At 32.0% G+C, this 72,089-nt stretch overlaps 2 protein-coding genes across 3 annotated transcripts; one reads left to right on the forward strand and one right to left on the reverse strand.

The window, feature by feature from the left end:
* Window positions 1–6,022: 6,022 nt before the first annotated feature.
* Window positions 6,023–10,697, reverse strand: LOC127718055 (ankyrin repeat and SOCS box protein 8-like). Of its 2 annotated transcripts, none has more exons than XM_052223960.1 (3): window positions 10,603–10,697; window positions 9,568–9,806; window positions 6,023–7,217 (listed from the first exon to the last, which is right to left on the reverse strand). In XM_052223960.1, exons 2-3 carry the CDS (start codon window positions 9,793–9,795, stop codon window positions 6,582–6,584), a joined length of 864 nt encoding a protein of 287 aa, XP_052079920.1. In that variant the 5' UTR covers window positions 9,796–9,806; window positions 10,603–10,697; the 3' UTR covers window positions 6,023–6,581. The 2 variants fall into 2 exon arrangements, with proteins under 2 accessions (XP_052079920.1, XP_052079919.1); XM_052223959.1 differs by having other exon boundaries at window positions 10,596–10,697.
* A 442-nt stretch (window positions 10,698–11,139) lies between these two features.
* Window positions 11,140–44,369, forward strand: LOC127718051 (presequence protease, mitochondrial-like). Its single transcript, XM_052223949.1, has 27 exons — window positions 11,140–11,226; window positions 13,614–13,710; window positions 14,087–14,193; window positions 15,236–15,387; window positions 15,920–16,034; window positions 16,412–16,508; window positions 17,240–17,400; window positions 18,335–18,461; window positions 19,552–19,640; window positions 20,258–20,386; window positions 21,098–21,211; window positions 21,723–21,819; window positions 22,639–22,773; window positions 23,581–23,719; window positions 24,579–24,695; window positions 25,174–25,303; window positions 26,428–26,548; window positions 27,084–27,160; window positions 30,859–31,024; window positions 31,659–31,765; window positions 32,827–32,935; window positions 33,903–34,015; window positions 35,086–35,139; window positions 39,004–39,072; window positions 39,297–39,411; window positions 42,342–42,475; window positions 44,179–44,369. The coding sequence occupies exons 1-27, from the start codon at window positions 11,177–11,179 to the stop codon at window positions 44,273–44,275; spliced, it is 3,018 nt and encodes a 1,005-aa protein (XP_052079909.1). The 5' UTR covers window positions 11,140–11,176; the 3' UTR covers window positions 44,276–44,369.
* Window positions 44,370–72,089: the final 27,720 nt, after the last annotated feature.

The raw sequence follows: 72,089 nt of genomic DNA on the forward strand, positions 1-72,089 counted from the left end.
AAATCATGCTAAGTTTTATTAGAATTGGTCAAGTTTTAGACCCCTAATAGGCCCAAGACCACAATTAATTGTCCACGAATATAGTTCCTTTTAATTAGAGTGTAGTTTTTCTTAATTTTTTTTCTTTCCCTTCCTCACTCATTTCTTAGTTTTTTTTGGGTGGAAATAAAAGAAGAGAGGTGAAATAAACTTTTGGATGTTGTATTTTAACTGATTTTGATATGGAAAGAGTGATTAGGCCAGGTGCAAAAAGGTGATATTTACAGTTTTCGGAACATCTCTTGACTTGTCCATAGGGGTATGGAGGTGTATTGGCTAAATTTGTAAGAGTCATTGGTTCAATCTTTGTGAATTTTGGATATATTTTTGGACTAGTACTATACATTACACACACAAAAGATTTGACAAAAATGCAAGGTGCAATTTTTTTAATGAAACAAAACGTTATAAAGAACTAATAGGGGAATTTAATTGTGGTCTGTGGCCTAAGAGGTGAATTCAGGAAATATTGAATTTGTACTTTGACAACTTCCCTGAATGATCTATTGGTATTAATTTGTCAAACTACATGAGAATAAATGATTTCCACTTTTATTTGATAGAAATTTTGTAAAAAAGTGACATTTCAGCCTACATGCCAAAAATTGAACTTTTTCAGTTGTTTCAATATATTTACAAAAGTAGCATGCTTACTTTCTCTCTGGCAGATTTTTCTGGTTTTTTATTTGTGTTTGTGGTATCTAATGTAGATGTTTAACTCATTTTTGAACACTGAACACAAAAAAAGTAGATAAAATCAGAATAAGAGTGCAAAATGTGCTGATTTAATGGTCTTAGTCTAACGGTCAGTATGAAGCATGTGAAAAATGAGGTTCTATGCACATACAAGTTGAATTCCTTTTAGCAGATTTCACTGAATCTGTATCAAAAGCACTTATTACTGGTTATTTGACCTTGTCTGTTTCACAGACTACCTTTATTTTCTTTTGTTTGATAGCTAGTGGTTAAAATATTGGCCTTTTGAGGCTGAAATTTCATGCCGGTTTTAAAAAGTAAAGTAAATAACTTTGCATCAAATCATACTGTCTACATATATAGTTGAAAGTGACAGTCATGTTACATCCAGGCTCCATGTTTTATCATATCTAAACAAAGATTTGAGCAAAAAGAAGCATATCTCTATCTACCATATCATTTATATGCTTTTTAATATGCAAATGTGGGGAACGACCTAAATTGACAACCTGTTTTTTTAAGCTTGACATTGCTGAAGACCATTTTATTCACATGTGTTATGCTATTTGAAACTTATATTTCCATTAAAAGTACATTTATAACATGTTAAAGGTTTTTTTATAACTTAACAACTTCAGAAAATTGTGGTAAGTGAAAAATATTACATTTCATATAAGGCCTGACTTCATTTGAAAACCTCTATTTTTTGGCACAGGCTCATATAAAATTTACTTCTGGCCATTTTTTATAAGTCTGAAACATGAAGTATGCTATCTGTTGCTTTTAATAGGTGATAACTTATACATAGAAACATTAAAAAATGTAAGTTTTGGTATATTTTGGTTTTTAGAAGCCCAAATTTGATAGTTGAAATTGTTCTAATTCAACGCCACAATTCAGCACCCAAAGTTCAGATATAAAAAATGCCACATTTTTAATAACTGGTATCATATGGCTTTGAAACTTTGTAAACGGTTTTATAATACACTAAGCTTAAATCATGCTAAGTTTTATTAGAATTGGTCAAGTTTTAGACCCCTAATAGGCCCAAGACCACAATTAATTGTCCACGAATATAGTTCCTTTTAATTAGAGTGTAGTTTTTCTTAATTTTTTTTCTTTCCCTTCCTCACTCATTTCTTAGTTTTTTTTGGGTGGAAATAAAAGAAGAGAGGTGAAATAAACTTTTGGATGTTGTATTTTAACTGATTTTGATATGGAAAGAGTGATTAGGCCAGGTGCAAAAAGGTGATATTTACAGTTTTCGGAACATCTCTTGACTTGTCCATAGGGGTATGGAGGTGTATTGGCTAAATTTGTAAGAGTCATTGGTTCAATCTTTGTGAATTTTGGATATATTTTTGGACTAGTACTATACATTACACACACAAAAGATTTGACAAAAATGCAAGGTGCAATTTTTTTAATGAAACAAAACGTTATAAAGAACTAATAGGGGAATTTAATTGTGGTCTGTGGCCTAAGAGGTGAATTCAGGAAATATTGAATTTGTACTTTGACAACTTCCCTGAATGATCTATTGGTATTAATTTGTCAAACTACATGAGAATAAATGATTTCCACTTTTATTTGATAGAAATTTTGTAAAAAAGTGACATTTCAGCCTACATGCCAAAAATTGAACTTTTTCAGTTGTTTCAATATATTTACAAAAGTAGCATGCTTACTTTCTCTCTGGCAGATTTTTCTGGTTTTTTATTTGTGTTTGTGGTATCTAATGTAGATGTTTAACTCATTTTTGAACACTGAACACAAAAAAAGTAGATAAAATCAGAATAAGAGTGCAAAATGTGCTGATTTAATGGTCTTAGTCTAACGGTCAGTATGAAGCATGTGAAAAATGAGGTTCTATGCACATACAAGTTGAATTCCTTTTAGCAGATTTCACTGAATCTGTATCAAAAGCACTTATTACTGGTTATTTGACCTTGTCTGTTTCACAGACTACCTTTATTTTCTTTTGTTTGATAGCTAGTGGTTAAAATATTGGCCTTTTGAGGCTGAAATTTCATGCCGGTTTTAAAAAGTAAAGTAAATAACTTTGCATCAAATCATACTGTCTACATATATAGTTGAAAGTGACAGTCATGTTACATCCAGGCTCCATGTTTTATCATATCTAAACAAAGATTTGAGCAAAAAGAAGCATATCTCTATCTACCATATCATTTATATGCTTTTTAATATGCAAATGTGGGGAACGACCTAAATTGACAACCTGTTTTTTTAAGCTTGACATTGCTGAAGACCATTTTATTCACATGTGTTATGCTATTTGAAACTTATATTTCCATTAAAAGTACATTTATAACATGTTAAAGGTTTTTTTATAACTTAACAACTTCAGAAAATTGTGGTAAGTGAAAAATATTACATTTCATATAAGGCCTGACTTCATTTGAAAACCTCTATTTTTTGGCACAGGCTCATATAAAATTTACTTCTGGCCATTTTTTATAAGTCTGAAACATGAAGTATGCTATCTGTTGCTTTTAATAGGTGATAACTTATACATAGAAACATTAAAAAATGTAAGTTTTGGTATATTTTGGTTTTTAGAAGCCCAAATTTGATAGTTGAAATTGTTCTAATTCAACGCCACAATTCAGCACCCAAAGTTCAGATATAAAAAATGCCACATTTTTAATAACTGGTATCATATGGCTTTGAAACTTTGTAAACGGTTTTATAATACACTAAGCTTAAATCATGCTAAGTTTTATTAGAATTGGTCAAGTTTTAGACCCCTAATAGGCCCAAGACCACAATTAATTGTCCACGAATATAGTTCCTTTTAATTAGAGTGTAGTTTTTCTTAATTTTTTTTCTTTCCCTTCCTCACTCATTTCTTAGTTTTTTTTGGGTGGAAATAAAAGAAGAGAGGTGAAATAAACTTTTGGATGTTGTATTTTAACTGATTTTGATATGGAAAGAGTGATTAGGCCAGGTGCAAAAAGGTGATATTTACAGTTTTCGGAACATCTCTTGACTTGTCCATAGGGGTATGGAGGTGTATTGGCTAAATTTGTAAGAGTCATTGGTTCAATCTTTGTGAATTTTGGATATATTTTTGGACTAGTACTATACATTACACACACAAAAGATTTGACAAAAATGCAAGGTGCAATTTTTTTAATGAAACAAAACGTTATAAAGAACTAATAGGGGAATTTAATTGTGGTCTGTGGCCTAAGAGGTGAATTCAGGAAATATTGAATTTGTACTTTGACAACTTCCCTGAATGATCTATTGGTATTAATTTGTCAAACTACATGAGAATAAATGATTTCCACTTTTATTTGATAGAAATTTTGTAAAAAAGTGACATTTCAGCCTACATGCCAAAAATTGAACTTTTTCAGTTGTTTCAATATATTTACAAAAGTAGCATGCTTACTTTCTCTCTGGCAGATTTTTCTGGTTTTTTATTTGTGTTTGTGGTATCTAATGTAGATGTTTAACTCATTTTTGAACACTGAACACAAAAAAAGTAGATAAAATCAGAATAAGAGTGCAAAATGTGCTGATTTAATGGTCTTAGTCTAACGGTCAGTATGAAGCATGTGAAAAATGAGGTTCTATGCACATACAAGTTGAATTCCTTTTAGCAGATTTCACTGAATCTGTATCAAAAGCACTTATTACTGGTTATTTGACCTTGTCTGTTTCACAGACTACCTTTATTTTCTTTTGTTTGATAGCTAGTGGTTAAAATATTGGCCTTTTGAGGCTGAAATTTCATGCCGGTTTTAAAAAGTAAAGTAAATAACTTTGCATCAAATCATACTGTCTACATATATAGTTGAAAGTGACAGTCATGTTACATCCAGGCTCCATGTTTTATCATATCTAAACAAAGATTTGAGCAAAAAGAAGCATATCTCTATCTACCATATCATTTATATGCTTTTTAATATGCAAATGTGGGGAACGACCTAAATTGACAACCTGTTTTTTTAAGCTTGACATTGCTGAAGACCATTTTATTCACATGTGTTATGCTATTTGAAACTTATATTTCCATTAAAAGTACATTTATAACATGTTAAAGGTTTTTTTATAACTTAACAACTTCAGAAAATTGTGGTAAGTGAAAAATATTACATTTCATATAAGGCCTGACTTCATTTGAAAACCTCTATTTTTTGGCACAGGCTCATATAAAATTTACTTCTGGCCATTTTTTATAAGTCTGAAACATGAAGTATGCTATCTGTTGCTTTTAATAGGTGATAACTTATACATAGAAACATTAAAAAATGTAAGTTTTGGTATATTTTGGTTTTTAGAAGCCCAAATTTGATAGTTGAAATTGTTCTAATTCAACGCCACAATTCAGCACCCAAAGTTCAGATATAAAAAATGCCACATTTTTAATAACTGGTATCATATGGCTTTGAAACTTTGTAAACGGTTTTATAATACACTAAGCTTAAATCATGCTAAGTTTTATTAGAATTGGTCAAGTTTTAGACCCCTAATAGGCCCAAGACCACAATTAATTGTCCACGAATATAGTTCCTTTTAATTAGAGTGTAGTTTTTCTTAATTTTTTTTCTTTCCCTTCCTCACTCATTTCTTAGTTTTTTTTGGGTGGAAATAAAAGAAGAGAGGTGAAATAAACTTTTGGATGTTGTATTTTAACTGATTTTGATATGGAAAGAGTGATTAGGCCAGGTGCAAAAAGGTGATATTTACAGTTTTCGGAACATCTCTTGACTTGTCCATAGGGGTATGGAGGTGTATTGGCTAAATTTGTAAGAGTCATTGGTTCAATCTTTGTGAATTTTGGATATATTTTTGGACTAGTACTATACATTACACACACAAAAGATTTGACAAAAATGCAAGGTGCAATTTTTTTAATGAAACAAAACGTTATAAAGAACTAATAGGGGAATTTAATTGTGGTCTGTGGCCAATACCAGTTAAATAAACTGACCTAATCACAAACTTTAACATGTAAACTGTGCAAAAGTTCTAAAGTAAATGAACAACAAGTGAGAGTCAGGACATATAATCTCTATATAAATGAGATGTACTGTTGCTAATACCATGCAAGTATTAATACAAATGCATACCAAATATCAATGACTTTCAATAAGTATAGTTTACCAGGAATCACATGCCTAAGTCTTGTCTCCACTAATTTGTAGAGGTGAGACAAAAATCATTCTTGCTGGGGTTCAGTGAATGTCTGTCATAACAGGGTGCACATGGTTATAGGTGATTTATGATCCTGTGAGGGTGGGAATAAGATAACAAATATGACAATTTATGGTACTTTTTAGTAAAAAAAAAAAACAAACATTAATAACAATTAATATTTAACCCATTTTGACCCCAACAACGGGCAGTAGGTTACAAGTCATGATGTGAAAAATAACAATAAAATTTGTAGGCTCATTTGACCCTAATGTATGATAAAGGGCATATGTTTTAGGCCATTCTCACTCTGAAATATTGCCTATTGAATTACACAGAGGGATATTTAAGAGTGAATCAGCCAAATTCAGCAGTATCCATCATAAAAAAAAAATCCCCATTAAGAGGAATTTTACCTGACTACTGTGGATTCATTTTTTTTTTGGGTACCATTTTTTGTGGATTTCTTTGGTATAGGTGAGTCACAAATTTCAATGTTGACTGAGTACAATTTCCTATAGACTTGTACATGTATGCAGACTTTGGTAAAACCATGAAATCAGATATCCAGATATAAATACAATTATTCCTTAATTCACGAAAATTGGTACTCATGAAAATAAATGAACCCACAATACCTGGTGTGTACTGTTCCACAATATGATTAAAATATTTAAAATTCATTTTTTTAATAAGACTAACTCTTGAATAGATCTTGGAAGAGGTAACTTTGGTACAACATTTGGCAAGTATCTTTGGCCTAACAATTTCCTAATCGTGAAACGACATAGATTTTGCAATGGTCGAACATTTTGTGAGAGTGGTAACAGTGTTTCGCATAACTTATTGTCCCTAGCTAAATCTGCTGGAAGTTCCGAGTTCTCATTTCGAAAGTCAAACTGACCCACAGCTCTAAGCAGTAACTCCATGCAGTCACTGTCTGCATCTGTATTGAGGCCACTGGCTAATACCGATGCTATTCTGTGTAATGCTGTAAGTCCACGGAGATTTTTACAGTTCACACAAGCATTGTAATCTAATAGCAGTTTTATTATAGATACGCTGCCTTTTCTAGCTGCCCAACTTAGAGGTGTGTCATCATTGAAATCATGGGCATCAACATTAGCCCCATTCTTTAATAGCAATATAACACAAGGTTCGTTGCTCTTGAATGCTGCCCAATGTAGAGCAGTATTTGAATTAGCATCTCCAGCATTTACATTGGCCCCATGTTCTAACAACATTTCTGTACAAACTGAATCACGCTCAGCTGCATAATGTAATGCAGTTCTCCCGTAACCATCTGCATCATTTACCTGTAAAAAAGAATGTCCATTAGTCTTATGTGGCATACCAAATTATACAAAAATAAGATGTGGTATGATTTCCAATGAGGCAACTTTCCACCAGAGACCAAAAGACGTACAAGTTAGGGAACGACCATTTAACTTCAAAGGGAGGTTATGGTTTTTTCCTAAAAAAATAGTCTGATCCCCAATTTGATGAAAAAAAATATTGTTGTCAAGAAGATGACAAAAAAAAAAATTTCTGAATCCAGATTTTTCCCATACCTTATAGAAGTTATAGTGTTAAATTTTGAAAAAAATAATTTGATTGATAGCGTTTAAAAACTAAAAAAAAATGTTCGCATTTTGTGTGAAAAAATTTTTCTGACTCAGACAAAAAATCATAACCCCCCTGAAGTTAAATGGTTGCTCCCTTATAAGCCTGGTATCTTTGATGAGTTTTCAGGTTAAATTGATTTTTTATACATGTACATGTATGTTGGATTTTCCCTCAATTAGTGCAGTCTTAAGCTTTTGATAAAAAATTTCAACATTCTAGTCGTAACAAGTCAGTCAGGGGTAATACATGTACAATAATTTTATTTACTTTGGAGAAGATAAAGGGGAGATTATTCAAATCTTAATATGAAATTGAAAATCATACAAATTTACTTCTACAAGTAAATTTTACTTACATCTTCAAATAATTTAATTTTGGATGTAACGCGTCTTCTGATTGGCTGATGGTGTTTTGTTTATCAGCTCATAGACATAATTTAGTCATAATTATATAATGACCGTGAAGTCGTCAACTTTTTTTCATAATTTACTCCAGTTTAAAATGGAATTTAAAATTAAATTATAAGGAATGACTGTAATGTTTTTTTCTGTCTATTCGAAATAACATAGAAAATGTGGTGCACACTTTAAATAACCCGCTACGCGGGTTATTCAGTGTGCACCACATTTTTTATGTTATTTCTTCATAGACAGAAAAAATATTACAGTCATTCCTTAAGTAAATAAACATGACTTGTATAAGATTTACCCCTGACTGCAAGTCATTAACCTTCAATCATATTTTGTACATGTATATATATGTAGTTGTATTTTTGTGATCTGTAACAATAACTATTACCAATATTACTGAATAAATATATGAAGGTGTATCATATGAATTAACAGCTACCAGTATTAAATCTTTTTTCTTTTATTGAGATGACAAATAGATGTGCTACCAGTATTGAAACATTTTTCTTGTATTGAGATGACAAGTAGCTGTGGTACCAGTATTACATTTTTTTCTTTTATTGAGATGACAAGTAGCTGTGCTACCAGTATTGAATCTTTTTTCTTTTATTGAGATGACAAGTAGCTGTGCTACCAGTATTGATTTTTTTTTCTTTTATTGAGATGACAAGTAGATGTGCTACCAGTATTGAAACATTTTTCTTTTATTGAGATGACAAGTAGATGTGCTACAAGTAATGAAACATTTTTCTTTTATTGAGATGACAAGTAGCTGTGGTACCAGTATTGAATCTTTTTTCTTTTATTGAGATGACAAGTACAAAAAAAATGTAGCTGTGCTACCAGTATTGAATCTTTTTTTCTTTTATTGAGATGACAAGTAGCTGTGCTACCAGTATTGAATCGTTTTTCTTTTATTGAGATGACAAGTAGCTGTGCTACCAGTATTGAATCTTTTTTCTTTTATAGAGATGACAAGTAGATGTGCTACAAGTATTGAAACATTTTTTCTTTTATTGAGATCACAAGTAGCTGTGCTACCAGTATTGAATCATTTTTCTTTTATTGAGATGACAAGTAGCTGTGCTACCAGTATTGAATCGTTTTTCTTTTATTGAGATGACAAGTAGCTGTGCTACCAGTATTGAATCTTTTTTATTTTATTGAGATTGCAAGTAGCTGTCTCATTGACATGATTGACATACACTCATTATCATCCTTTGAAGTAAGTATATTGTCTATATAGCTTTTCAAACTTAATTACTATAAATAGCATCAGAAATCTTATTTTTACATTTATGGTGGTCACATTCTTTTTTTTCTACCAGGGACTGGATTCAGGGGTCTTCATTTCTGCATTCTGTAATTTTTTAGGCAATGTATATTGTATTTGCCATATCTTTACCATCATTCTGTAAACCCCATCCAGATCCTCACTTATACGATTGTCTCTTGATTCATAAACTTTTGTACATTTGGGGATTGCCACATATAGTGGATGCTTGGCAACAATGAAGGCCATATAAAGTTACCTGTAGACATCTATTTTTAATAAATTTGTCAGTTGGGTTGCTGTACTTTGATGATAATCCTTCATCTCCTTTATCTACCTAAAACTGAATTTACTAACCCTAGCACCTTTATCCAACAATAACTTGAGAGTTTCATTGTCGCTCACCATACAGGCACAATGTAGGGGTAACAAAGTACCATGCAGTCTGTTAACATCAGCCCCTGCATCAATCAGATCTTCTATGTCGTCTACAGAGGGCACACATAAATGCCAATTACTGATAGCTCGAATCAGACGCTCTGATAATGCATACATATTTTGTTCATTCTCCATAGCATACCACATTGGTAAAGCAACTGAAAAATAAGGGGAATACCAATGTTATTTCTTAAATATAAACTGCTGACACCAACCAAAAAAAATCAAATGGTTTTCAAGTTGTAGAAGAATAAAATCTAGATGTGTTGATGGCACTATCAATATATCTGTCCAGCAACAATGATGCAACCATGAAAATATAAAACACATCATACATGTACACGTACATGTAGATACCAGAATTAAAATTTTGAAAGCCAGACAAGGTCAATAGTTCAAGTGTTGCAAAATCACAGGTCAAGGTTTGCAGTTTGAAAACTGGATTGATTGATTGGTGTTTAACACCACTTTCAGCACTATTGTGCTAATTGGCAGCCGGTTTTATTTGGTGGAGGAAGCTGGAGTACCCAGAGAGAACCACCGACCTTTGGTCGGAAAACTGACAATCCCAGTCAAATGAAGATTGGAGTTGAGCACTTCTGCCACGCGGGGGATACAAACTCACAGCCTCAGTGTTGACAGGCTAGTGATACATAACCACTCGGCCACTGAGACTCCTTCAAGAATAGAGATAATGTCTATAGAAAATTTTTGTAAATTTTTATTTTAAATTTTTGACGGCTTTTAATATTTTTCATAACTGGTATTTCTTGCAGTAAAATAGCCTAATTGTATTCATTTAAAATCTTGATATATTTGAATATAGGGAAAAATAAAACTACATGTCAGCAATTTTTGTTTGATTCAAGATTGCATTCCAAATGTTAAATTTGCAAGGTTCTTGTATTGCCATTTTTCTATAAGTTTACGATTTATTTAAAAGTTACCATATACATTTACTACTATAACGTGTTGTCACTGAACAGAAAGCTGCTTTTCTTCAAATTAACAGCTGTCAACTATCTGTCAAAGTTTGTTGACATTTTTTTTATCAACGTAAAGTTACTATTTACAGATAATAAAGACAACCTATTGTTATGGCTATCCAATTTATACCTGCAAAATATAACAACGTAAATTATAAATTAGTGTTAACTTGACTAATGTCTCTACTCTTATATTAATGTTTATAAGATCTTATAATATCAGATGAAATATAGGAATTTTCAAGATACTACATTGGAATCTGGAATATACACTTTACTGTAAAAAAAATATGCAGAAAATATTTTAATTGAAGATTAAATTATCTTTAAGGAAATAGTTTAAATGAGTACTTGTATTTTTATTTGTAAACAAAATATGAACATCAAAGGACAGTCAACAATTTTTAAAATAGATTCAATTTTTATATAATAACGTATTCTCTTCTGAATGACAACATGGATGCGCCCATTGAAACAAAGTCGACCTGACTTGTAATTTTTTTTATTCACTCGAGCGTAACAGTTGGCTATTTTAATACAAAATGCATAGGATAATCAAACCCGGAAAATTTGCCAGGATATTTGCGAAAAGGTATGGGACTCTTTGTTGTGAGGTTTACTTCTGTTGCAATATTTAAAACAAATCTTTAATAACATGATCTTGCATCAGAAAATTAAAAAATAACAATATCCTCTCATAACCTTAAAATTATAACTTAAATCGATCAGCAAGTTTGATTGCACTTGTCATTTGAAAATAAAATCGCTCCGATTTACTACATAGAGTTCAAATGACAGTAATGTAGGTGTGGACTAAACAACTGAAATAGGGGGGGGGGGGGGACAACTATTCACCAGAGACCAAATAACATAGATGAAATGAGCCATAGGTCAATATACGACCCTCAACAATGCGCAAAATCCATACTGAATAGTAAGCTATAAAAGGTCCTGACACATAACATTTCACTTATAGGCTATGTTCATGATCGACTTTGTCTAAACAGTGGTTCAGTGCCAAGGGCCAGTGTAATTTTTCTACATATTTTCAACTTTTGAAAATTCTATATAATGCATATCTTAGCATAATTTGTGTCCAAAATTTTCAAATTTCTGTTATAAAAAAAAAGTATTTAATAACATTTCAAATTAATTAAAAAACAACCCTCATTATTTAAAAATAAACAGTACATCCGTGGTATTGTCAAGGATTTGTTTTGGAGGACGTCGAACTAATAATTAAGTAAAATCCTTGTTATTGTGAAAATTATTTATTAACTTATTTTTATTAATGAATGAATTTACAACAAGATATCATTAAAAGTAATTGGATATCCTGTATTTATTAGCTTTACCATAAAATAAGATCAAATTGCTGATTGACCCCTCCTAAATTATTAAACTCTATCCAGTTGCATTAACCATAATATCTCGGTCTGCCAGAATATCAAACATGTCAAATGGTCGTCCCATTTTCAGCAACTGTATGTAGAAAAGGGTATGTTTTTATTGATTGTCACCTAGTGAGATAGTACAAGGTAAAGCTAGGATTCCACATGGTTAAGGTGTTAATTGACTTCTTAATTTATGACCTAATATAGGGATATTAAGACAAGTGACCCCACTTATTTATCTAATTTATTATTCCCGCTAAGTGAACGACCTCAGCGTGTATCCTATCAATTCTTAGAGAAAATTAAAGGTACATCATGAGGCGGCATATCAGATCGTCTATTACTGCAACCAACAACACAACAGTGGTCCTTGTTAAAATCTTTTAATGTGTCATTGTTAATAAAGTTGTCAATAAATATTTTGATTCAAATGATTCTTGTGTTGCATGAACATGTAAACACAAACACTTGATCAGGTGATTGTTTTTCCAGGTCTGCATGGTCACTGCTTATCAACCGTAAGCCCTCAGTCGATGAGTTCTCTGAAAATATCGCATGATTTCACAGTTTGGCTAATTCGGTTAGACATGTGCAGTTAAATGTGCATCTGGTGTATTAGTTTTGTTTCTGGATTATAAAAAAATCAACAATAAGATAAAAGTCTAATGAGGTTGTTCATTCAAATGAAAATCACACATTTGATTGCATTTGTGAATAAAATTTTCCAACTCTGTATGGTACAAACCCTATTGAAATATGATTTGATATCATTGCTATTACTTTTCAATGTATTAAAAAGAATTTAAATGACAAGAACGCATATGCAGAAATGTCTCCTCTGCTTTTTGGATTATGATTCAAGGTCCAGATACAGGATTTTGAAAAGGGGTGCCCCTAGTTAAGTAGTTAGCCAACGTTTGGACTGATACTTGTAAAAAGTCTATGCATTTATCATATATGTAGCACCATAAATGAGGTCAAGATCAGATGAACACTACCAGACATAAATGTACACCTTATAATCTTTCCATTGACCAAATAATTTTAACCTTTAATAAATATATTATCTTGTAGTTTTTGAGAAACAGATCTAACATGTCTTACCACAAAAATTTAAAGAATGACCAATGAACCATGAAAACATGGTTGAGGTCAGATAAACTCTGCCTTACAGACATGTGCACCTTGTAATCATTCCATACATCAAATATTGTTGACCTACTGTAAAGTATCTCAGAAACAGACCTAATCACATAATTTTAACCAAGATCACAATGGATCACTTATCCATGAAATGAGCTCTATATGACGGAAATATAGACCTTTCACTGATCAGCCATTTTCTCAGAAATCTTGCACTTTGAAAATAGAAATTTATAAAAAATTGTAATGTAAGCTATCTCCCACCTACCTTTCTTTAAGGATATTTATGAAAAGAAAAAAATTATAAAAGAATGTATAAAAAAAATATTTTGGAGTTATTGCCCTTGCACAGATGAAATATGTGGATTGGGACACATATATACATGTATATTGATAATTAAAATTAAGGAAGTACAAAGATACAAATAAACTTTTATTTTAGCCAAAGAATTCATCACTGCCGTCTGTGTTCCTCAGTACAAAATGCTGTGAAGAAGTACAAAGATGGAGATAAAATCCATGGTTATACAGTCAAAAAGGTGAGGTGATACAATAAATTGCATGGATGATGGTTAAAAAGTTGGGATGATAAAATGTATGTAGGTACATGGTAAAAAAGGTGACCATGATACATAGTATAAAAAAAATTTCGAGAAAGATTATGTGATAGAAAATATATTGTTAAAAGATGAAATGATAAGAAATATATGGTTAAAAGATGAAATGAGTAAAGGTAAAAAAAATTGAGTTGGTGAAAACATATTTACACAGTTGGGTTAAAAACAATTGAGGTGATAAAAACACAATTACACAGTTATAAAAGTGAATCCCTCTCTACCCTCCCACATCTATTGTAATGGTATAGCCCTCATTGTAATAATACTACATTTTCACAACATTTTACATGTTTTGTAGGTTGTTGAGGTTCCCGAGTTAATGCTAACCAGTGTTGTACTTCACCATGATAAAACAGGAGCAGAACATTTACATGTGGCCAGGGATGATAGCAATAACGCTTTTAGGTATGTTTAAAGGAAATGATGTGGATTTATTTCTTTTCACAGGAATTAATTTTTGTGGATTGAGGAAAAATTGCGTTTTAGTGGATTATTGATTTAGTGGTTTTACCAAAGTCTGAAAAATTTGTACGTTGTTGAACATTTAAATTCATGGTTCACCTTTACTCTGGATATCCACGAAAATTGGTATCCAACATATAAAAATGAATCCACAATAGGTGATAACTAGATAGAAAAGGCAGAAAATGTATATCACACTTTGGCAGAAATTGAGGGAAAAATACTTTACTCATTTGAATATTCAGTATGTAAGGGGTTTCTAGGTCTTTGTTCTGTATCCTTTTGTTGTGTATTCACTGTTTATATATATTGACTTTCTAAGCTGGATTGACGTTGTAGATATACAATATTAATGTTTGTATGATTATTGTCCCCCATGTAAAGCATTGCGGTGGACATAGAAATACAGGGCGTCTGTCTGTACGTCTGTCTGTCCTTCGTCAACATGTCGGACCATAACTCAAAAACGCTTTTACCCATTTGCATGAAACTTTGGTGAATTGTTTATATCTATTGACTTAAGCTCCCTTTCGATTTTTATAAATTTTAGATTTTACGTTTCCGAGTTAAGGGATTTTATTCCAAAAAAAGGGGGATTTTCAAGTTTTTGGACAATAACTCAAAAGTGCTTTGAGCAGTTTTCATGGAACTTTTAGTTACTAGTTTATATGAAATTATATCTATTAAAAAAACCTCCCTTTAGTTTTTTTTATAAATTTCTGATATGACATTGAGAAGTTATGGAACTTTATCTGTTGAAAAAGCAACGGGCACCCGGCATATCATGTGCTCAAAGCGCAGCTCTTTATTTAGTGGAGGATTGTAATTTTGATCCCTTGGCATTTTTTTACTTACTTTACAAATGTCTTTGTAATTGTTCTTCATATCAGATTGAAAATTTGGGTGGATCAAGAATGTTTCCTAGCAGATATTCATTCTTTTAAACACTGAACACAATTGGAAATCTTTAATTTTATAATTTCAGTGTTATGTTCAGAACAACACCTATGGATAGTACAGGTGTGCCACATATACTGGAACACACCACACTGTGTGGATCAAGGAGGTTTCCTGTCCGAGATCCTTTCTTTAAAATGCTTAACAGATCCTTATCTACATTTATGAATGCTATGACAGGTACTGTATATCTGGTTATTTTGGAGTCCAGTTTTTGTGCCTTTTCAACCTAACATTCAACCACTCATAGGATTAAAAAAGAATAAAAGTGTTTTCATATTGTGAAAACTGTTCTGAACCCCATCACCCACATAAATGTATTATTATTTAGAAAAAAAATCTTGTATTCATGCTCTATGCTCATTTTACCTTTTATATAAAAATAAGGAGATGAGGTATGATATATAGCCTATAATATTTGTCTTTATCTTTACCCATATATTGAGCTTTATTAGAAATTCAGAACTTTGTTTGTTTGAAAGGCTGTGATTTTGATTTGATGAAGCAAACATTTTGCAATAAAAAGTGTTTCCCAATTTAAAATGTACAAAAAAATATATTTACTTTTTTTAAAGATATAGTTAAAATTCATAGCAAGCAGCTACCACAGAAATGTTTGTTAAGATGTCCAGTGTCGTCCCATAAATCTTTTTTTTGGAATAAATCTCATTCTTATCTTCTGTCATTGTCTGTTCATACTTTATTTTTATAGCTAGCGATTGGACAATGTATCCATACTCCTCACAGAACCAAAAAGATTTTGAGAATCTGCTGTCAGTTTATTTGGATGCAGTGTTCTTTCCACAACTTAGAGAACTTGATTTCAGGTTTGTAAATCTTATTTTTCTTTTAAATGGTTTGGTGGCAGGGAAGTTTTTTTCCCTTTTCTCAACCCTTCAGTCTTAATTCTGGCTGTATTTTTAAACCTGACATAATGCATTAAGATCAACTTTGTAGAAGTTAGCATTATTCTTTAACTTCGTGTCATCACAATGAATAATTAAAAGTATTGGTACTATGTTGGTTGCACCTACTAATGTATCTCATAGAACTTGAAATAAAGGATACCATGCAAATATTTTATTCAAGGGGGTGAATTGGGATGGTGGGTGGGAAACTAAGACTGCCACTGGAAAAAGGGTATATTGACTAGCGACAGAAAAAATTAATTATGGTTTTAATACTGTTTTTACCATGTTTACAGTCAAGAAGGTTGGAGATTAGAAAATGAGAACCCTGAAGACAAGTCTTCACCACTGATGTTTAAAGGAGTTGTTTATAATGAAATGAAAGGGGTATTTGTAAGTATACTGTTATAGTTATATGAGTGGGAAAAAGCAAAGGAATTTTTCTATCCTATAAATGTGATATTTTTAACAGTCTTTCACTAGCAAGCAAGTATGCTCAACAAGAAGTTTGGATGTTAACAAATAAAAAAAATTATGCTGGCTGGGGTTAAATAAAAAGTACCTTCCAACTGTCCAACATTCAATACAGGAATGCTGCCTTAAATTTCTTACTCAATGAATTTTTTTGGTGAATTTATTGCTTATTGATAGTGATAGAAAAAAAAAGTGAATATCTGTATGCACCAGTTTATAATTTTTTTGGGGGGAAAATCATTGGCTGAACAATTGGCAAATGGCTATTATAGTGTAATCTTGGCTCAGGTACTTATACCAGTGTACAACCCCCTCCCCCCTCACACACATGTATGATAGTCTTTCAGGTGGTTCATACAGTCCAAAACATCAATACAATAGAGTATACACACAAATACAGAAACACAAATTAGTGTCAAAAGAATAAAATTTGCCATCATGAGTTTTTCTGTAATTTCAAATAGCCAAAAAAAAAAAAATTGGTGTCAGAGAAAAACATTCTTGAAAATATATCATTTGATTTTTCATAATCATTTATTGAGCACAATAAAGATGAAAATAGATATCAAAAAGCATACTTTTGCTAGGTGAGCAAATCAAACAACTAAGAGCCTTTAGTTGTTATCTATAATTCTTTGCTTTTGTTACAGTCAAATAAAGATAACATCTATTGCCAAGCAGTACAAAATGAGCTATTACCAAATCATACCTATGGAGTCATATCTGGTGGTGAACCTTCTAAAATAACAGATCTTACATGGGAACATTTAAAGAACTTTCATGCATCACATTATCACCCTTCAAATTCAAGGTATGTCTATCCAAGCCTTGTGGTCACACTAATTTTGAGTCAGCAATCATCCAATCATAATACTGGATTTTGAATTAGAAGGCAAATTTTGTACTCTGAGTACTGAGTAAAGTTTTAAGACAGAAAGGCTAGAATTGTCGATTTCAGATGAAATTGGTTTATAAATTTCATTGTGTTTCTTTAACATTTCAAAGATTTCATGGAAGACCAACCCAACTAGAGATCTAACATTGGAATAACTCAAACTATTCCATGCATTTATTATCACATGTGTTATTGTAAGAAAATCCAAATATAGCATGTATAGATCCATTCATTCAAATTATTAGATTTTGCATGGCAGCCATGAAAGAATTTTTATTAGGTTCACACTTAATCCATCAAATTCTTGCTATGTCCAAACAAAATTAATGATATAACAATTAAAAGATAAGATTTCTAAATATCACTTAAAAGACACTATATATTTCCATCTTAAATTTATAGAGATCATAGATTAAAGGATAAATAGGAAGCTAAGAAAATTATTTTTTTCACATTATTACATGTCAAATACTTGGTAACTATTAAAGAATTTCTAAATGTCACATAATGATCCTTGAGATCCTAGGTTATTCCATTAGAAATTACAAATTTTGCATGTCAGCTGTTTAAGAAGTCTCCATAAAAAATAAGGAGATGTGGTGTGTTTGCCATTGAGACATGTTTCCACCAGCATTCATATGACAAAGATGTATGCATTCTATGCATTTCGCAAGTTCTAGGAATGTCCATACAAAATTACAGATCAATAACTGCTCATGATTTCCATGTTTGACAATATCCTTAGGTACATTTGTGTCAAAAGAGGTATTATCATCCTGGATCCTTGTCTTTGCTGTTCACAGAGCTCTAATAGTTTGATTAGTAATTCACAAATGTTTTGTTTTTGTAGGTTTTATACATATGGAAATTTTCCATTAGAAAAACATCTAGAGTACATCAATAATAACTATCTACAGAAATTTAATAAGATTGATATTGATACTAAAGTGCCTAACGAACCAAGATGGACAGAAATGGTAATTTGAATTATTGTTCAAGTTGTTGGGTTGCTTTCTAACTGATGTAGGTCAAAAATCTCCTTTCATTCATACATATGTTTTTTTGTTTGTCTAAGGCCACACCGTATTCAGATTTATATCTTTTAAACTTAGGGAGGTATACATATGAATGTGGATGTCTGAAGTTCTTATTCCGGCAGTAACAAAATGGACTTTTTTTTATGCAGTTAACATTAAGATATGTTGTTCAGACATATGTTTTAGACATCAATTACATTGTCATACTTTTATAGAATTATACTAAACTTGGATATATATATATATAACGTCTGAATCAAAAATTTAAGAATATATTATTTTTTTTTCATTTTTCTATATTTTACTGATAGATGGACTTAGTTTTTGGCAGTTAACATTTACACACAGTGTTGAATAATTTTTTTTATACCAATAACTTTGTCAAACCTTTATAGAATGTTACAAAATTTTGACATACTTCTTCATCATCAAGAAATAACATCTAAAGACAAAGTTTTAATTTATATTTATTTTATTTAACTAATAAAAACTTTAAATAGTATTTGGCAGTCATCGTAACACTTTTACACTGACAGCAGCAATCACAGACAAGACACAATGTTCTACTGGACCCTTAAAGGATTATTTTTCTGAGCAACTTTAAAAAATAATCATAATGATCATTTAAGTTAATCTAAAGAATAAAAGTGATGAGGGATTAATGTAAGTAACCCAACAATATTCAGTTAAACATCCTAGATACTACATGCCTCTGATAAACAAGTGACAAGTTAAAAATTACCCAAATGATACAAGTATTATATATTTCTAATAAAATGTTAAATGATAATATCTTAATATAATGCATTTTAAGTGATAATTCGATACACATCTGCAATGAAGTTCATGCTATTTCAAATGATTAAAAGTAATTTTTGCCATTAATGCCATCATTTGACTTGGTTGAATCAGATTGATTAATTTATTGGTTAATTGATTGAATGATGTTTTGAGAAGGATTGCTAAAAAGCCAGGATGTGTAATTTGAAGGACTTATATTCTTATAAATCATTTTATATATTTTCAACAGAGAAGAAAACACATAACCTGTCAGCCTGACCCAATGGCACCTGATCCAGAAAAACAGACAACAGTGTCAGTCAGTTACTTATTAACAGAGTGAGTAACTCCATACATACAGACTATTTAGTGCAGAGAGTATAACAAATCAAGCTGCTGCAAAATATCTTTTGACTCCATGGTCTAGTAGTTCAGCTTACATTTACTTCAATAAATCATTGCAGTCTGTACACTTCAATGCATGTCATGTATGTGTACAAAGAGAACCTGTACATATTTGTTTTCCTTAATGGCCTTATGAACAGGTCTCTTTTAGCTTGAACTATTTAAGTCACCTAAACAGAAAACAAAGCATGTTGATATTTTCAAAAGTTACCCAAAACCCCAATGAATAAAAATGTCTAAAACAAATTGATATTAAAACTTATGTGTAATTACATGTCTCGTATTGACTTGTGTTTCTTTCAATGCTCAACAAGGTGTTAAAAAACTAATGGTTAAACTGTCAAACGCAATTAACCAGTAATTTTAGGTTCTGTAATTTGTTGCTAATTCATTACATCAGTTATGTTATGTGAAGCTTCATAAGGGAAAAGCGCTATTGTAGTCCTATTTGATCAGGCAGACGGCAGAAATACAAAAACAAGGTTATCACAAGAAAAAATGTGATAATTCTGGTTAAAACCTATTTTAATTGGATTTGAATTTCATTTCAGTATCTCTGAAACATTTGAATCCTTTACATTGAGTATTATTGGAGCTTTACTGATGGATGGAGAAACTTCACCATTTTATCAGTCATTACTGGTACCTAAAATTGGTTCTGATTATGCACCCATGACAGGGTAAGTAACTGTATACCTGTATGGTCTTACTGGTACTTTACACTTCACATCCACTTAAAGACGTACTCCGGGTTGATAAGTTCAGGGAAAAATAAGAAAACAAAAGAGTTTGTTGTTGAAATGAGATTGTCTTTGATATCTTATATACTGTAAATTCAAAAATTATTGCGTGCTTTTATTATTGCGATTTTTGAATAATGGACTAAAATGCGAGATTAAACATTGTAATTTCAGGAGAAGCCTCATAAAGATATATGTGTAATATATCAGAATGCAAGTTCTTATTATTGCGATACCTATCCAGTCGCATAATTCGCATAAATAAAAACCTCACAATAATTTCTGGGTTGACAGTAATCATTTTGCTTTGAGTAAAAATGAAAACTGCACATAGATAATTGCAAGAATTAAGAAATAAAAGATTGTAAACAAATGAGAGATTCCTAAATTTAAGATAGAAGGGTCAGAAACCTTTTAAAAAGATATTCAAAACATTATAAACCTTTGATTTTCATAAATTTTCTTTTAATGAAAATAAGTTTTACAAGTTATATTAGCATATTATCTCATATTTAGATTGAATTATTTCTAGATGTCAAACTTTCTTATAAAAGGTATGAAAATTATACAGAAATATTCCAAAAAATCCAACAAACAATAGTATTTTGATTATTTTTTTATCATGAAATTTATCTTCTTTTATGTTTTCAGTTACCATGGGGATACCAAAGATTCAGCATTCTCAGTTGGTCTTCAAGGAATCAGTTCTAATGATGTGGAAAAAGTCACCCAGATTATTTCTGATACGTTTGATAAAGTTGTAAGGTACTCTATACTTCAACTATGAATATCTTAGATGTGGATATTTAAACTTTTCTGATTTTCTGTTAAAATGGACATGTAACCATTTAACTAGAACCAATCTGATAATTAACATTTAGCCACTAGATTCCACTAATAAAAACATCTTTAGTCCAAAGCAGGAGATGTAGTATGCTTTTTAAGTCTGTGTTAAAAAGATGCTTAAATTACACAGTGCTTTTAAAACATTATGCTGACTCCCTTTAGTTTTCTGTACCCTTTTACTATACATTCATTGTGAAAATGAAACAATTTAATAATGGAGTAAAATTATGTGATGCTATATCTTTCTGGTCGTCAATGGTGCTATTTAACGACTGTACAAATTTTTTTTTCTACCCAATTAATTTTTGGAATTTATCATAACAAAACATGGTCCTTGCCATACCAATATACAAATGGGGAAGAGTGGTATGATTTTGTTTACTCTGCTCTCAGTTTCTAGTTTTATCATAGATGTATTCTTTATTTTCAGTGAAGGATTTGAACAGAAAAGAATCGATGCCTTGTTGCATCAGATAGAACTTGGATTGAAACATCAGAGCAGTAATTTTGGTGTGAAATTAACTTTAGTAAGTATACAGTACACACAAGGTGTTTCAGTTGAAAATCACTCATACTATTGTTGAGTGATTCACTATGACTCAGGATGATTGTTGGTGATTTAAGGTGACAACACTCTGATGAACAACCTTGTCATATACATGTACTGTAATGTGGATTATTTTACGTGGAGTTAAATTTTATTCCAAAACATATAAGCACTTAAATGCATAACTGATATACATTTAATAAAACATGACATATATAGCGTAGCACATGTGGAGCAGGATCTGCTTTCCCTTTTGGAGCACCTGCGATAACCCCCTGTTATTGGTGATATAGGGTTGCTGAGTCTTTAGTATTCTATGTTGTGTTTTGTAGTCTGTTGTTTGTCTTTGGTTGTTTTTTGCCATGGTGTTGTCAGTTTATCTTTGACTTATGAGGTTGAATATCCCTTTGGTAATTCTGCCCTGCTTTTAGCAAACATGAGACATTGTCCTGTTATATATATGGCAGTATGAAAATAATGTTTAATTGTTGGTGAATAACATGTACAATGTAGATCTTTTTGTAGCATATCTATAAATATAGGGAGATGTGGTATGATTGCCAATGAAACAACAAATCATTAAAGACCAAAGGACAAGCATGTGAACAAGTACAGGTCACATTGCAGCCTTCAACGATGAGGAAAACCCACACAGTAAAGTAAACCATAAATAGACCGGGGTGACAAAATATGAAAAAAATCTAAAGGGGAAAACCAACAGACTGATTTTGCTTTAAAGAAAAAAATAAACAAAGAACAATTATGGCAGACAACAGCCAAATATTGATTTGTATTTTAGGCAATAAGTCATAATTGGAACCATGACACAGATCCAGTAGAAAGTTTACAAATAAATAAATATGTAGAACAGTTCAGACAGAAATTACAAGATGATCCACAGTTTCTACAGAATAAAGTTAAACAGTATTTCAAGGTAAGAATTTTTTAGAAATTCATCATTTATTGGTATGATACTGAAGCTAGAATGTAAAATTTTGTTATGCCCAACCTACAACAGTAGTTATGGGAGGGATTATATATTAATCATGTATTCGTCTGTCTGTCAGTCTTGAAACAGGTTAAAGGTTTTTGGTTAAAGGTAGTTTACAATAAAGTTGTCACATAAATTTGAAATTGAATACACATGTTCATTATGAAAATATGCCAAAATAGGGTTTTCATTATTTTATATAGATGTGCATTTGAGGATGTTTTAAAAATCAGGAACTTGTGATAGGCTCAGGGTTTATGCTACTGGGCAACTGGGGCAAAGAAGTAGCTTTCTTGTACTTCACTTCCCTTTTCCCGACCTTCTAAAGTGACATCTAGTTGCTAGGGTGTCCACATCAATCGCTTTCATCATCAGCAATTTTCCATGTTGATGAAACAGCAATTTTGCATTTATCAGTCAAGAAATTCATAGACATAAACAATTTATTTCTTTAGTAACGTGATGAAACCATTGACTTTACAGATTAGTCGTATGTTACTTCAAAGAAACAACTTTTTTTAAAGAAGTGTTTTCCTTCAAATCTGGTACCTGTTACTCAAGAGTGCACATCAAAACATTCTGATTTTCTGCAAAATAGATGAAAATTGTCTTATTTTAATGTCTCATCCATTGTATTAAAAATGTTATATTCCTTTCCAAATCGCTTGTCAAACATTGTTTATTTATGTAGAGACTGAAATTTGTGTTGGACATCTCTCATCAAATATAACGTGTCATTTATATTGACAGAATAATAAGCATTGCTTGTTGTCAACAATGAGTCCTGACGAAAAATTTGAAGAGAAAAGGAAAGAGGAAGAATCAACAAGATTACAAAAAATGGTGGAGAAATTAACAGATGAAGATAAGGAACAAATTTACAAAAAAGGTTGGTCAAGATTACTACTGTTTACAACTAGAAGTGACTTAAAATATATTGCCACTGTTTTTGGACTACACAAAATCTCTTTACAATATAAAAAGTGGAATTAACTGAATTATATAGGTTTTTTCACTGCATCAATACAAAACATTTTTCCAATCTAAAAAAGTAAAATTTTAAAAATGTGGAAAGTTATGAATTTTATCTCAGATAAGCTGCAGTGATAGAATTGGTTTCTCTTATTTCTTTAAGACTATGCTGGGACATCCTGTCACTGTGAAATGCAACAATCAATCATTGTCAAGTTGTCAGTAATGGTGAACTATATTTTCTAAGAGCTATACCAAGAACGAGTATGGGAGCGCTGGACACCCCATACTATTATTTATATCCTCGCCCACCAATGATAGTGAAGTGGCATTATGTTTTGCAGGCTGTTTGTCAGTCCATTAGTCCATCCGTCCATTAGTCCATAGGTCTGTCCATTATTTTGTTCAAGTTTTGGCTCAAGTTAGGATAAGGTTTTCATTTGAATTAAGGTACTTTGTGGTAACATCAACTGAAAACTTAGTATACAAGTGCATTATGAAATGAAACATTGATAAATATTCCCAGCTAGGGTTTTGACCCAAAGTTTGGTTCACTGAACATTGAAAAGTAAAAGTGCATATCAGGTTAAACTTTGGATTTAGGAAGCTTGTGGTAACATCAACACAAAACTCATTATGGAGTGAACTGTTTAATATATATACCAAATTATGTCTCTGATAGAGATTTTGCCTTTCATAGAAACAATTAAATGTGACAGTGTGAGCAGGGCATGATATCCTATGGTTTTATATTCTTGTTTTTATCTAAACTTTAGGTCAAACACTCCTACAACAACAGATGGATAAAGAAGATTTGAGTTGTCTTCCAACACTTCACATAAATGAAATTGACAGAAAAATTATAGAGGAAAAAGCAGCTACAGTCACATCAGGTAAGGAAAAGATGACAAATTGGCAATCCACAATTTGAGAATCTGAAGAGTAAATATGAAAATACTTCTCAAACATGAATATGCTTTTAAAAGAGAAGCGAAGATACCAAAGGAGCATTCAAACTCATAAGAATATGATTTTAAAGGATTGTTCTAGTAGAAAACTTAAAGAAAGGCTCAGAATAAAAGGGCATATAAAAATCTCAATTATTAGAGTCCTTATTTTTTTTTTACTGTCAGTGATCACAACATGAGAATGAGAGGACATAACGCTTTTATCAAGTTGATATAGAAATAGACCGTTGGAACAGTCTTCACAAACCTTTTATATATTAAAAGATTAAGAGTTTACCATATGATGTTTGATCTTTTCCATAGATGTCTATATTTGCCAAAGTTGTGTTTTTGAATTACTGCCTTCTTATGGTTTTGCCGAAATATCCTTATTTCATAATATGTATTCATATATTTTTTGTAGGGAAAGTACCAGTACAGCTATGTGTCCAACCTACCAATGGTATTACTTATTTACATATGATGTCAAACATGAGTGATGTACCATCAGATCTTAAGCCATATGTACCCTTGTTCTGTGATGTCATAACAAAGTGAGTACCTATGTTGCATTTGCTCAGAAATTTTCTTGCAAGTGCTATTTAAACAACAGTTTTTAAGCAAATTTTTTCAATATTGTCAGTTGAAACTGCATAATAAAGATTTTCTAAAGTTGCAATTGATCAATTTTGTTTAAAACATGCGAAAGATTTATAAAAAAAATTTTATTGATCAGGAGATATGTATTATGCTTTTAAAGTGCTTCACAAGGAATTAAAAAAACATGGATGTGTTTACACCACATAATTACTCTCATTACAAACAAACCTGTACAACTGGAAAAGTTTTAAGGCATGTCAGGAACTAAGCAAACACCTATTAAATGAATTTTATATTTTAGAAAATGAAAATTTTACCTTGATTTGTAGATACCTTTTTATTTTGTCACACAAAAGGTTGTCCACTTAATCACACAGTTTAAATCACCTATTGTGGTGAATGTATCTATTGTCGTTCTATTGTCCATGTCAATCAAAACAGCTCACTTATAAAATTACTTAGAGGAACATCTCAAACATTTTCCTAACTTAGTTTATTTTGGCACCTCGTGTTGGAACAAAAAAAAAATCACAAAATTTTTCTGTACTCAGTAAATTGTGTGGTATTAACACAGCAATTCCTCGTAAGGAATCTTAAGCATATAAGAAATCACAAGTGAAATCATTGCATTTGCATTTATTCATTCAAAATATTTTTAAAAATGTATTAAGGTGGTACATAACACTACAGGGAGATAACTCTGTTAAAATCAGCTGAACCTATTAATCACGTTCTATTGTTATGGAAATATTAAGCTTCTCAATGATCAAAATTAGTGTTTGTCAAACTGCTATATATCCAATGAAATTTTTCCGATAAAGTGTGTGGTTCAAGTTTTTTGAAATTTTTATATTTTTGTCAAAGGGTCAAAGTAAATATTTTGTCAAAATTTTATGAAAATTAAACGAGCCAAATTAATTTTAGTCAAGGTGTTTGGTACCACCTTAATTCTCTGCATATTTGTTTAAATTGAAGAATTATTGGTAAAATCATAGCATAAGTATTTATTTCATAGTTGATATTTTGGCATTTGTAATTATCTTTGGATTAATTTGACTGAAAGACATTTTATTTACAGAATGGGAGCTGGTTCAATGGATTACAAAGAATTATCTCAGCAGATAGAGCTAACCACAAGTGGTCTGGAAGCTGGTACCCATGTCAATCAACATCACAGTGATAATTACAGTTATGAACAGGTAATAAGCATGTTCCTTTAAATGAGGAGATAACTCTTGAAATGGAGGGCATAAAAGAAGGGTAGCTTTTTAAAAGGGAGACAACTGTTTTAAAGTGAGGTTATTCAGACTACTGTTATTGAACTATACAGGGGAGATAACTGCTTTTAAATATGGTATTGGCTAGGGTTTGATTTGGAAAGCAATGGTCTAGAACCCCAAAATTAAAAAAATTAAAAAAAATCCCAAAAACTTTTCACCTGGACATGTTAATTTTCAGTGCCTTTCAGCCTCCACATACATTTTTATCTTGGAATAGCCTTTACCTTTATAATTGTTCCCTTATTTTTTATCACCCAGGGTGTGTAGATGGAAAGCTACTAAAAATTTATTACTGTAAATTTAATGTTATAATATATTTATGCTTATCTTGAACAGCTGAAATAATGCACTATGAGTATATGATATTTTTGTTCATGTTTGATATGAATACTGAACACAAGTTGTACCACTGTGGAGATGATTAATAATAATATTTTGTGTATTTCTTTCTCAGGGTGTAGAATTTTCATCTTACTGTTTGGACAGGAACGTTGATAAAATGTTAGATCTCTGGACCAATATATTTTGCAGGTAATAATTATAGATGTGTTTAAACTTTATATATATTTACCTGTAGTAACGAACTTCAGTGTATATTTTATAAGAATTAAGAAATCTATGAATTTATTATTGCTAATTGGATATCAATTTTAGTCAGTTAGAGTTAACAACAAATTTAAATGTTCAACGTAGTACAAATTTTGTATATGCTAATATGCAGACTATGGCATATTCACAAAATGAAATATTCACGAATTTTTTTTTTCCTCAATCCATGACAATTTGTACTAACAAAAGTAAATGAATACACAGTATTCTTGCATTTAGGATTAGTTGTTAAAGACCGCACAAAATTTTTTGGGATCGTATCATGGTATGATGTCGGGGTTTTTGGGCAAACAGTTTAGGAATTAAGGGCCTAAAAAGGGCCAAAAACAACAATTTTTGTAGTTTCTGGACAATAACTTGTGTGTAAGTGTATGGATCTCTCTGATATTGTACCATAAGGTTCCATATCTCAAAGAGAAGGCTGGGATTGAGTTTGGGGGTAATTGCCTCAAACATGTAGGAATTAGGAGCCAAAAAAGGGCCAAAAACATGCATTATTCTAGCTTCCAAATAATAACTTGTGTTAGATGTGTATGGATCTCTCTGAAATTGTACTACAAGGTTCCATACTACAAAGGAAAGAATTGGATCTAGTCTTGGGGTAATTGCTCCAAGGGGGGATTCCAAAAGTCGCGGGGGGGGGTTTCCAATTTTTTTAAGGAATTTCAAATTTTGTAAAAGTTTCAAGAAGTAATCTTCAATTGCACAGTATTGCGCAATAGATTTGTTAGATCTTTTACCACATTTATTTTGTGTCAGAAACCTATATTATGTCAAAAATTTGAGCACAATCAAAATTCAGACAGTATCAAGCTTGAATATTATATCCAAATTTGCCCCAACTGTTCAGGGTTCGACCAGGCTGTGCTCAGCGAATCATTTTATTGAAAATGAAATGAATTAAACATGATTATTACATTGGTTGCAATGAATTACATAGATTTTCCAGTGAAATAAAAACCAATAATTTCACATGTGAAATAAAGGTGGTTATTTCACTCCTCTGACGTCATACAACAATAGGCGTTGCCAAGATGTTGTCGATGACGTCGGATCAAAACAAATTGTGAATGCGTAGAAAAAGATATAGTTCCTTACATTTTTATACGACTGTAAAAAAATTTTTGTGGTCGTATATTGGTATGACGTTGGCTTCGTCGTCGTCCGAAGACACATTAGTTTTCGCACTCTAACTTTAGTTTAAGTGAATGGATCTCAATGAAATTTTACCATAAGGTTCAATACCACAAAAGGAAGGTGGTCATTAATTTTGGGTTATGGTACCAACAGTTAAGGAATTAGGGGCCAAAAAGGGGCCAAAAATAAACATTTTGTAACTTCCAGACATAACTTGTGTGTAAGTGTATGGATCTCTCTGACATTGTACCACAAGGTTCCATATCACAAAGGGAATACTGGGATTGATTTTGGGGGTAATTGCCTCAAAATTTTAGGAATTAGGGGCCAAAAAGGGACAAAAAACAAGCATTTTTCTAGTTTCATGACAATAACTTGTGTGTAAGTCTATGGATCTTTCTGACATTGTATCACAAGGTTCCATATCACAAAGGGAATGCTGGGATTGATTTTGGTGGTAATTGCCTGCAAATTTTAGGAATTAGGGGCCAAAAAGGGGCAAAAAACAAGCATTTTTCTAGTTTCATGACAAAAACTTGTGTGTAAGTGTATGGATCTTTATGAAATTGTACTACAAGGTTCCATATCACAAAGGGAAAGCTGGAATTGAGGTTGGGGGTAATTGCCCAAAAAGTTAAGGAATAAGGGGCCAAAAAGGGGCAAAAAATAAGCATTTTTCTAGTTTCCAGACAATAACTTGTGTTCAAGTGTATGGATCTCTCTGAAATTGTACTGCAAGGTACCATACCACAAAGGGAAGGCTATGATTGATTTTGGGGGTAATTCCCTCAAAATTTTAGTAATTAGGGGCCATAAAAGGGCAAAAAAACAAGCATTTTTCTAGTTTCAGGACAATAACTTGTGTGTAAGTGTATGGATCTTTATGAAATTGTACTGCAAGGTTCCATATCACAAAGGGAAAGCTGGGTTTGAGTTTGGGGGTAATTGCCCTAAACGTTTAGGAATTTAGGGCCAAAAAGGGGCCAAAAAACAAGCATTTTTCTAGTTTCCAGACAATAACTTGTGTTCATGTGTATGGATCTCTCTGAAATTGTACTGCAAGGTACCATACCACAAAGGGAAGGCTGGGATTGAGTTTGGGGGTGATGAATCATAAGGGGGTTCAAAAAATTTGGGGGGGGGGATTTTTTTTTCCTTTTTTTCTTTAAAATTTTCCATTTTAAATTGGTTATTTCTGATTTATATATAAAAGCAAATAATAATGATATGGTTTGAATAGGTAAATTAAAAATTTTTAAGTTCTTAGACCACTTTCATTCTGTGTCAGAAACCTACGCTGTGTCAAATATTTAATTACAATCCAAATTCATTGCTGTATCAAGCTTGAATGTTGTGTCCATACTTGCCCCAACTGTTCAGGGTTCGACCTCTGCGGTCGTATCAAGCTGCGCCCCAGCGGAGCATTTTATTTACTTTAATTTCATAAAAAAAGGCATTTGCCAATGTAATAAAAAAAATAACTAATCAAAGAATTCAAATATCGAAAAATATTCAACTCGTGACCGAACAACACTGATAATTAACTCGTGAGCTACGAGCATTTGTGAATTAATGTGTTGCTCGGTCACTTGTTGAAAATTTTTTTATATTTAAATTCTTCGATTAGTTATTCTATAAATATCAATGTTGTCTTTGTATGACTGTCGCACAAAAGTCTTTTTTTTTAAATTGATGTATTCTCATTATGGTAGTATTTTTTTTATCAAACATATTTTAAACTTTCAAAAAATAAGTTGAACTCATATTTTAACAATATATCATGAAATTTTCATTATTGAACTCAGAAATATTTTTGTTCTTTTTTGTAATTTTCATCATTCTGCTTGCATCCGACAGTTTTACATATATGATGATTTATATGTATAATAATAATGTGATGTCAAAATAATATTTCAGGTTTCAAAATTTAAAAATCATGAACTATTAAAAATAATAATTGAATAATATCATTTAAATAGTCAATCTTCTTTTGTATATAAATGTTCATAAATTCATCCTTATATAAACACTGGTAATTATACCCCACACAACGAGTTGCGGAGGGTATAATGTTTTTGACCCATCCGTCCGTCCGTCAGTCCTATTTCTTGTCATCGCAACTCCTCTCAAACCGCACAACAGAATTTCACGAAACCTTTTAAGATAATAAGGACATACTATGTTGTTATGCATATCAACAGGAAATTACGATTCAATTTTTTTTTCTAGGAGTTACGTCCCTTTGAACTTATTTACTTTAATGTACTACTGCAACATTTTGTCATCGCAACTCCTCTCAAACCACACAACAGAATTTCATGAAACCTTTTCAGATAATAAGGACATACTACGTAGATGTGCATATCGACAGGAAATTACGATTCAATTTTTTTTCTAGGAGTTACGCCCCTTTGAACTTATTTGCCCAATATACTACTGCAACCTTTTGTCATCGCAACTCCTCTCTCCTTTTTCAAATTTAGTCCAAACTTGAAAGATGAAGGACGTCTAATGACCTTAGTAATGATGGAAGCAGCTAACCTTTCCTCCTCAATATCAGGTCAAGGTCATTCATATGCTATGACACACTGTAGTTCTCGTATGAATGCTGCTGCCCAGCTAAAGGAAGTACTAGGAGGAATGGCTCAGGTATGTTTGCTTTGACATGTATATCTTATATATAAATATTTATATAAATAAGAAGATGTAGTATGGTTCTTAAAGAGACAACTATCCTCCAGATAACAAATGACATATATGTAAGCAACTATAGGTTACTGTCCAGCCTTTGGCAATGAGCAAAACAAATAAAGTATAGTTCACTATAAAAGGCCCAGACATGACAAAATATTAAACAATTCGAAAGAGTAAAACAATGGCCTACTGTATTATGTACTCAGATTTATTGCAAGGTTTTTATTATTGGGAATAATGTGACATTGGGAGTATCGCAATAATAAGAACTTGCTTGCATTCTGATATCTGATACATATCATATTTTCAAGAAATCGCAATTATTAATCACACATTTTTGTCCATTCTTCAAAAATGGCAATAATAAATGCATGCAATAATTTCTGAATTTACAGTATTTAAAATAGAATTTGAAGTTATCAACAAAGCATTTCTGCAATAATAATAATTAAACATAAAAATAAGAAGATATGGTATGATTGCCAGTGAGACAACTCTCCACAAGAGACCAAGACACAAAAATTAGCAAGTATAGCTAGGTCACTGCACAGCCTTTGATTTATTGATTTATGTTTTATATTCAATGTAGGTTTCCACTATGAAGACCTTAGCAGAAACTGATGAAAGTGCAGTCATCACAATTGTAGAAAAACTTCAGAAAATTGGTCAATTTTTACTGAACAAAAATAATATTAGGTATTTACTAGCATTTAATATCAAAAATATTTAATAAATAAATAAAATTGAAATAGAATGGCTACTATAAATTCAGATATTTGTTTGTGTATTTTATTGCAATGTTTAAACGATGTGCAAAATGTGATTTCTAATAGGAAATGATGTATGCAAATAATGCTATAAAATTAAGAATGTGAAATTTTGTTTTTGCCCAACTTGTCCTGTCAAAATTTTTAACACTAATAAAGATTTTGCAAAATTTCTGAATTTTAGCAAACATTTTAAGGTGAGGAAATATTTTGTTAGAATTTTTGACTTAATGTTTTGGATGTACATATATCAAGGAATATTTAGGAATTTGTGGTTTACTGTTTTAAAATTGATCTGATATAAGAAATCTACAAAACAAACCAAAATTAAGAAATAATTCTTTCATGCCATGCTTTATGCACAATTTAACATGGGTAGGCATTATATTTGTCAATATCTTTATACCAAGCATTAGCCAGGTGTAAAATGTTGACAAATACATGTATAATGCCTACTCATGTTAAAATTAGCATAAAGCATGGCATGATAGAATTATTTCGATTCTGATAGGAATATTTAGAACTTTTGTACTTCGAAGTGGACCTATAGTACACATTCAAAAGGCAGCCATTTTGATTTGATGAACCAAAAACGTTATAGAAAATCAACAGTTGAACGATAAAAAATTTAATATGTATTCATAAACTTACTTTCAGAATGATTTTATTTAATTTCCTAGCAAGCAACACCAACAAAACTGCCTATTTTGACCTCCGGCGTTGTTCAAAAATAAAACTGACGTTGCAATTTCAATTGTGACGTCAATCATGTGCAATCCATGTTTTATTGTAATTAGAACATGGCTTTGTTTCCAAAGGGAAAGAAGGATGTCATATTAGAATTAATCATTTATATCGTATTTGAATGTTCCAAAACCAATCAAAGTCTTATACATGTACTTGCATGTGTTCATTTGCATATATGGTCATTTTCTATCTGAAGCAGCTCATATAAGGATAATCATATATATTGTTTTATTTCTGTTTTAGGTTTGCAATCAACAGTACATCAGAACAAATGTCTTCTAATCAGAATAAAGTGGAAACATTCATTGAAGGAATACCAGGGGATATAAAGTCTACAGAAAAATATACACAGGTAATTACCAGGAAATTTGAAATAGGAAAATATATACAAGTCCTTCAAATCAGGTGTAATACCACCAAATCAAAGTACTTCACATCCGGTTGCATATGAAAAAGGGTTTAAAAAAATTTTGAAAGTTGTCAGAAATTAAACCTACATTTCATTGCAGTAAAAAATTTGCGTCATAAACATATATCTTGTGTGTTTCAAAGCACCATTATTTTTTTATTTGGTGTTTCTAAAAGAATATTTTGGAAACTTGAGGTTACATGGTTACTAAAGCATGTTAAGTTAAAAAAAGAGGTGAACATTTGATTGGTTAACTTCCAGTGATGGTTATTTTCTTATATGCAATGAAATGTTATGTGAAATTTTGTCTATAGTACTGGACAGGATAAAACTTTACTCATGCCAAGTATTTCCTTATTTGAAACAAAGATAAATTCTACCCGATTTTTTGAAAAGTGCAAATTTAACAAAGACTTATAGGGGAAAATAAATGGTGGTATTACATCATAAAGTTATTTTTCATGGTTATCAATTTAACATTGTTACAGTAGTCGAATCTTTGAAAACAAAAGTAACAAAATATACATGTTTTTGAACTTTAACTTTGTTTATGTTAAACAAAATATTTAAAGAATGAGCAACTTATATAGTCATATTTTTATCATCATATTGAAAGTTTTATATTTAGGAGTATGACTTTTATTATTCAGTTGTGTAATATATTGACCTAGTACTGAAGATTCATAAATTATTGTATGCATTTTATATTTTTAACAAATGTTTACAGAAAAATTCAGAATTGGTTTTGCAATTTCAGGAAATGCTGGATACAAATAATCATATCAAAGTTAAATTCTAAGTTTCTAAGTTTGCTAAATCTATTCAGACGCAATTTTTTGCTATCATGAAAACATGGACATTATACAACCCTGATTTGAGTTTTGAATATTTGTAATTTTTTTCACTTCAGCATGGTTATTTTGAACCAGAATTAGTAAAGACACAGTTTGAACTTCCATTCTCTGTAAATTACATGAGTAAAGCAGTAGAAACAGTACCATACACGCATGAAGATTTTCCTATGTAAGTTTTTATAGACAAATGGAAAAAAACTTGAACATAGATTTAAATATACATGACAGTTTAAAAATTTTATTTTTTTTCTTCAAATTTTCAAATTTCTCTTAATGACCTTATATATAGCTATTTATTTTAGAAGTTTATATAAGTATATACTAATCACTATAATTTAAGTTTTCAACACTTTACAAATTTCCCGTAGGATTGGATGCATTATTCATCAATATCACGAAATGAGGAATCCACAAAAATACATTTTTTCAGATTCAGAAAAAAATAAGAATCGACACTGTTTTCAGATCTGTGTGTCCCTCTGTTTATCTGTCTGTCTGGGATTTCAGATTTAAACTTCAGAAAGTTTGTTCCTCAGTCTACTTTAAAAAGTCACATGACCTTGTAGTTCTATATTAGAGTGAACTGTTTAATGTATATGCCAAAAGAAGGATTTTGACCCAGATTTTATTGTTCACTGAACATGGAAAGGTAGTTGTGCAAGCAGAGCATGGTGTCCTAGTACTGATTATTTTCAAATCATCATCAATGATTTGATGCAGAACCGCATATTGCAGATTTATAAACTATATATATTATATGGCCTTAGCTTCCAAATACCGTTTCTATCCCTAACATCACTGAAGAGACATTAAATGTCGAAATCTGGATATGGTGTACAAATTTTTGCACCTCATGTTTGCGGTATACCATTTTCTCCGCAAGTTTATTGTTTTCTGTTTGGTATTAAATTAATAATTAAGATAAATGTTACATCTCGTGATCAATTTATTTGGCAATTGTCAATGGCAGTCAGCATGGTTTAAGAACATCAGTTGTTCGACCTGTTAATCAAATGCGTTTTGTTAAAATATACTTTTTCACTTTTTCGGTCTTTTGGAAAATGTTGTTTGTGCTGTATTTAGACCCCTCTACCAAGAAATTTGTTTTTACATTCACACGTATAAAAATTGTGGTTTTTATCCAACACAATCATAGGTTTGAATGTTGTTTTCAATTTAGACTTGTTTGTATATGTATATATATATATATATATATATATGTGTTGTTTGTTATTGTAGATTGAGAGTTTTATCCAGAATGATGTCAGCTAAATATTTACACAGAGAAATCAGGTAAAAATTTAAGTTATATATAAGCACTGGATGGCCTTAACACAATAGAAAATAATTGGGAAAAGTACAGGCTAAAGGGACAAAAATAATAGATAAAATTTGACTTAATTATCAAGAGTTAAGGTGGTATGGGAGTTTAAATTAAAAATGATAGAGTTTGTCCATAGTTTGCCAAAATGTAGTATATATTGTGATATGTTCAAAAATATAATAAAAATGACAGGTCACCGAGCTTTTTCTCAAGCTACAGGTTGTGACAAAATGACACAATTTGTATGGTTTATACAGGAAAAAACATCATTATGTGATAGCTTAAAAAATTGATAGAATCATAAAATAAAATACTAGAAGATAGCTTTTAGAAAATGCTTTGAGTATATCAATTGAAAAGATAGGATCACCGTATGTTTTTTCCAGCTAAAATATAAAATTGCAAAATTTCATGTAGATTTCTTCAGAAAATGCACTATTCCAGCCTTACCTCCCTTTAAATACCATGTAAAACATTAAGAAGCAAGCAAAAATAATCTACGCTTGTAAAAATATTAATATTTATAAGTTAAAATGTTATAAATGTTATAAATTTATTCTTTTAAATGAAAAATCACATTAGTTATCTGCATTCCTCATCAAATTTTGCTAATTTGATCGAAATTCTGGACCTTACACTTCAAACTGCTCAGAGTCTGAAAATACCATATTTTGTACTTAAAGGAGCACAGAATTTACTTGATAAGACTCGACGATATTTTGACAGTACATAACTGTACTTTACTGTACTTGATTTTGATCTCAACTTAACTTAATAAATAATTTAAGAGACTGTCTGAATATAGTCCGAACTGAAAATTCTAGATTTTTATACCTATTAATTAAATCCTTTAATTTGACAGCAATGAATCAAACTACCAAATTACCTGGAATTTTGTAAAATCAATATATAATTGAGTTAGATGGACTGATTCAGACCAGTCTAGACTAAATTTAAAGGTCAAGACAGGTTGAGACTGGTCGAGAGACTCGAGACTGAGTCAAGACTAAGTCTCTACCTGTCTCGACCAATCTTGACTAAGTCTTGACCTGTCTCGACCAGTCTCAATTGCAGTATTATTTCAACAGATATGACTGCTTGACCTTATTGCACTAAAAAAAATTGATTTGTCGAAAAAGTATCTTCCTTTTTAATTTCAGTTAAGAGTCAGCTATTATCATGATTATAATAGACTGCATAGCCATTTTGATACTCATATTATCTTGAATTTTTTATCAATGATACTGTGTATGATTCATTAATTTTCGTGGGTATCAATTTTCGTGGATTGCTAAAAACTTGCATTTTCATGGATATTTGATTTTGGGGTTTTGCCAATCTCTGTATACAAAGCCGATTGAAAATATGTTATTCGTTGAACATTTGAATACTTGTTCACCTCTACCCATGAAACCCACAAAAATTGGTATCTAACGAATAATAATGAATCCACAGTATACTGTAACACCTTATCGCTATTTGACGGCCATTAATGGACATATGAAAAGGTTCCCTTAAAATTTTGACGTCATAATACAAAATATCTGATGCCACAATGGAAAAGTGATTGTTGTATAATGTCAATAGTTCAAGCTGGGCAGATTCTCGGGTCAACCTGGACAGATTTCCAAATAGTGATAAGGTGTATTAAGATAGATAGTATTTTCAGATATTTTTCTTTAATATAAAAATTTGGTATTGCAAGTTAATAACAGCTGCTGAACACTCTATATAGCACTGGAAGTAAGCTATTATCAAAGTGATGCATATGGTTATAAATTGAACCAAAATAACAGAAAATTAATTTATTTGTAGGACAAATTCATATCTTAAGACAATGAAATGATTTTATATGGCAATAACATAGCAAATCTCTAGAATTATATATTTTTTTTAAAGATTTTGCAAGGGGAGACAAATCAGATGTTTTATTTCATAATAGATTGTTCAATAAATATATCTGCTTTGTCTTTTTGCAAGACAAATGTAGTCCATTGTTCCCCCTGAAAGATTCAATATTTTGTCTTTTATTTCATATTCTATTACTTAATTTTCTTTCAAGTCACATAAAAGTCCTTTGTTCCTAAACCATCACCAGAATTAGGCAAAAAATCTGTAGCATCAAAGCTTGATTACATGTACTTATATTATATTTTTGGAGAAAGCATGGTTTTATTTCTGAATTAGTTATTTATACTCCCATTCTCCCTTAATTAAATTCAAAAAAAATTCTCTGAAAAAAGCTGCATTTGTCACAGTGAAGATTTGAAATTTGACAATGAAAGATGATAATTACCATTCAGACTTTTCAGTACAGTGTCAATAAAAACAGCTGTTTGAGTTCTTAGTCTGTTTAACATTTTATGAAATTTAAATGCTGAAGATATCCCAAATTGAAGTTAACTGTGTTTTTAAGAATCATTATTTAAAAGCTTACTGTAAATTTATGATATTTTATTTTTGTCTCTCCTTGACGGAGTCAAAAAGCGAGACATAGGTATGCTGTTTCCGGCGTCGGCGGCGGCATCAACAATGTATTAGTTTGTGATTAGGTCTAGTTCATGGTGAACCACTAGTGGTAGGTCAATGATATTTGGTATGCAGTTGTATTACCATTGGCACATCTCATTACCATGGAGATTATTTGGCCACGCCCCCTCAGTCAAGGTCTATTGACTTTGAAACTTTCCTTAGTTTACATGTATTAGTTTGTGATTAGGTCAGTTTATGGGGAACCACTAGTGGTAGGTCAAAGATATTTGGTATGCAGTTGTATTAACATTGGCACATCTCATTACCATGGAGATTATTTAGCCCTGCCCCCTCAGTCAAGGTCTATTGACTTTGAAACTTTGCTTAGTTTACATGTATTAGTTTGTGATTACTGATTAGGTCAGTTTATGGGGAACCACTAGTGGTAGGTCAATGATATTTGATATGCAGTTGTATAAGCATTGGCACATCTCATTTCCATGGAGATTCTTTGGCCCTGCCCCCTCATTCATGGTCTATTGACATTGAAACTTTTGCTTAGTTTTCATGTATTAGTTTGTGATTAGGTCAGTTTAAGGGTAACTGTTAGTGGTAGGTCAATGATAATTGGTATGCAGTTGTATAAGCATGATAACATCTCATTTCCATGGAGAATATTTGGTCCTTACCCCTCAGTCATGGTCTATTGACTATGTAACTTTTGCTTAGTTTACAAGTATTGGTTTGTGATTAGGTCAGTTCAAGATGAACCACTAATGTTAAGTCAATGATATTCGGTATGCAAATGTATTGGCATTTGCAAGTTTCATTTCCATGGAGATTATATAACCCCACCCCCTAATTATGGTTCATTGACTTTGAAACTTTTACATAGTTTACAAATTAATGTTTGTGTTTAGGTTTGTTTAAAGGGAACGACTTATGAAAAGTCAATGGTATTTGGTTTGCAGTTGTATTAGCATTGGCACATCTCATTTCCATGGAGATTGTTTAGCCCTGTACCTTCAGTCATGGTTCATTGACTTTGAATATTTGCATAACTTACATGTTAAAGTATTGCTATTTTAATTTCAACATTTGCATTATCCAAATTAACAAATAGGCGAGACATATAACAGTTTATTACGAAAATTGTGACATGATAGGTTTGAAAAAAAAAACAAAAACTTGCATTTTCACATTTTAAATTTTTGATAGCATAACTGGTATATGGATTTTCCTGAAATCGCAATAATTAATCTTGCGTTTGTGTAGGTTGTTCAACAACCACTATATAGAAGAGATTCATTCAAAAATTTCTGAATTTACAATACAAATATTTAAAAATATTTATATTGCAGAGAGAAAGGTGGGGCATATGGAAGCGGTGCTGTTTGTGGTTCAGGAGTTTTTAGTTTCTACTCATACAGGTAAGGATTTTTTATTTAATGTTGCCAAATTATGTCTGTGAGTGTTTTACTTACAAGGAAACTTTTTTCTCCCGTTTCAAAGTCCAAGAAGGGTTTTGTCCATTATAATAAAAAACAACATTTGATAGATACCATGAGACTGTAGGCACAAAGAAAATATTGGCAGCAGCAAATTAATAGGAAATTAATGATAGACATCTCACAGGTTATTACATGTTTTGTAGGGATCCAAACTCCAGTAAAACATTACAAGTGTTTGACGAGGCAGTAAAGTGGGTTGTTGAAGACAAGTTTGTACCAGAGGATGTTGATGAAGCAAAATTATCAGTTTTCCAACAGGTATTTATATACTGTAAATTCAGAAATTATTGCATGCATTTATTATTGCGATTTTGTCATTTTAGACTAAAATGCGATTTAAATTTTTGCAATATTGAGAAAAATCCTGCTTAATTCATATAAAATTTTCAAAATGTGAGTTTAAATTATTGCGATCATAACCCTGTAGCATTTTTCGCAATAATTTCTGAATTTATCAGTTTTCTAATAGGTATTTATATATTCTCTACAATATTTCTTCTTCCTTAGAAATATTCTGACATGCAAAAAAAACCTAGTTTTTCATCAAACCATTCATTACTTTAAGCTTCTTAAGTGACTTTTAAGACAAGTATTCAGCCTCTGGTTCTTATTGGCTTGTGTATATTTGTGGGTAGAGATGGGGGTTGGAACAATAGAAATTTAGGTACTTAATCTTTAAGTTGCATTCCTGCCATTAAACTTTTATTTGAGCGCACATTGGTAGAAGATTTTAGCCAGATTGGTCTAACCTCACAATTTCTTATAAAAAGTTAGCTATGTTTGTATACTAGTTTTTATACGACAGCAAACAATTTTTTTTGCATCATATATTGGTATATTTTGGCAGCGGCGGCACAGCAGCGTCTGCGTCAGCATCGTCTGAAGACACATTTGGTTTCCAGACAATAACTTGAGTTAAAGTGAATGAATCTCGATGAATTTTACCAGAAGGTTCAGTATCATATTAAAAGGAAGGTTGGGATTTATTTTGGGGTTTATGGTACCAACAGTTTAGAAATTAACTGCCAAAAAAGGACCAAAACAAGCATTTTTCTAGTTACCAGACAATAACTTGTGTTTAAGTGTATGGATCTCTCTGAAAATGTACTGCAAGGTACCATACCATAAAGGGAAAGCTGGGATTGAGTTTGGGGGTAATTACTTAAATGGGGGTTAAAACAAATTTGGGAGGGGGGGGGGGGGGTGGGATATTTTTTTTCATAACATTTTGGGGATTTTTTTCTTTTTTACATTGATTCATTCCGATTTATAAATAAAAGCAAAACATACTGATATGGCAGGATATACACACCAAACATGATGTGTAATTTATACCAAGTATTGTGCAATAGCACAGTATTGCGCAATAGCAGCAAATCTTCAATTGCATAATATAGTATTGCACTATAGCACAGTATTGAAATCTTCAATTGCACAGTATTGCACAATAGCAAGAAATCTTCAATTGCACAGTATTCCACAATAGCAAGAAATCTTCAATTGCACAGTATCAAGACCAGGAATCCTTCAATGTGTAAGATTTTATGTGCATTTAATAAATACTAGCTAATTTATTTTACCATACACCAAAGCAATCCCAGATTATGAAGATGACGACATACCCATACCATAAATTTGTTATGTTTTAGTTCTTAAAATATGCAGCGTAGATTTCTTTTTCTTTTTTAATTGCTTCTTGTAAGTAACATATAAATTTGAATTTACGACGACAGACACATACAGATTAAACCGTTTACGATATTTCAGAGTTTAACGTTGCCTAGCGCACAAATCCAGGCAGAATAGTCTGACGTCGTTGTTGTCCAATGAAAAATTAGTATGAAAAAGTATGGGAAATATGTTTATAAAACTATTGACCAGGGTAATAGTATTTGAAACTATTGACTGGCAAGTAGTCTGTGGAATGAAATAGCACAAATATTTCAGTCTTTTTTGATATAGAAAAAATATACTGAGGTATAATAACAAGAAATATCAAATTGCACAGTATTGCACAATAGCAAGAAATATCAAATTGCACAGTATTGCGCAATAGCAAGAAATCTTCAATTGCACAGTATTGTGCAATAGTAAGAAATATCCAATTGCACAGTATTGTGCAATAGCAAGAAATATCAAATTGCACAGTATTGCACAATAGCAAGAAATATCAAATTGCACTGTATTGCACAATAGCAAGAAATCTTCAATTGCACAGTATTGTGCAATAGCAAGAAATCATCAATTGCACAGTATAGGGCAATAGCAAGAAATCTTCAATTGCACAGTATTGCACAGTAACAAGAAATATCCAATTGCACAGTATTGTGCAATAGCACAATACTACAATACTGTGCAATAACAAGAAATCTCCAATTGCATAGTATTGCGCAATAGCAAGAAATATCCAATTGCACAGTATTGTGCAATAGCAAGAAATATCAAATTGCACAGTATTGCGCAATAGCAAGAAATCTTCAATTGAAAATTCATACAAATATTTCAACCCATTTCAAATTTTTAAGATCTTTATGCCCCGGCTTTAAAAAAGTGGGGATATACTGTTTTACCTCTGTCTGTCCATCCGTCTGTCCGTCCGTCCGTCAGTCTGTCAGTCAGTCCTTCCATCCTTCCCATGAATATTTTTCGTCACATTTTTCTCAGGAACTACAATACAAGGATTTCTGAAATTTGGTTTCAGGGTTTATATAAGTCAGCTATACTGTGTGATGCATTTTCAGATTCATCACTCAGCATCTTCCTGTTTACCAAACACTTACATATTTTTACACTATTAATAGTATCCAGTTACCCCAGTGAGCAGTTGCTCACAGTTTTACTTGTTTATTACATTTATTTTGTGTCAGAAACCTATATTCTGTCAAAAATTGATCACAATCCAAATTCAGACAGTATCAAGCTTGAATATTGTGTCCAAACTTGTTCAGGGTTCGACCTCCGCAGTCGTATCAGGCTGCGCTTGGCGAAGCATTTCATCTTAGTATGAAAGTGAAGCTATGGTTAATCTCTCCAAAGATGGATGTACTCAAGGTAGTTATAAAGCAAAAGTTATTATACATATCCATTCTTAAGATTAATATTACTCCCATGTCAAATAAAACTTACTTGATAGCATTAAGAAGTATTCAATCAAATTGTGTAAATTAAACTTCTTTTTTTTATTGCAGACTGACAAGCCTATAACTCCAGGTTCAGCTGGTATGACATTATTTTTGTCAGGAATTACAGATGAGATGAGACAGACTATGAGAGACAGATTATTCCAAGTATCAAAACAGGATGTTATAAATGTAACCAAAAAGTAAGTTAGGATATGAATGAAAGAATATTTGGGTGTAAAACACCGATGGGACAGATATTTATCAACACAAGCAAACCAAATAATTTAAGAAATTTTCTTGTTAGGGCTTTTTATGGCGCACTTTACGGTATGTGTTTTTCTCATTGTTGAAGGATGTGCTGTGACCTATAATTGCTCACTTCTATGTCATTTAAAATCTGGTGGATAATTGTCTCATTGGCGGTCATACCATATCATCTTATGTTTATATCGAAATTAACACGTTTTTGCTATTTTGCTGTCAACTTTGAACTATGATAAGTCTAACATAGCCTATTGCAAGTTGTGAATAGATTTAACAGAGATGACAAACATTTTGTGGCAATTCTCACACACTTCTCTTTGATTAGAAACACTCATAAGTCATGATCATTTCTGTATCAGATAAGGTCAATGTTATCATGTGAGCTGCGTTGGATAGAAATCGACCTTATGCAAATGAATCTCAATACATCTGTTATCCTATTTCAGGTTGAAAAAATCTCTAAGGAATGTCTGTTACTGTTTGTAAAGAGAGTTGTTACAAGGGTCTTACAAAACAGACAAAAAAAACCATCTTTTATTTCGTATTCCAATGTTCCAAACCCAATTAAAGTCTTATACATGTACATGTATACATGCACTTGCATAAGATAAATTTTTATCCGACTCTAATCTTCTCCTGAAACTACTGGGCCAAATTTAACCAAACTTAATCACAATCATCATTGGGGTATCTAGTTTAAAAAATTAGTCTGATGACCCTGCCCGCAACCAAGATGGCCGACATGGCTAAAAATAGAACATAGGGGTAAATTGCAAGTTTTGTATAATATTTTGAAAACTGTTATAAATAGAGAAATTCTGACACGTGCAAAATGTTCAGAATGTTGAGCTCTACTATTTGTTCATATAAGTCAAAACTGTCAAACGACTTCTTGTAGGAGTTATTGCCCTTAAATGACAAATTTTACCATTTTTGCCTATTTTCTTGAAAATTATAATAGATCGAGAGAATCTTTAAGTTGCAAAAATGATCAGCAAGGCAAGTTCTACTAATAAGTCTAATGGTCAACCATCAGTGGACTCTTTATTAGAGTTATGGCCCTTTGATGACGATTTTTACCAACTTATTGCGTTTTTGTCTTTTATCTTCAAAATTATAATAGATAGATAGAAACTAAAATAAGCAAAAATGATCAGCAAGACAAGATCTACATTTAGGACTGGAAGGAGGAAATCGTCCAATGACTCCTTATTGGAGTTATTGCCCTTTAATGTCGATTTTCCATTGTCTGTAAACTTTTACAAAAATTTTCTCTGACACTACTGGGCCAAATTTAACCACACTTTGCCACAATCATCATTGGAGTATCTAGTTTAAAAATGTGTCCTCTGACCCGGCCTGTCAACGAAGATGGCCGACATGGCTAAAAATAGAACATAGGGTAAAATGCAAATTTTGTCTATTATTTTGAAAATCGTTATGAATAGAGAAAATCTGACCAGAGCAATGTTGTAGAGTGTCCTTTGTTGAATATGCACTTAGACCAAGGTGAGCGACACAGGCTCTTTAGAGCCTCTAGTTTATTATTTTCACTTTCTATATATGATTCCAAATAGGAAGTAAGTTTGACACTAGGTAGATAAATTTTACTTTATACTTTCCGATAATACATTTGTAGGTACCTGACAGGAGACAGACCAGCGGCTGTGTCATTTATAGGACCAGAAAACTCTACAGTAAAGACAGATAATACATGGAAAGTTATCAAAGGATGATTGTCATTGAGTTGTAATCACCCTCTGTTTACTGGAAATTTGTTTGACAATGTAGAGCTTACTTGAACATACTTTTGTGCTTTGCATTGAATACAACCATAAAATATTGGATAAGAAATACCTGAACTCATAAGATGTCAAAACATTATTTATATTTACGAATATTGTACTTTTACTGATGATGAAATCAAATATATGTTTTGACACGTTAGGGATATCGAAAACCCTGGTGTAATAATTTTTCAGAGATTCAGAGATTCTTTAAAATCAAATACTTCATAACATATACGAACCAATCAAACAAGTTGAGATATATGGACCCAATAAGATGTTGACAACGGAAGGTCACCATCTAAACAATTAACAATAGGAAATGAAAAAAATTCTTGTATCGTAAATTTTTGTATTAAAATTCCCTTTAAGATATATATATCAAATTCCAGGAAAGATCAGTGTTCATTGCCAAGAAGATTAGCTTTATTTGAAGTTAGATCTAAATATTGTCAGTGTACATACTTCTAATTGCACGTGAACAACAATTAAAATGTTAAATTCACAAAATGTCTTCAATTGAAATAACTTGTAAGCATAGACCATTCATTTTATGTAATCGTTTTCTTTAGATGATTTGTTTTTAACCCATGCAGTTAACATCTTAGATGATCATTAAAATGTTAACTTTGCTAATTCCTTTTAATCGAGACAATTTGTATCTAAGGTGATAAAGCATATTTTGGAAAGCAATTATTGTCTTAAAAAATTGATGGATGTTCTTAGTAATGAACAAGAAAGTGAAAATGAACACCGTCATTTCTTTATTTACAACATCTATCACATCATTGATAACCGTGTTACCTCAGACAATGGACACATGCATGAATGGTTGGGTTGATGTGTTGCTCTTCCTTTTGTGAGTGTAACCTATAAGTTGAAATGAAATTAGTTAACGTGTATATATCTCAAATATATCAATGTGTACAATTTTATAAAAGTTAATGTTCAAATTAAAGAGTAGTAATTGGTATATCAATGGATAAGAAATTTTTATTTTTCAATCATATCCGTGTATATTTTTTGTATATTTTGTGCACCACTTCTTATGTCAAACTCAAATTGGTTTGCAACCCCTAGTTCTCTGGAGATATGAACTCCTTGGATGTTTATTATTTATGAAATATTATTAAACATGTTGAAAGTATTTACTAATGAAGCATGCGTCGTCGTACATTATAGTTTATCCAGCTTCTCGTTTTTTTTTATAAATTAGTTTCTTATTAAAATGATCGAATAGAAGTTAGTTTTGATAGAAACAAATTACTGTAATAGCTGGTAGACGTAGGATTTGAAAAACACAGTATTACAATTATTGAGAAGGATTTTCCAACCTATATTAAATTTCTAAAACGTGAAAAACATGTCCAATCATTTATGAACATACTTTACAGTTGTCAATAAATAAATCGTTTAACCTCCACGTGTTACCTTTCATGTAATACCTCTTCCTACAATTTTAAATCTGATTACAATTTAGTACGGTGACAGATAAGGTCAAATCAAATATACAATGATTCAACCTACCTCGCAGCTGATTTGTTTTTATCATTTGAACGATGAATAACACGTATTTGGATCCAGGCGAACCGAAATTGCTAATGTAATAGATTTGTTTGAAAATTGTAATAAATAGTCAGATATCAGGACTTTAAAAAATCAACAATATTTTTATCAATTTGGGCAATAGAACCATACTATGGCATGTTGTCTTATTCAATCAATGACTAATAAAAGGAAAGGGTTATGGTAATAATAACCAGAAACAATTATGAAGCAGATAAATGGTTGTTTACCTCAAAGACATGTGTTAACAGTCTTATTGAACCGCATACAAAATTATACTGTATACATGTAGCTGTAAATTGCATTGATCGTATACGTGTTTTTGATGAACAATCCCGGGCCGTAAATTGTCTTGTTTATGACGTTGACAAAGCGTTTCAGTAGAGTTTATGACGTCATTAAAAACACAATCTTGCAGATGTTTGACGATGTCCACTATAAAGTTAAGAAATGATGTTATTTACCCTTAATATATCATATGAAAAAGTTGTATGAGTCATGTGAGTTGCAGATTATTAAAAGTAAACATGCTTTGTCTCGAAACATCAATTTTATATGTTCCCGGCTTAAACAGGATAAAATGCCCGGCACAGCCTCGTTACCTACCTGTATTTAAGCCTTGTACAAATAAAATTTGCCTTGTACAAATTAAACTTATTTTTCGAGACAATGTATGGTTATTCTATATATTTATAAGGTTCAACATATAAAAATGAGTAGAGGTTGTATGATTGCCATGCAGTAAGACAAATTCCCACCAGAGACCAAATGACGTAGAATTAAACAACTATAGGTCACCGTACAGCCTTTAACAATAAGCAACATTTACTCCTCCGAAGCACATACACTATTACCATAATAACGAATTTACCTTAATCAGAAACACTCAAAGCTGAATATTTGAAAGTGAAGATTTATAAGATCTGAAATATTTGAAGAGATATATGACGAAACAGCATTTAAAGGAATTGCAAAATCCATTTGAGGACAACTTGGATTCTTAATACTTAACAAGTTTATACACGGACCATTTAAGAAAGGTTTGTTTTAAATCATTTCAGTATCAAAGTATTGGCTTTACAACATGATATACAGATAATGATACCCTCGGTGACTTACGGTATACCAGCAGCGATAACGACACATCGCTGTAAAACATTAAAGCAACACTTAAAACTTTTATGCGACCGAAACACTTATCTATGATGAGTTTATTTACAACCACTGGGTCGATGCCACTGCTCGTGGAGTTTTAATTCCTCGAGGGTATCACCAGCCCAGTAGTCAGCACTTCTATGCTGACAAGAATTATCAATGATATGGTCATATTTATAAATTAACTGTTTACAAAACTTTTGAATTTTTTTAAATATTAAGGCTTATCTACCTCAGGAATAGATTACCTTAGCTGTATTTGACAAAACTTTTATGAATTTTGGTCCTTAATGCTCTTCAACATCGTACTTTATTTGGCCTTTTTAACTTTTTTAAATTCGAGCGTCACTGATGAGTCTTTTGTAGACGAAACGCGCGTCTGGCGTAAATACAAAATTTAATCCTGGTATCTATGAGGAGTTTATTTACTCGATTTATTATCGTCAGGATGGATCAAAACTGAATATTTTAAATCAAGATTATTAAGCGTTTGTCTATACTGCACAACATTTGCATATAGAGTAAAATTAAAACAAAACTCTCAAAGTACTCAATTTAAATAAAATCTAAGATTTAGAATAATGACGATGAATTTATCATTTAAAATGCGATAGGATATCGTACAAATGTTAATGTTAAGGTATATATTAAGGCAACAGTAGTTTCCCGCTTTTCAAAAGTCATAAATCTTATTACAGAAAACAAATCCGGTTTACAAACTAAAACCGAGAAAAACAGATAAACTATAAGAAGAAAACAACAGAACAACAGACACACTAAAGTATAACAAAATAAACGCCAATGTAACATAGATATAAGAAGATGTGGTATGAGTGCCAATGAGACAACTCTCCATCCAAGTCAAAATATATAAAAGTAAACCATTATAGGTCACAGTACGGAGATTTTAGCATTAGATGACTACTGTGGCCTCTGGCAATTTTACACCATAACTGAAAAATACGTAGGCACCAATTGTGCCATTCTAATGGCAGAGATGCTGTTATGAATCTCAATTTATGATTCAGTAGACTAGATTGCATTTAATTGATAAATTAAACAGCACTAACCGTTGCTTTGGTGATATTTGATATGTGTTCTTTAAAACATTAACAATTCTTCAAACATAAACCCGAATTTAATCCTTAGGAACTTACTTGATATGTTTATAAGTTGAGATTGACTTAATTTTAACTAGCTCTCAGTACATTTTTGTAACTGCTAATTCTCAGATCTCTGATTGGTGTCGTTTTTTCCTTTGGGGATGTATAAATACAATATCACGCCTGTGCTGTGTTTTTGCTAATTGTTTTCTTTATTGGGAAGGTTGGGAGGATGAGTGTATTGATTTGATGAGTAAAGTCTTTTTCAAATGTTTTTCATAGTTTGTTCTTATTTTGTGCTGTTTCACCACTCTCCAATGATTGGGAGAGGTTATGGTAGGCTAGCAAACATGTTTAGTCAATATCCTTGTCTGCCTATCCCAAGTTTGGAAAAATAAGGGTGGATATTTGTCTCAATCATACAAAATCTTCTTATTTCTAAATAAACGATCTATTTTGATATCAGCGATAACGATGTTTCAGGGTAATAAACTCAACACTTAAACATCATCATCGATTGTACTAAAAAATATATCTAACGTAGCATCTATGCTTAGGATCGAAATAGCTGTGATACCTTAGTTTGAAATATATCTTTATGTTAAGTGATCAATGCAATTCTGCTCACTTGGTTAGGGTTTTTTTCAACTTGTAACTACTTTTTATTCTAGTGTCTGACTCGCCTCAGTTTTCAAGGTTTTCTACGTAAAACAATCTGCTCTATCACACTCACATCTATGCTTTTACGAAAATGCGAAGCTTTGCCTCATTTTTCAACTATGACCTTTTTCGGGCTCAAATTATAAATGATACTTTTTGCAAATGTGAGTCCGATATTGAGGATGTTCAGCATTACTTCTTCGTTAATCCATAATACACTTTATGTAGAAAAACATTACTCACTGACCGTAAAAAGCTTCCTTAAAACTTTGTTTTAGATAAAAAAAAAACTATTAATTTATTTTAATTGGCTTCCCGAAAACCTTGTTTTAGATATTAAACTTTAAATTTGCGGAAATTAGAAACTTTCGAACGAATAAAATATCCGATTTCTCAATCATGTTCAAAATTTTATCAAAATGTCAAACAGATTTCTTGTACTTTCTTAAAACTTATTGATACTGATACGGAATGTCGTAATTATCGACATCAATATCAAAACCAACATTATCATTACAGAATTATACATTATCATTGATCATCTCAATCGAGTTGAGATGACCAATGATAATCTGTTTACATAAAAAAAAAGATGTGGTATAATTGCCAATGAGACAGCTCTCCACAGGAGATCAAATGACACAAAACTTAACAACTATTGGTCACCGTATGGCCTTCAACAATGAGCTAAGCACATACCGCATAGTCAGCTACAAAAGGCCCCGAAATGACAAATGTAAAAGAATTCAAACGAGAAAACTAACGGCCTAATTTATGTACAAAAAATGAACGAAAAACAAATATGTAACACATCAACAAACAACAACCACTGAATTAGAGGCTTCTGACTTGGGACATGTATGACAATTATACTATGATTCAATATATTTATGTTATATTATGGAAAAGATTTCATACGTATGATTTACCGGTTTATAATATATTTTGCTTTAATCTAGCAAATTAAATATTTTAAACTAAATGTTACTTATTTTATCTTGCTTATGTTCAAACTTTAAATGAAACTGTATAGGAATGTTATGTCAATGATAATAAATTTCCCCAAACGTTTAAAACACACTCGGAAATTTATCATCAAAGAGTTTAGTTAAAAAAATTGTTATAATTATTTTACAGTCCATCACATCTATTCCATAAATCAGAGTTTCAAGTTCAATTTTACATTATATAGTACGATGATCAATTCAAATATTTAATGAATCAACACACCTTGTGGCTGATATTTATAAGTTTGACGATCAGTAAAATGCCTATTGGAGACCGCAAACATTCTAAATAATGTAGTTGATTAAACATCGTGGTCATTGGTCAGATATAGAAGTAGGGACTTTCAATTTTTTTCTCACGCACGCTTTGATAAGACTGTCGTACAAGTGAGAGGTTTAGCGCTATAAAACCAGGTTCAATCCACCATTTTCTACATTTGAAAATGCCTGTACCAAGTCAGGAATATGACAGTTGTTGTCCATTCGTTTGATGTGTTTTGTCATTTGATTTTGCCATGTGATTAGGGACTTTCCGATTGAATTTTCCTCGGAGTTCAGTATTTTTGTGATTTTACTTTTTGTTCATATGGTTAATAATTATTCACGATGACTGACAAAAAATCAATAGAATCACACTATGGCAGTGTTGTAAATAAATAATGAGACAAAGGTATGACAATTTTAACGTGAACATATTATTAACATCATGCGTGGTTGTTTAACCCCTAAGAAAATTGGAGCTATATGAGTAGTATTGATGCGTTATACATGTTTTAATTAACCACACGGAGTTAGTAAGAACATTTTACAAAAAAGTCACTTAGTACAAGATAAAAGTGTTTTTCCTTTTGTTAATTATATTTTCTTTCTATATGGTACAAATATTACAGTTATTGCAAAATCCTGACAGAAAAATAATAGAAATATCTTTATGTGATACCCAATATTTATACGCTCATGGGTTTCTGCAAGCATGTTTTTCTACAGAGCCATTTTATTTGCTTCTGGTAAAATGCCTTCTAAATATCTCATTTTATTCTAGCAACAATTTCAATACACACAATCATGCGCTCTTGGTACAGCTGTTTATTACCATTAATGTGTGTGTCAGGGAACCTACAAAGTGAAAATTATCGCCAAAGCCAGCTCAATTCACCATGCTCATACTCTTGCTTAGTATAGGCAGGAACAGTCTGTTGTACATGTGTTACATAAAAAATATAGCACATTGGATTGTAGTCAAAAAGTGTTATTTTCATGTTTTTTTATTCAAACAGCCCATAAATTTCTTAGTATAATTTAAGGCTGCCAGAAGGACTGTATATTCATTTCAGACTAAAATGTCTAAGTATGAGAGTCTTTAATGGGGAGGGGATTAATATAAACATTAGTCCGTGTATGTCTTTGGATATGTTGTATGAAAATGGCACAAAATTTAGAAATGTGTTAAGATTTGTTTGTAATTTAATTACATTAAATTAGATTGAAAATTGAAATTTGAATAAGCAAGATACAAAACGCAAGCTCTTTTTAACAGTTTTTTTTACATTGAGTACTAAACATTATATTTACACATTCATACAGAAGTCATGTAAACAAAATAAACATATAATGCATCTGAGAATTTATTCAGTGTTGACATGCTAAATTCCTTATTCTTCAATGCTTTGTTTTATATCAATCTTTTCAAAATGATTTGACTTCAATTTGTTGCCAAAAATACTTTGTTTGAAAGGATGCCTTATTGACTTTGAAGCTTGGACTTTTACAAAATTGTCAATGAGTGCTATATGTATAATTACATTTTTTTCTCTCCATTTCAAGGGCCAAAAAGGGGTGAATGTTATACATGAATATGTTTTGTCGACACCATAAGACAGAAAAGAAGAAAATAATGGCAGTAGGAAATTAATAGGAAAAGTATTAATAGAGATCTCACAGCTTATTATGTATTTTGTAGAGACCCAAACTCCAGTAAAACATTACAAGTCTTTGAAGAGGCTGCTAAATGAATTGTTGAAGATAAGTTTGTAGAAGAGGATGTTGATGAAGCCAAATTGTTAGTTTTCCAACAGGTAGTTATTTACTTTGTACAATTTTGTCATTTCTTTGGAATTTTTTTGACATGCAAAATAAAGCAATAAGCAATAACAAGTTTTGTTTATCAAACCATCCATTGTTTTAAGCTTCCTTAGGGACTTTTAAGCCCAGTATTCAGTCTTTGGTTATTATTGGTTTCTGTGCCTATGTGGGGTAGGAATAATGGAAATAGTTCTAATAATGTTGTTTTATTGAGAAACCTATTGGACAAGTCCATTCCGTACTCCAGTATTACTCTGGGATCCAAGCTCTAAGATTGCAATAAGAAACAATCAATCAAATTGTGTAAATTAAACCTCTTTTTTTATTGCAGACAGACAAGCCTATTACTCCAGGTTCAGCTGGTATGACTGTTTTTGCCAGGAATAACAGATGAGATGAGACAGACTATGAGAGATAGGTTATTCCAAGTATCAAAACAGGATGTTATAAATGTAACAAAAATATAAGAATGAATGTAAATGAAAGAATATTTGGGTGCAAAACAACGATAGACAGATATTTAGCAACACAAGCAAACCAACATACTTAACATTTTCTTGTCAGGGCCTTTTATGGCTTACTATACGGTATGTGTTTTTTCTCATTGTCGAAGGATGTGCTGTGACCTTAAATTGCTCATTCTATGTCATTTGAACGCTGGTGGAGTATTGTCTCATTAGCGGTCATACCATATCATCTTATTTTCATATCAAAATAGACACCTTGTTGTTTTTGCTATTTTGCTGTCAACTTTGGACTATAGTTATGTCTAACATGCCACATTGCAAGTTGTGAATAGATTAAACAGAGACAACAAATGTTTTGTGGCAATTCTCACACAAGTCTTTTGATTAGAATCACTCATAAGTTATAAACATTTCTTTATCAGATAAGGTAAATGTCATAATGCGAGCTGCGTCAGATAGAAATCGACCTTATGCAAATGAATCTCAATAAATCTCTACGGCAAGTCTGTGAATGTTTGTAAAGTGAGTTGTTACAACAGCCCTACAAAACAGAAAAAAAATCATCTTTTAATTTCTATCCGACGCAGCTCATGTCTTGTTACAATTCATGTGTGGTTGAACTTTTCATTACAGATATTCTTATTCAATGTTTTATTATGTGAAGAGAGCTCAATTTCGAATTTGGTAATTTAGAAAAAATCGTTTCAGAGTTAGATGACTTTAACACGTCAGATTTGAGACAATTTTTCATATGTCACACATTAAACTCGAAACTTTACCCCCTTGCTTGGATTGGTAAAAGTAAGATCCTAAAAATATCTCAAAATTTAGGATTTTCTGTGCACCTAACACAAGGTCTATATTTTTCATCAAATCCCATAAACCAAAAAAACTACCTTCTTTTCAATTTTGTAAATATTCATATTTGTTGTTCTGGAATTATGAAACTGTAATGGAAAAATTGTTATGATCAGGTCAGTTGATTTTTATTTTCGCTTTCTATATATGATTCCAAATAGGAAGTAACCTTGACTCTATGTTCGACCAGATAAATTTTACTTTTACTCTATGATTATACATTTGAAGATACCTGACAGGAGACAGACTAGCGACTGTCTTATTTATAGGACCAGAAAACTGGACAGTAAAGACAGACATGGAAAGTTATCAAAGGATAATTTTCATCGAGTCTTAGGGTCAAAATCAATATTCATAAACATGAAATTCATATATTAATGTAGATATTACGATAACACAAAAAAGGGACGAAAGATACCAGAGGGACAGTCAAACTCATAGATCGAAAACAAACTGACAACGCCATGGCCAAAAATAAAAAGACAAACAGACAAATAATAGTACAGATGACACAACATAGAAAACTAAAGACTAAGCAACACGAACCCCACCAAAAACTGGGGGTGATCTCAGGTATGTATGGAAATGCATTTAAAAGCAGTGAAGCCAGGCTAAAGACGGTATATGACAAATATAATGCAGTACAGACAAAAACAATGAATAAGACATTTATTGAGATTTATTGTAACTATCTGTGATTATTCAAAATGCTCTATGAATCTTTAATAAACATTGATTCAAGTCATGTTTAATCTTTTGCAAATATTCTGTTGAAACTTTTTCATAGTATAAAAGAAATCTTTTCTGAGCAAACAACTGTGGTTTCTTGGTTGCATCCTAGGCTCAAGTGCTGTAATTTAGTGGGTTTGAACCACGGGCTGCTAAGCACATGACATTTAGGAGAAAAAGCTCAAACTGGTTTGCTAGAAGTGTCTGTTGAGTACAAAGCAGAGTTTATATTAACATCATACAAGCCTGTTCTTGTCCAGAATGTGCATTTTGCTGAGTGGGAGACCACAGCAAGAAGGAGAGAAAACTTTTGGATCCACCACCTGCATACTTTAGAACCTGATGGTCTATATGAAAAAGACGATGAAAAGATACACGAAAGATAATTTTTTGAAAACCTATCATAAACTGCAAAAAATAATCTGTATTTTAAGACCTTCTATTTGAGGTCAGTGTCAATGTCATTAGGAAATTTCACCTTGACCTTGTGACCTTTTGAAAGGTCAAGTGGTCCTTAGTTGAATGGTGGTATATATTTATACTCTCTTTGTACCAACGAGAGTGAGTGTGCCTTTAATGAGCTATCAAGGAATTGCCCCAATTTTTGTGTGACAGTGTTATACTTCAGCTGCAGATCATCTGACAGCTAGAAGATTTGAGACATCTGTTGTAGTTTGATGGGGAGGCATATATTTCTGACAGCTAGCCCATTGAAATTTTCAGAAATTGAAGAGTTTAACATGGATATATGTTCATCGACTAAATACCTAAAACTATTGATGAAAAAAAAAAAAGAAATAAGTAGTTTGAAATTTTCATGTTTTACATCATTTTTTGGACTCTGTCAAAACTCAAAAGTGTTCATGTGACAGATCAATATGAACATCTAAATGAGCTCTATTCAAAAGTTAAAATGATAGGGTCATTTAGTGCACAAAGTGAAAAGTTTTTGAACATGTGCATGTCGCATATCAAATCAAAGGTCGTAAATGTGACTTTACAAAAATCAACCTTTCAAGGGGAAGACCTATCAATTGTTTTATAAACCGTTCAACATCTTATTTTCTCCTTTTTATGTGACCACAAACTTTTTGAAGTCGTAAAATGTTATGACTTTGTCAGCGTCGTCATGGTCGTCTGAAGACATTTGGTTTCCTGACAGAACTTGAGTATCAGTTTATGGATCTCTATGAAATTGTACCACAAGGTTCCATACCAAAAAAAAAAAGGAAGGTTGGGATTGATTTTGGGGGTGATGGACCAAACAGTTTAGGATTTAGGGGACAAATACAAGCATTTTTCTTGATTTGGGACAATAAATTGTGTATGAGTGTGAGGATCTCTATGAAATTGTACCCAAGGTTCCATACCTTTAAAGCAATGTTGGGATTGATTTTGGGGGTGATGGACCAAACAGTTTAGGAATAAGGGGCCAACAAGGGTTTTCTGGTTTTCTGATAATAAGTTAAGAAAAAATTTATGGATCTCTATGAAATTGTACCACAAGGTTCCTCCATGTATTACGATTTTTGATTTGTGGCCTGTTTTCAAATTGGTCCACATCAAGGTCAAAATGGTCTAAAATTAATCTGCTTGATTTCATAAAAAAATGAATTCTTGGGATAATTTGATCTGCTGAATCTAACTGTGTATTTAGACATTTGATTTATGGCCCTGTTTTCAAAATCACCAATCAGCCTTAATAAAATGATTATTGGGCTATTTCATGGAGAGATAAATATAAGTTTGACAAATATCTGATGCATGTTTCGAAATTTTTACTGATGGCACCATCATAATTTGGTTAACCCTTGGAATATGCATTGGAATATCTGTGTCACAGCTTGTTATATGTACCTGCCATGAGCATCACGACATGTGCCACAGGTCGAAATAATATTAAAGTATATAATTTTAAGATATTAGTTGTATTTACTAAATAAAAGTGCAATTTAACTTCAGGAAATCGATAAGCATGTCTTGTAAGTTATATGCAAAAACCTGCAAATTACTTGTTGAAAACAATATGGCGTATGTAATTATTCAAAAGGTAGACAACTTTAAAAATTTGCATACCAATCAATTTCTTGATTATAACTTGTATTTATATTGAGTATTTACAATTAAAATGTCTCAGACCTTATAATTATACAAGTTTAAGCAGTATAACACCTTTAAAAATCATGTTTTTGGGACAAATCAATTTGTCCTTGGGATATTAATTTGTTCTTGTAATCCTCTGGAAATCGTGGTCCCCGGTAGTAATCAGCCTCGGTGATGGAGTATTCTCTTCGAGTGTTGGAGATCCTAAATTCAATTCCCATCTGGAACCTGGGAACAGCATATCTAGCAAAACTGCTGGAACAAATCAAAGACTTTAAAATTGGCATGCTTAACATGCAGTAAGAGCAGAGACTGGTCGACATGGAGTCCTATTAATGTGTCTTGGTTAGGTGATTTTTCTTCATGCATATTCACCTTGTTAGCAGGCACGTTAGATATCCGGTATGTATATAGTGTGTCAGTCCATATTCATATATTACCATGTTCTTGTCCTGAATATGCATTTTTAGTCCCCTACCGACGAAGTCGTAGGGAACTTAAGGTTTGCACTCTGTCCATCTGTCTGTCCGTCCATCCGTCTGTCCATCCGTCAGTCCGGCAAATCAGTTTTCCAGACTTTTTTTCTTCATGCTTGAAGATATTGATTTGATATTTGGTGTATTGTTTTATCATGACAAGTTACAAGTCAAGTTCGATTTTCACGATTTTAGCTTTTCTCCTTGTTCAGTTAAACCCCTTTCCCTAGAATTAAATTTTTGATGAAATACTTATTAATTACTAGATTTCTGTTCAAAGGGAATTAACTCATTTTTTTTAACTTTCCCTAGAATTAAATTTTTGATGAAATACTTATTAATTACTAGATTTCTGTTCAAAGGGAAAAAACTCTTTTTTTTTTTAAAGATTTGTAAAAGACATTGTATTAAGATAAATGACATTTTGGATTTTATTCCTTTTCCTTAGTTAATTGTTTGAAGAATTTAGTGGTAGATTTGCTCCATTACAATGAATTTTTATCCGGTAGGGGACTATGTATTGCCATGCAATACTCACAGAATGCTTGTTAAATTAGCAGCAGAGCTTGAAACAGTCATTTATCATCATCTATATTATGAAATGATTAGTAGACTGTTGTAAGATTTTGATAAGATATCGATTTAATTTAATTCTTAGATATCTTATCAAGTTAATAAAATATCTTAAAGTGAAAACTGAGACTTTACAAACAAAATTAAATTCAAATTTTTGATGGCATGACTATATAAGACAGGTTGGTACTGCATAATAGATATACACAAAAAAAAATCGGAAAAGAATAGACTAAAAATATAAAAATTAAAAAAAGTGGTATGATTGCCAATGAGACAACTCTCCACAAGAGACCAAATGACACATAAATTAACAACTATAAATAACAGTACGACCTTCAACAACGAGCAAAGCCCAAACAGCATTGTCAACTATGAAAGGATCCAAAATGACAAATGTAAAACAATTCAAACGAGAACACTGACGGACTTATTTATGTACACAAAAAAAATGAACGAAGAACAAATTTGTTACACAGCAACAAACGACAACCACTGAATGACAGGCTCCTGACTTGGGACAGGCACATACAGAATTTGGCAGGGTTAAACTTGTTTGAGGCGCCAACCCTCCCCTAGCCTTGGACAGTGGTGTAACAGTACAACATAAGAACAATCTATAAAAATCAGTTAAAAAAAGCTTAACTCATGATATGGATACAAATAGAAATACATCTAACAAAAACACAGAGTGGACGAGGACGGGTATTTATACGTACATCCACACAACAGAAAGACACTAAGTACATATCTGAGAGTACTTGCAGTTACTTACAGATAGTTCAAAGCCAATATCAACTAATGAAAAAAATCATGCATCCAAAATGATCCAAGACTAAGTTATCAATCAGCACACATCCTATATCCAATGGATTTAGTGTAAAGACATCATAATCATAGAAAAACATGACCTTGTGCAATACCAAGATACAGGAATCCACAGATTGTAGAGCCATGAATGTGCATATGTAAATAAAAATAAATATTCAGTTTGATTTTAATTTACTGATAACAAAATCAATGTTAATACCAATAAAAACAATATTCAAAGATATACTTACAGTGTTGAAGTGGTAACCATATAGAATAAGTTTATTTACATGATCGATAAGTTTAACAGGAATCTGGATTGCATCCGAATTTCCGGGCTCGGTAAACAACATCTCTGTAAAAATAAAGATGTGCTATATCGCGATCGTTTGAAACAAGTTTTCTACAGGTGCAACCAAACTTCAAAACCAAATCTTTATACATCTATGGAAGGTCCAATGAATGCTACAATTAAATCAACACCTTCAGTTTCTACGTAAAACTAACAAAGCTCAAATCAGATAAGAAAAGAATAGACATAAGACAGAAGAATAAGAAAATGTGGTATGATTGCCAATGAGTCAAGTCACAACTCTCCACAAGAGACCAAATGACACGGAAGTTAATAACTATATATCACTGTACCGCGTTCAACAATGTTTAGAGCACACACAGCGTAGTCAGCTATAAAAGGCCCCGAAATGACAAATGTAAAACGCTACAAATGAGAAAAAATAAAGGCCTAATTTGTGTACAAAATAATGGACGAAAGACATATATGTTACAAAGCAACAACCGACAACCACCGAATTACAGGCTCCTGACTTGGGACTGCCAGCCCACATAGAGAATGTGGCGGGGTTTAACTCGTTTGAAGGCGCCAACCCTCCCCTAACCTGGAACAGAGGTGTAATAGTACAAGATCAGAAAAAAATCAGTTGAAAAAGGCTCAACTCATCAGATATGTCAGATGGATACAAATAGAAATACATCATCGGCTAACAAAACACACAGAGTGGACGTGGTCTGGTACTTATACATCCCACAACAAAACAACACTAAGTACAGATCAGAGAGTACTCACAGTTACTGACAGCTAGTTCAAAGCCAATAACAACTAATAAAACATATCATGCATCTAAGACTAAAATATCTATCAGTACACATCCTATATCCAATGGATTTAGTGAAATATTTCATAAATAGTCGGTAAAAAAATTGACCTTGTGCAATGCCAAGATGCAGGCATCGACAGATTGTAGCCATGAATGTGCATATGCATATAAATAATATTCAGTTTGATTTTAATTAACTGATAATAAAGTCAATATTAATACCAGTAAAAACAAAATTCAAAGATCTAATTGCAGTGTTGAAATTGGTAACCTTTTAGAACAAGTTTATTTAAAGGATCGATAAGTTTACCCGGATCGTTTCTAAATTTCTGGGCTCGGTAAACAACATCTTCGTAAAAATGAGGATTTTTTATCCCGTTTGAAATAAGATTTCTACAGGTACAACCAAACTTCAAAACCAAATCTTTATATCTATGGAAAAATTTAGTATAGGTTTTAAGTAACTTGTGGTAACGAAATCCCTGACTAAATAATTTACCAGTAATACATAGATTACGTTCACATGGTTAATTAAAATCCAAAACGTCACGTCAACAGAGACGGACATAGCGAACGAGTTGCGATATGTAAACACCATAAGATGGTGCCAAAGGAACATCACTGTTCAAAAAAGAAAAAATTATACAATAGGAAACGAAAAATCGTCCCTTTTGTCGTAAATTTTAGTGTGAAGTTTCTCGTAATTACAGTACAGGAACAATTCTGCTATTAAAGGGTCGCGATTGGTGCTCATAGGAACTTTATTGCCAGAAAAAAAAATGAAAAAATAAAAAATAAAAAAACTTTTCCTCTATGATCCTTTAAACAATTTCCACCTAATGCAACAGACTCGCTACTAAACTCTAATATACCGACTTGTATCGTCTTCTTGTCGTATTTAATTCATACCCATTGCGAAATTCAAGACTTATGAATGGAAACATTTCCTTCCCCTGATTGTAAATCCCCTTTGCGGTAGTTTTCAGTAATCTAAATACTGACAGATTTATTTAATCCTACCCCAAGCAGAATAGATGATGATCCAACTCACGAGCCTTCTCCGATCGAATCACTTGACCATTCAGATAAATTATTAATTTTGTGTGAGAAAAAAAATCTAGTATATGAGGGTCTGGATGACAGAATACAGAAAAATACCCTGAAATTAATTTAAACTTAAAAGATTAGATTTAAAATGGTTCTAAAATATAAAAGAAAGGAAAATCAAATTATGAGTGAAAATAATTATTAATAAATATTTGAAGACCCAATTCAAACCGTCATATAGGTAATCGGTAACGTCTATTATTGAAACATCGTTGTATGTTGACATATCCCCCTACGCGTAGTACTTCAATTACACAGAGTTTCATTGACTTTGATACTAATCAAAATAAAATATACACCAATCAACATTCAAAGAAATAATTTGTATGTTGCAGTTCTTAAGTTTTATTTCGCAACTCAAATTTATAGTTTTCCACTAGCAGGGAATTTTAACTATTTAAAGGATTCGTTAATTTCAGAGACTTATATATATTATATGTCTGTTAGTTCATACATAATGTCAGTTTATATATAAAAATTTAAACCAAATACTGTTTTCATTTATCACGAAGACTTCAGAACAACTTAAAAGTTTCCGTTAGTACTTCGCCGGTTGTCATTTTCAAATTGGGAAAAACTTCAAAACCATTTAAGAAATCGAAGACCTTCTAAGAAATACCAGGACGAAACATAACCAATACAAGTGCCGTGGTGCACTTCACATATAGCATTTGTTTATTTCCTTTATCAAGAATTTTAACTGTTCAATCCGTTCGTCATTTTGTGATTGTACGACAGCTTGGAAAAATATCGGCGGATTATGTATTTGAGCTGGCTTTAAGTTACTGCTAGCAACTGAATTCAGGAAACTCGTCAGTGGTTGTCTTACGTGATATATACACGTGTTTTGTTATATATTTTTATAACTTTAAGTTGACCGTACTAGATTAGATGATAGTATCGGTTTACATCATACACAACTTTCTGAAGATTAAGGACAATTTTGAACTTAACATGTCCCTCTCTTTTAATTTAAAAATTAGAATTTTAAATGTGCATGCGAAATTCACTGAAAGGATTCGATTTGAAAAGTGGTGAATGCTTTTGAGAAGTTTTATGTACTCATCTTAACATTGAAAATGATGTAGGTAGCCAGTAATCAACTAATAAAACTTTAGTATAACTTATTGTAAGGCATATTAACATTATTATGATGAAATGAAATAAAACAACAGCTACTATTGTTAATGGATTTTTCTTGTTCAAATTGTAAAAAGCTCGATAGCTTCTTGGGGCTGCTCCCCAATATCCCCTGCCTCGGTAGTAACAAAAGGAAAGGCAAGCTACGCCACTGCCACGGACATTCACAAAATATTTATTGGTGGATATTTGAACATTATGATATAACCCAGTATCCATTTTTATTGGAATACCCGTTTTGATTCGCAATGGTATTACAGACATATAAATTGGTTATCTGTCGGACTAGTCTACTCTTAAAGGAGGGTAGTTTACCTAACCTAATAATGACACACTCAATGCAATCGGCTGTAAACTTGTTACAGCCGATTTCAATGAGTGTGTAGCTAAAGGTAATATCTTTGGTTAGCTTGCTTGCTAGCTGAACCGTGAAGTCATTGATAGGTAAGTTATACTACCCTCCTTTCGAAGTAGCCTAGTCCTACAGACAGATAGGTTGGTTTTCTGTCGGATTAGTCTTCTCTTAAAGGAGGGTAGTTTACCTAACCTAACAATGACTTCACGGTTCAGCTAGCAAGCAAGCTAACCAAAGATATTACCTTTGCCTACACACTCATTGAAATCGGCTGTAAAGGATAGAGAACTATTGCATTGTTTTCTGATATTAAACAATGTATTACCTAGAATGAAACACTATTCTTTACTGCCACAGTTATGTCATGGTATCGTGCTCACATTTAATGATAGAAGGTCGTGTATTCGAACTCTAGCAATGTCAAACCGAAGACTTTAAAATTGGTACTTGGTGTTTCTCCGTTAAGCTCAAAGACTTGACGGCTTGGGGTCAGAATAATATGTCTGGGTAGGGCGATATGTCTCCATGTGGACTGTCATCTTGTAAACTAGCACGTTAAATTAAGGCACAGCTTATCGGTATAGTTAAAAACAGGGTTTACATCTAAAATACATTATAATGTCATCGTTTTAGATATGCATTCAATTCATTTTTAATAATCTAAATGATGTCAATGTATCGCATCATGCGTGTTATAACGTCTATGTAGGTCAGTGATATTTTTACTGCAGTATTATCAACAGGTAGATTCTAAAAATTCTAAAAATGAACTAAGGCACAGAATCTATATTGTACTTAGGTTATTTTAACTGCTGAATGAATTTAATTGAATCATTCAAAATCGATAGAAATAAGTAAAGTGCCATGACAAAACAGAAAACACGCCGAAAAGACGAATAACTAAAGACAAAAATTACTACACAAAATACTTCATAGAAAACTAACACTGTCAAAAACCGCAGTTTGATAACAGCAAAATTAGACAAATATAATATCCATATGCTCATGACATGACTAGTAATACCCATGGGACTAAAATATACTAGCAGATATATCAACCAAGTTGTACGTAGTAATTACATAAAATAAAACCTATTCTGCTGCACCAGATGTGCATTTTGACATTTAATGTCCCTTCTTTCATGCTCAAGGACGAAAGTTTGAAAACAATTACATAATAGAAACGTTGAAGAGTTACCATATAAATAAATTGCAATATAGACTGTTGGAACGAATGATATAGGGCAGCTGTGCTAGATGAAAGTTACACATGTACACTTTGTTTAATTGTCTAACATCAGTAAACTGTCTTATTACTTTTCTGTTTTGTTTTAGATTGTTTTAATTTCACATACTATATATACCTGTTTGGTCGGCTCCTATTGAAGTAATTAAGAATTCAAAAACTACATATACTTTTTCTTGAATGTGATTCCTTTCTTTTCTTTCTTAATAATTCCAAGCAGCCTGGTACCTTTGATAACAATTAATACCACTGGGTCAATGCCACTGCTGGTGGACGTTTCGTCCCCGAGGGTATCACCAGCCCAGTAGTCAGCACTTCGGTGTTGATATGAATATCAATTGTATGGTCATTTTTATAAATTTCCTGTTTACAAAAGTATGAATTTTTCGAAATACTAAGGATTTTCATATCCCAGGCATAGATGATCTTAGCCGTATTTGGCACAATTTTTTGGAATTTTTGGTCCTCAATGCTCTTCAACTTTGTACTTGTTTGGCTTTATAACTTTTTTGATCTGAACGTCACTGATGAGTCTTGTGTAGACGAAACGCGCGTCTGGCGTATTAAATTATAAGCCTGGTACCTTTGATAACTATTGACTTCATCGCTGCATGTTTGCCTATTTGTAATATCATACTTACAGTAACCTATAATTGCTTATATTTTCGTCATTTGAACTCTGGTTGATAGTTGTCTCATTATCAACCATAACCCGTCTTCGTATCGTTATATTAACTTTCATTGGTGTAGCAGTTGTCTCAAATCATTAATGCACCTCAAATATTTTTTTGACGTATTTTCTGATGTATTTACTATGCTTTGGAGTCTTCTTTTGTCCAACCTATATCTTTCTTACGTTTTGTATTCTATTCTGCATGAAATAATTCTTCCATATAATTTTTCTTTTTTAGTTGGGGACTTTTATAGTTTCTATACGGTGTCATGAATTTGTTGAATTATTATTGAATACCGTATACTGGACTGTAGTTGTTTATATTCTCGTCTTCTTTTTTGTTGTGAATAATTAGTTGTATAATTGGCAATCAGATGTGGAATTAATATCGATATTTTTATACAGTCTTACCTTATAAAACTAAATGGTCTATATAGATAACTGTAGCAGACAGACATTTGAATAATTATTTGTCGATATCGACTCGATGTCGTCGAACTTGACAATTGAATACAGAGTAAAATCATCGAAAAAAAAAAATCAGTTGAGGAAAATTTTAATAGGTGCAACATTTAAAAAAGAACAAACTAAACTACACTGTACAGGATTTGAACAGAGAACATCATGAATAATATTATAAAGGTGTGTGTACAGATGCTATTTGCGTATACAGAAGCTTCTGAGATTTTGTTTTTAAATACCGAGTTCAGAATCACAAAGCTTTTATCTTAAACATAAACTAGAGGCTCTAAAGAGCCTGTGTCGCTAACCTTGTTTTTGTGCATATTAAACAAAGGACACATATTATAGACAAGAATAGAATTCATGAAAAAATCATATGTATTGGTGATGGTGACTTGTTTGTAGATCTTACTTTACTCAGCATTCTTGCTGTTTACAATTATCCATAATGAACTTGGCCCAGTAGTTTCAGAGGAAAATATTTTTGTAAAAGATTACAAAAATATACAAAAAATTTAATTTAAAGGGCAATTACTCCGTACGGGGTCAAATGACAATTTTAATCTTGTTGACTTATTTGTAGAGCTTACTTTGCTGAACAGTTTATCTCTATTTATTAAAATATTCAAGATAATAACAGAAAACTGTAAAATGACAATACAAATGACCAATTATGGGGCAGCCACCCAATAAGGGGTTGTCTAATGCGTCTGAAAATTTAAGGGTAGTTAGATCTTACCTTGATGAACAATTTAATTCCTTCTCAGATTTGCTCCAGACCAAATGTTTTAGTTATAGAGATATACGCCAAAAACTGCGTTTTACCACCTTGTTCTATTCAAGTTTAAACCTGACAAACATCTTGGTTGATTGCTGGGGTCATCGGATCCATCTTTTAAACAAATTGCCTTAAAGATAATTTAGGCCAAGTATGGTAAAAGATTTTTGTAAAAGATAAAACAAATTTACGCAAAATATTGAAAAATTACTTTTAAGGGCAATAAATCTTTATGGAGTCAATTGACAATGTTGATCATGTTGTCTTAGTATATCTTAATTTGAAAAACTTTAACAGCCAACGACGACGGACGCCAAGTGATGAGAAAAGCTTACTTGGCCCTTTTTGGCCAGGTGACCTAAAAAAACTAATACAATACAGTTGTAATAAGTCAAACAATTTAACAAAAAGTGCTAATGTAAATGTATAATTTAGAAAAAAAAATGATTGCCTGGTTTTTCTTCCGGTTAAATGACAAAAAGCACAAGATTAAATGTTAAAAATTAAAATTTAAAAAAAAATCATCTTAACACGCTTGCTATTATACATAGCGATAACTGCAGATTGTTTTTTTTTATATAAATTTATAGTCCAATAAGGTACAAATTGTTACAAGACATTAAATAAATGAAACACTTATGATACTATTTGAAAATAAAAAATTGATAAATATCATGCGTCTGAACCACTTTTCTGTGTTAACTTTCATCAGCCAAATATTCAAGAATTATATTGGACGAGTCTTACTGTAAAGAATTTGGCAGTTACTAAAGTACGGTAAATAAACATTCAATTTGGTTCAATACTTCTTAAATTCTATTAAATTCTGTACAGGAATATATTCCTTCAACTATTAATGCATTTCTTATAAAGATGGTTTTTTGTCCCAATACCATGTAACAAAATGATTTCATTTAATATCCTCTTTAAAAAAAATTAGTTTGTTATAATTTAGAAAGTACCTGCACACCATGTGTATATGTGAAATCCCCCTTCGACCATTTTGTTTCGTTTAACATTAAACACAACAAGTTCAAGTTAGTGTATTTAATAGTTCAGATAAAGTTCATAATTCATATTTGTTGGAAATATTTTTATATAAAACATTGACGTGGAATATGAGCCATGTGAAGATCCATAGTACAAATCTTTACTAAATGTAGGCACATTATGATAGAAAATATAATGGTTTCATTAGGTTCCGTGCATGCATGTTATAAGACCTATGGTTATAAATCTACACAAAAATAAATATGTTACCAATTTTGTGTACGGTTCCAGTGTTTGTATAAATTTTGACAAAATAACACAATAACAAAACGTTCCATTTAGTAAATACAACTACTATATAAAAATAAATTGGTTATGTCCATATATATATATTTCAGTTGATTTTGATATTGTATATTTGAATTATTTCCTTTATTACACGTGTTAACATTTCTAAATACACCTGAAACTATCAAACATACATTTTGGGAGTAAAAAAGGGTTAACCTTATCGCTACTGGAAACTATGATTTAATTTTTCATGAAGATTAGCGTTGATTGATGAAAAATTGCTTTACGATAGATGCTTGAGTTTAAAGTTTTATCAAATTATGTTTTCCAGTCTGTATAAAATCCGAATTACGTCAATCAATAAAATTTTACCTACGAAAATTAGTAACCGAAATATAATAATGAATTGACAGTATTTCACTAGTCATTTTAATTTAAGAGCATCTATATATTTTACAAAAAAAAAAAACAATGGTGAGCATCCGGAACAATACATATTTGTTATTTTTTCTTTTTCATAAACCCACAAAGAAAACGCATGTTATCCGTGGATATCTATGTGGTATCTAACAAAAATAAATACATATTTTTCGAGGGTTTGGTAATCGAAAAAAATATCTTTCGCGCTTTTGTGACGTCAATCCTTATTTGCTACAGACTTGTTGTTTTCTCATACAATGCCAGGTTTTGACAAAATAGGCATGCATTTTGAAAACATTCTTTTATCGAAATGATATTTAAAATTATTCAATTGTTAAACGCAAAATTCCAGCAGTTGTGAAATAATGGTTACTAATAACTTGAGCTAATTCATGATAGTCCATATGAGGCAAGAAATTAAATAAGCAAACACGGCAACCAGTCTAGGACGTACTTGATATACTTTCTATTGCTTGCTCTTTTGTAATACTCCACCAATGTGCCGGTATATCTGGGAGTTTAACGCCATACATTTTTGCAAATTCTTGCTGATATTTACAAACAACCCACATCCAGTATCTTGAAACATCAGACGATGGTAAAATATCCCAGTCAGGATGAAATTTCTTGTAATCTTTGTAGTATTTCCATTCCTCACTTTCGTCATTTTTATTCCATTTGTACTTATTATCTGTTGATACGCTGTAATTGCAGAAATCGACAATAAGTTTGTCGGTTTTAAGCCAGGAGAATCCCCGGATTCCCTTAGGTCTGTGTTGTATACACTGGTGTGGAAACCCAAGGCTAATGTGATCTCTATCAGTATTTTTACATGGTTCGTAGCAGAATATACATTTGGCCTCACATCCCCACAACCGGTTCATAATTTTGGGTATTGGACTTTCATTCCACTGCACTGTACTTGCAATCGTTGTTTGGAAAGTCCTCAAGACTATACTTTCTGTATCTTTCAAGTCATCGAGTAACATTTGCGTGAAATTTCCGATATCTGAAACTTTTCTACTTTGGACATGTATTAGAATGTCATTTGACAATGGCAGATAATTAGATTCCCCTACATGTTTTAGAAAGTAGTCGATCCACTGTTTTACATTAGACTGTCCTAGTTGAGAGCAGTTTTCATTGGCTTCATGTATACTTTCCAACAAGTGACAAAATATCTTATGTACTCTACTGTTTGCCAAATCTGCATATTTTGTTCCTACATTTCCCTTACGTTCGAACATTACATCATTGATAAGCTTTGTTATCCATGATTTTGCGAAAGTGGTTGGATCTTTAATAAATGCTTTGTACTCTTCAAATTTTTCAGCATGTGCTAAATACACCATGATATCCTTCATTAAACTAAATTTTGCATTGCTGAACAAGACCAAAATATTTTCTTGGACATCTATGGGCAACAGTTCGGTCACATGTTCAACTATAGTTTTTATCATTGCTTCCTTAAAGAAGCCTGCAGCAATTACGTCTTCCGTCTTTTGTTCTACTAAGTTTATAAACAAAGCCAATGCAGTTCCTTTGTACATTTCCATCTGACCTTTAGGGCTGTGCTTTTTATTGTACCTTTCATTCAATTTCGTAAACAATTTTGAAACATGCGAAGCAACATGATTCACAATCATAGCCCTAAAAGGTGGAAGGAGATTAAATCTGTAGTCATTCATGGTGTGATCGTTATGATCATCGATGTCATTCACGATTATATTCATTATTTCTGTGACATATGAAATGTCGAACCTAATATCTTGTGAATCGAGTTCCAATAACCTTGAATCGATTTTTCGGAAGGTTTGATTAATTATGTCCACAGTTTGATTCCTACAGTTGTCTGACTTCTCTTTTCCAAATACCAACCCCCAACTAGAAAGACGACTGAAATGTTCAGTTGGTATTGTATTTGCGCTTATACTTCCTTCAAGTTTTGTTAAATGGTCATGTGATAGGTCTGCCTTGAACCTCTTATGCATAAAGAATGCTGCATCAGATGGGAATTTGTCATATAACAGATTTTCAATCTGATCAGCAATAGAAAAAAACTCGATATCATCTTTCAGTCCCAACTGATTAATCCAGGAACTCCAAAAATGATTAAATTCTCCTTCTAATTTGTCTCTGTCGGGAGTTTTCCCCTGCATTTTGACAGCTAGATTTCTCGCAAGTTCGTTGATTTCCATCTCGTGATTTGTTTTCTCCCTTTTTTTCAATCTCTGGATTTTAATTTCTTCTTTAGTGTTACTGATATCAGTTTTTGCTTTGAAAACTAGATTTTCTGCTAGAAGTTTAAATCTAGTTTTCTTACTCTGGGTCCACTGAATCATGACATCTTTCAGAGTACTTCGTTCAACAAATGAATCTAGATCATTACATAAACTTGTTACTTGTTTTTCTATTTCGATGGCAACTCGTGCAACAATGTTTAAAAAAGCATTTTCTAAGTCATTATCATTCAGACAGTTTACAAGCATGCTTTTTGCCTCGGACCTGATAAACTCCAGGACATACTTTTCTAATGTCCAAGTTAAACTCTGGCATTGACGCTCCATACTGTTGTACGCTTTTACTTCCAAACTGTTTCGAAAGCTGAAAACGAAGTCATCTTTTAAAATCCCAATCCATAGATCTTCAATTCGTGAAATGGTATCAGTAATTGTCAAATATGTTTCTCTCTGCGTCATTGACGAATCAGAGAACAATGCATCTTTAACTCTATTCACACATTTACTGTAACCCGGATTTGCCGGGGCCATTGGTGGATCACCATACCAAAGATCTGAAAAATACCAAACATTTGCCTCGCTATCAAAATCGATAACTTGACTAAAAGCATTGATGTCTGCAATATTTTCTTCCCCTGCTGCCTCTTGCGTCATTTTATCCAAAATTTCAACAAATTTTTTTCTTTGTTGTATCATCTTATCATTAGCATCAGGGGCCGATACATTTTGGTGAACAAACACACACTTCTGCTTCAGGTTCAGTCGGTCATTTGCAAGTTTTAGTCTGAGAAAGGCATGAACAACAATCTGTAAAACATCTCGTACTTCGGATGTATTCTCTCCCTTCACATTGACAATCGTAACATCACCTAATCCAATCACAAATGTCGCTAGCTCGTTATCATGACTGTATTTTTCATGAGCTAGTTCCGGAGCTCGGAGACCTTCGGTATCTATAACAAGTACATAATCATAAGTTTTCGTTTTGTCTAAAACTGGTACAAGTTGCATAAACACACCTCTTGTGCAACGTCCTGCGCTTACAGCAAACTGCAAACCAAACATTGTGTTCAGCAAAGTTGACTTTCCAGAACTCTGTATCCCTAACACGGATAATGCCAGTAGCTTTTTATCTCCTATGCTTTCCCTTAACTCTTTCAGAACTGCTTTAACCCAAAGAAGTGGTACATTTGCTGTATCCCCGTCCATTACTTCAAAAGGATGTCCCATTAACAGAAGTTTTGCGCTAATATGCGGTAATACTGAATGAATTGTTTGATATTTTACGGGTGCCGGAAGGTTACACTCCATCATAGCTTCGTACATTTGGCCCATTTCGCGGCATAAATGTTCAAAACCAAAAGAAGCTTCCGCTAATTCATATTCACGTTCACTGAGTTGATGTTGCAATCTATCAATTGTTACAGTAGAGTCTTTTTGGTCTTGAGCAGATTTCAATTCCTGCCATTTTGACTTGTATCTTTCGAGATATTCTGGAAGAATATTCCGCGACCGTTCATCAAAAAACATCTTCAACCAAACAACAAAAACTGTAGATTCTTTTTCGTATGGTAGAATCTGCAGTATTTTATCAATAAACATGCTCATGAATGGACCGAGATTTTCACAAATATGAAACTGCGTTTGTCTGGCTTCGATCATTTTATTTCTAATCAGACCTTTTTCTTGCATAGTTTTGTACTTGGACGATTTGTTGACCGTTTTTAAATTCTGACTCCATTCTTTCCAAGGCTCACCCTGGAGTGGTAGGAGCTGTGCTTTAATGCTCGAACACATTTTTTTGGGAACGAAGCTTGTTATTTTGTAAGCCGCTTCCCTCGTAGCACTGTATACAATCTGGTTTTCATCTACATTTATCTCTTTACATATACCTGCTTGTAACCTCTGCCAGAGCGACAAATATGAACTTTTTAATACCAATTCGGAAATGTAATTTCTCATTTCTTTTTTTAAGTCAGAAAAACTTCTAACATGTCCCTCCACAGCCATGATATTTATTTTAGTTCGGTCCTTGTACATGGTTGTTCTACCTAAGAAAGTTTTTAATTCATTTCTCAACACCCCTTTATTACACCGGATTGCATCAATAGACAAAATGACCATAACGTTTCTGTTGTAAACTTCTGTAATTAGCTGCAGAAACCTTTCGTTCTTCATTTCATGAATATCCACCATAATGACGATAGCATCTGAGAAATGTGACATAAAATGGAGCTGTTTTCTGTGTACATCACAATCACCTCTTAGATTTAGACATGCAGTTTCATTAGAAAGAAGTCTACTGTTCGTTGATGGTATATACCAGGCCATTTCTATCAAGCCATTGCCTATCCATCTTGTGGTTGAACCAAGCGGACTGTCTTTGTTGAAGAATGTACAATGATACTGATCTGAAATTATCTCATTAATCATTCTAGACTTCGAAACTGACGTATACCCAATCCGAACAAATGACACAACATTACAAGGGCAATCAACAGCACCAATATGAGATAGCTCTCTCTCTATTACAATTTGTCGAATTGGCCATAGAGATGCTAGCATGGCTTCATTTCTTGATTGTGGAAAAACAAATGGAATGGCAAGACGGCACAAAAACATTTTTGAGGCAATAATTTGTTTTACTACTGGAGAACAACAATTGAATATAGCAACGGTAAAATCAATTGGATTCACTCTATTTAGTAATGCATCACTTCCAAGTAAATCATCTAAAAAGTCAACCTGCATATTACGTTCATCAGATAAACATTCAGAATGTTCTAAAGATTCTTCTAAAATTTTATCGCGAGCATTAAAATTCAAGGAAATTAAGTTCTCTAAAAATACCCATGGAATATTACAAAGCTTAATGTTAGAATGACTTGGTTGTATCTTTACAATATCAATTAAAGCTATCTTATCAGGATAATATATTTCTAATTCTAATTCACGTAAAAGATCAGCTTCAGATTTACATGTCAGAGCTTGGGCATCTCCCCTTTCTTGGTTTAAGTCCATGTTTTGAAATGAAGCACTGACTGTACTGACGAGGTCTGCAGAGCTGTTTATTTCACATTGTGTCTCATTGGCTGTAATGAAAAATAAATGATTGAAACAGTGTGCGAAATATCAAAAATGTTTTAGACTGAAACACAATACACTTAAATATAAGGTCGGTTTAAAACAAAACTTTAAGATAAAAGAAATGATTTCAACTGCGTAATTGTGACCATTTCTATGTCGCTCACAAATTCACAAGGAAGCTTTTAAATCAAGAGTTCCAGGTGGTAAAATTGAAATCATCCTATGTAGATTTTACGGACACCATCATGAGTTGGTTGACCGTAATAGAAT

Source organism: Mytilus californianus, unplaced genomic scaffold (genome assembly GCF_021869535.1).
Source record: "Mytilus californianus isolate M0D057914Y unplaced genomic scaffold, xbMytCali1.0.p SCAF_10, whole genome shotgun sequence".
NCBI classification, from domain to species: domain Eukaryota; kingdom Metazoa; phylum Mollusca; class Bivalvia; order Mytilida; family Mytilidae; genus Mytilus; species Mytilus californianus.

What these genes read in the sequence shown, in the direction of transcription:
- LOC127718055 (XM_052223960.1), bottom strand. Translation starts at nt 9,795, where the DNA reads ATGTGGTATGCTATGGAGAATGAACAAAATATGTATGCATTATCAGAG. An exon ending in TGTTGGATAAAGGTGCTAGG is followed by an intron (nt 7,218 to 9,567) that starts GTTAGTAAATTC and finishes TCTTTTTTACAG; the next exon opens with GTAAATGATGCAGATGGTTA.
- LOC127718051 (XM_052223949.1), top strand. Translation starts at nt 11,177, where the DNA reads ATGCATAGGATAATCAAACCCGGAAAATTTGCCAGGATATTTGCGAAA. An exon ending in GCCAGGATATTTGCGAAAAG is followed by an intron (nt 11,227 to 13,613) that starts GTATGGGACTCT and finishes CTTTTATTTTAG; the next exon opens with CCAAAGAATTCATCACTGCC. An exon ending in TATTTACACAGAGAAATCAG is followed by an intron (nt 35,140 to 39,003) that starts GTAAAAATTTAA and finishes TTTATATTGCAG; the next exon opens with AGAGAAAGGTGGGGCATATG.